Consider the following 72,089-nt stretch of genomic DNA (forward strand, 5'->3'; position numbering starts at 1 on the left):
GCTTCCAAGCCTTGTTGGCATCTGCTCTCTCTTGTCCTTGCCCACCTGGCTGGCGCTGCCGTGTTGCTCGCTGGCCTGTCTGTGGGAGAAGAGGCTGTGCCAATGAGTGCTGCTCAACTTGGAGGCCATTCAAAGGAGGATTTGATTGTGCCTGCTATGGGAAGAAGGAATATGCGTGCACATGGCCACTTCCCATAGGTTTTACCCCAGATTTTCATGAGCAGCTGTCCTAGTGAAAGTCAAGTCTGTTTTAGTGAGTATTTGAGGGCTTCCAGAGCACAGTGCCATCTCAGGGGAATTCTGCTGGTTGAGTTCTACTGAGGCTTTGAGATGAGTTGCAAATCCTGAAAATGTTCTCCTTGCCCAGGTAGTAATTTCACAGTTTAGACTGTGGGGATATTGATTGCTCAGTGTTGAGGACCTCATGTAACTTTCAGCCCCAGAAATTTTCAACCTCCAGTGATTGTCCTTGAGACAAAACCATTTGAAATCTTTTTTTCTGTGGACAGGAATTGCTTCGGTGTTACTTCACATCATCCATTAAAAATTTGATGCCTGGAACAAGTCCCGAGTGCTGTGTGATTTCCTTGGTCGTGTTCCTTGGAATGGCTTCCCCCCCATTTTCTGAAGCTGGCCCCAGAAAGGTCATAGATGGGTGAGAAGTTCTGAAAGGCCAAGTGGTGCAGATCTTTGCCTCCTGTTTCGAGGTCTGCGGTGAGCTGTGAGTCAAAGAGCTGATTTGAAGTGATGGTGAAAACACAATTGAACCTTTTTGCAGCAGGGTGGATGGATAGAAGCAAAGCACAGCACGGCTGGCAGCAGCAAATGAATTAAAATGCATCCCTGGAATATGTTTCTTGGATTGTTCTTCTAGTATTGTGGTAGTAATTCTGATGTCTGAGTAGTGAACAAGCAACAAGTAGTGAACACGTGATTTGTAGTCAGTTTTCTATTTCTTATGTAGTGGAGAGTATGGATGCTAGCTTTGGAGCAGGCTGCAGAGAGCTGCAGAAACTGCAGGCCCCATGGCCTATCAGTCCTGCCCGAGAAGCTAGCCTGGGAATTCATAGGAGGATTTCAAAACAATCCTCAGAGACAGAAAACAACTGCCAGGTGCTGTTTGTCTGTCCTCTTGTTTTCCTTGCAGGAGAAAGTCAGGGGGGTGGTGAGCCCCGCTGACCAATGATGGTGATGTAGCACTTTACTAAGCAATAAGAGTTTCCTTTCTGTACTTTCCACGTATCTGTCTATTAGACAAGCCTAGAGTAATAAAGTAGAGAAGATTCTCCTGTTGTGACTCCCTTGAGAGTCCGTGTCGTTCTTTCCCACCGTTCCCAATCAGAACGACAGAGGAGATTTTTAAGAATTGTGTTTTTCTCTCCTGGTTGAGGAATGTGTTCTTCATGGGCTGAATCTTCATATCACTTTGTTTTTGTAGAAGAGCAGTTTCAGCAGCAGATGATTCTCCTTGCCCTCCTTTTCATTTTTCTTGTCTGTATTATTGCCTGGCAGGTTAACCTTTTCAAATTGCGTGCTGCAAAACGTTGCTACTAAGGATAGTTGGTGTCCAAACAGGTTCTTTTCTCGCTTGGATTTCAACTATTGCAGGATGAAAGGTTTCTAATGAAGCTACAGAATTGCATATCACTGGGACCTTGACTTCTTCCCTGCTTGGATCTAGATAAAGAGATTCTTGCCAATTGAACTGCTGACATATTATGTAGAGATCAGGAGTGGCCACCACAAGTGGTACTGAATTCTTGGAAATGTGGTGATTTTTGTTAGAAATGATTTTAGCTTCGACAGTGCAAGCTTATCATATCCATCTGCATTTGTGTTCTATTAATCATGGGGTTTTGTATTAAGCATGGGCTTCAGTTTGCTGTCTTTTTGTCACTTCTTCAAATACCAGTTTTCTACACCTGCTGGCTTGTTCCTTCTGACTTCAAATGGTATCTCTTGGGCACATAACTTCATCTTATTGTGAACAGCGCAAAGAACATGTTTTGGTCTGTCTTGATTTGATGGAGTGATTGCTGTGGAAGGACTGGGAGGTTTTGTGGTTTAAGGTGAAAGAAGTTCAGCAGCCTTGGCAAGTAAGTGTGCCAGTTTACAAGGTGAATCTACAGAAACCCCCGTGCTTCAGCTGCAATGTACAATCTCTGAGGCTGCTGCTGTCGGGGTGCCTTTGTTCTGTTGGTTTGGGAACCCATATTCTACACAGCATCATTTGTCAGAACTCCATTTCACTTGTACAGTCCCTCTGTTTTCCCACTTCTGAATGATGGTTTTCTCTGTGCCTTTAACATGGGGAATTCTGGGTGATAAAAATAATACATATTCCATAATGTTTTACGTTTCCTCTTGGAGTTTTTTCTAGTTTTCAAATAATTACCTTTTGTTTCTAGCTGGGGGCAAAATGCATTTGCAGTTTCAGTGGTTTTTTTCCCAATTTCTAATCTTACTTGGGCACTAGATAAGGGAGAAAAATGCCCTAGTTTCATGGAAAAGATTCTGTGTTATTCCATGCCTTGAAATGAATTAAAATACGGTTCTATTGCTCTCTGTTTCATTTCTTCACTTCATTTGGTAGAGTTTAGAAATCTCTTGCCATGAACTAGGTAGTGCAGAGTGCCTGCCTTGCTGTGTTGAACTCCTGGGTGAGCATGCCAGGCTTAGTTTAGAGATTTGCTTTTAAACATCCCTTATTCCTTGTAAAATCTATCATTTGGTTTGTTTGTAGTTGTGTTAGAAGATAAAGAGGAGGGGGTGCACCCTGGAAAATTTGTCATCTGAACTGAATTTGTACCCTTTAGGCCATCAGTGACTGCTCCTTAGCTTTCTCAAGGCATGAAGGACACTGGGAGTTCCTCCCAGACTCTTCTTTTGGGACAGCAGTCCTTTCTCTTTGGCTCCATGAGATGCTCTGCACAGGAGTGCTTGAGCTCTGAAGGGCAGGGGCATTCCATGAGGGTGAATAATAAAGAACTCCTGTAGCCTGAACTGTTTCCAACTTAACCCAGCAGAAGGAATTGTTTCCCAATTCTGAGTCTAATGGTGCTGCTGACAAATTGTGCAGTTTCAGAGCAGCAGTGCAAGATGTGCAAGGGGCTTGTGTGGAGGGAGAGCAGCAGCTTGTAACACTGGACCTTTGTCCCGTGGGCAGCTGTGCGGTTTTAAGCGGGAATGTTCCGGAGGGGTGTGGAATTGAAGAAATGTTTGGAAGATTTGTAGGTTTGTTGCTGTAGGTGTGAAGGGTGGGGACAAGTCTTGTCCAGTGACGGAGCAATGATTAGGTAAGGTACTGGGAGAGCATCTGAGGATGGTGTTGCTGTTGCATGTGATTTTTCTGGAGGCCATCTGATGCACACAAGATTTGTTATGACTACCAGGATTGCAACTAAACAGAATGCAGTCATTTTTCTTGTAATTTAGTGCAGCAACTTTTGATCCGTGATGAGCTGAAGGCTCAGTGCACAAGGCTGAAAGGAAATGGCACGCTCTCAAGAGATTTTGGTCTTTGCGGCTTCATGAAGGTGGATAGGACATAATTCCTTCGCTCATTGGAGCTGCAGAGTTTAGTTTGATCTCCTCTGTTTCTAAGCAGTGCTAAAAGGTGTTCCTTCCCTCAATTTTGATGGCAGCAGAGAGTCAGCTAATGAATGTGGATCTAGGTAAGGTTTGTGGAACAAAATCAAACACAATTGTCTGAAAAGCTGTTAGACATGCCTACAGTCAGTGTCAACAGAGAAGGAAGAGGTTAAAATTCCATCTTAATTTTAGAGCTCTTCCTCTCTTCTGCCTGCTTTTCCCATAGTGCATATGGAACCAGCATAGTTCATTTGATCCCTACCCCTGAGTGCAGCAGCTCACCTGCTTTCTGCTGCCCGCCTTTGCTTTCTTGTCAGATGGAAACACTGAAATAGAAAAGGTGATGTGACTTAATTGACTTCATTCAAATGCCTTGGCAATTGAATTTCTGTCTCTTGGCTGGATACTCAGCATCTCTAAGTGCAGAATCCTCCCTGGCACTGTATATCCTCGCCTTGTCCCTGCCACCACCACTCAAATATTTTCCTTTCATTGTAAAGTGAGTGAGATTTTACTTGGCTGGAATTCTGCAGTGCTGGGAATGAAGGCTTTTTCCTTCCTCATTTTTTTATAATGAATTTCTTTTTTATTCTATTCACACCTTCTGAGTGAGCCTTTCATAAGGGCTTCTGTATTTCACAGAGGCTACACCTATTTGGGCCTGAAGACTTTGATACAATTGTAATCACTTGGAAATGGAACCTGTTTGATTTGTATGGAAGGCAGCCATTCTCCCTGTTCCAAACTTCCTAAAATAGTTTATCCACGTTGAAAAAAAAAATACCTCTTGGAGATAGTGAAGACAGTGCATGATGGTGATTCCAGGGATGGATAAGAAGGACCATCACCTTCCTCACACCAGCAAACTTGAGACTAATAGTCAGGTCTGCAGTTCTAATTTTAATCCACAGTAATCTACAGACAATCCTTTATTATCTAAAAAAGCTGATACCGTTCAAGTTGGAAGCAAGCTGAAGTTGGAAGAGTTAGGTTTCTTCAAAGCTCTTGTTTCCAGCAGGATTGGAGAGCCTTTACCTTTTGTAACAGGAAGGTTTTAAATTTGTAATGCTGACCTTGCAACTGGAACTTGGTGGCTCCATTGTTGCACTTGGAGCAGCCAGATGACCTCAAAGGAGAAGTGCATTGTTCTAACTTGTGTGGAAGCAGTGGCTTCAAATACCATCAGGAAGTGCTGGACTGGCAGGACATTGGATGGATGCTCTTAGGCCACAGAGCTGGAAATATCAGTTGTAGCCACATGGTAAGTCCATTTATGTAATTCCAAATCTGTTCCTCACACGATCTGTGCTCCTCTATTCCGTATCAGCTTGGTGAGGAGGTAGATGAGACTGTTGGGGGAAAGAAACACTTAAATTTAAAGCAGAGTAACTGTTCCATTATAAATGCTGAAGATAAACCTGTGAGGCTACCAAAGAAATCTTTCTTTGTCTTCCAGTTAATAACTTCAAATGGATAACAAATCTATGCTGTATAATCTGCTTTGAATGGATTTCCTTTGGAACGTGTGCTTCTTCCTGAATGACAGAACTGCAATATTTTCACACTTGCAGTTTCACCCTCAAATGGCCACAGGAAATGCAGCAGCTTCTGTTTTCTGTTGCTTCTGTTTGTTAATGCTTCAAGGTGTTGCTCTGTATTTGTCCCCAGCTGTCATGACCTTAGAAAGAGAATGTTCTAAAGATAGGAGTAAAAAAGCCAGAGAGCTCCTCCTTGCAGCAGACACGGGCAGCATTGGATCCTAATAGTTTTTGCAAGGCATCCTGATGGGGAGAGGCAGATGTCAAGAATGGCAACTTCAGCAGGTGTGTGGCTGCTTCGTAGCTTGGGCTGGATTCAGGAAGGGCAGTGTTCCAGAGAGCAAAGTCAAGAGTTTGAATCAAGTAAGTGTGAGGTGCCCAGAAAGGCAGGGCCCACACTGCTCATGTGTGTCGGGGGAAGGTGAGAATCAGGCCCATCTGCTCCTAGAAATGCAGGTTCCATCTTTAGCAGCCAAAGGCTATGCAAATAAATGGCTTCTATGTATTGGAGAGCATAGAGCATGAAGTTAGTGTTTCATGCAGTTGTTTGAAGGCAATATGGGATTCCAGAGCTTAGTGTTTGAATTGCAACTTGAATTTCCTTCTTTGCTGTTATTTAGACTGCTCTGAAGTAGTCATGAGAAGCAAAAATGAAAGGCAATGTTGTTTGATGGGGACTGTGGTAGGGCTTTCTTGCCAGATTTGAAATGGCTTGAATTGATTAAAATCTCCAGGTGAGGGGAAGGTTGTATCCATTCCTCTCTCTTATTAAAGCAAATTTTCCAAGAGGGATGTAAAATTGCAGTTGAGGGTTGGGGTGGTTTTTTCTTTTTTCCCTTCTTTCATGTGCAACCTAACAACTCCAATTTCACAGGCCTATTTAACATTTGATCCCTAAAAGTCAGTCCTTTGCTTTGTATTTTGGGCACTTGTTCATCTTGGGGAATTTGTCATCTTCTCAGGGCATTGAAGGTCAACCAAATGCTGCAGGTTTCATTCTTCCTTTCATATGGTCTATGTCCTGGGGTTTGACTCTTAAGCAGAGCTATTTTTTTATTTTGCAGCCTAGCAGTTGTACGGTGGGGCTGTGTGCAGGTGAATTGACTTGAGAACGATGGGTAAATCAGCTCCTGGGAAGATGTGCACTGCCTGGCCCCGATGCTTCAGCATGCTTGAGGTCAGCTTGGCTGTCTCTGACTGTCTAATAATAATGCAGAATAACAGAATTAAGTATTCATTGTAATTGGTGATCAATAAGATTTGTTTTCAGCTAAGTCTGCGTGCTAGTTTCTAAAGCACTCCAGTCTGTTTCATCAATGACCTTTGTGGTTTTAGCTTAAGCTAAAAATCTAGTTTCTGCTGTTGTTATTTTCTGCCCTGTCGCTGTGAGAGGAAGGGATGATGGCTGGAGGTTTGGCAGTCAGCGAGGGCCTGGCCACCACTGCAGTTCTGTACACTCAGCCTTGGAGATGTGATCAGGAATGTGCTGTTAGTTGCCAGTTTTGTATTGCAAAGACTGAGCATGCTGCCATCACTGTGTTTGATGAGTGAGTTTTCATTGGTTTGGTCCAACTCCAAAGCAGCCTTAATTTGAAGGTGGAATTCTTTGTGGATGAGGCTGTGAAGAATATGGTGTTTATACTCCCATCCTACGGGCAGTACGGTAGAACAACTCCTAACTGATTTGGTAATAAAGACCTAGTTTTTCTTCACTAAACCTGCCCTAGCCAAATTCATCAGCTGGTGATAGCTATCTCTGGAGTGGGAGTTCTTTATTGAGTTGATTGACAATTTGATATACTTTGTCAAGCTGTGTTGTTTAGTTTCTGTTGATCCAGAGACACCTGAGGCTCCTTTTGCTTCCTAAGGGATTAAAGTAGCAAGCACTTAGAATGAGATATTGGGAAGATGGGTGCAGGAGACTTTGTAATTTACTATGGAAAAACATAATAATGATGATGAATATTTCAGGTGGAAATGATAGTATTTCACTATATACTATGTGAAATGCTTTTATGTGATTTTTTTTTCATTTCTCTTTTATTTTTTAATCCTGGATAAATTAAATGAGGCTTTTGGGGAAAGCATGAGCTGGAATTTCTATTGAGGTTGATAACCTCTGATTCTGCTCTTGTTTGTCTGTCTGCTGGAACTTGTAGCAAACTAGCTATGTCCAAGTTTAATTGTGTAATAATTATCTTTCAAATCGAGCCTTTCTCACTTGGTGCTGATGTATTTGGGGGAGGGAGGGGAATGGAGAGTAAAGAGCTCCTTTCATGAATACAATTTTAATTTCATCTTGCTGATTTGAGCCTTTCCAAGATTCAAGTGAGCATTGGATCAGGTTGGAACTGAGGGGATGACTCATGACTCTGGCATAAAAACTACATTGCATTCCACATATTAGGAGTTTTCTGTTGCCCACAAGAAAGTTCAGGAAAAAAAAGAAAAATATAGAAATGGGTTTCAAATTTCCTGTGCTATTTTCAGTTGACTCCTCTTTCTGGAGATGCCTTAGCAAGTGTAGGACATCTGAAAAACTTGGAACTGCAACTTTCTTGTTGAGGCTCTGATGAACATTGCTTCTGTCATCAAGTTCTTGTGTTCATACTTTGAACTTAGCTGAGTAATGTTGGTATCAGCAGACTCTACTAAAGCCATGCCTTCCTAATTAATAATGCATTCTTAATAAAAAAAAAAAAAATCTATTTCTTCATGTATTTAATTACCTAGTGAGTGTAAGACTGAATGAAGTTAATACCGTGCAGATTTCAAGCAAAACGCTGCTTTTTAATGTGCTTCAGTATAGGCTATGCACAAGTCAATAGACATGATTTTTAAGCTTCAGTTACCTTTCATTACCCTGTGCATATTCAAATTCAGATTGATGAATGCTGAACCAAAAGCAGACATCATAGAGTTAATTGAAGTTCTTTAAATTCAGAGGCAAACTATTTTCATAGCTTTGTTTTGAGGGTGGGTTGCTTTTGATGTCTGGGGTTTTTTTGGCTAAGGCAATGGCAAACATTTATTTATCCTGCTCCCTCCCCATTTTCCACCATCGTTGTTGCCAGTGATGCCTGCAGTGCTCAGTGGTCAATGACCCTCAGCCAGGGTGAGCTGCAGGAGCCTTACAGACGGGCCTGTTCTTTCTCCCAGTGCTAGAACAAGTGCAACAGCACAGTGCCATTTTGCTAAAAGCTAATATTTTTCCCAGCAGCTTCTTCTCCAGGCAGAATGAAATGCTTTCTTCAAGAGCAACCACATCTTTTCTCTGCCTGAAAGGTTGTGTTTGTTTGGGGTTTTTTCTCTTGCTTTAGGTGAGAGATAAAAAAAAAATGAAGAGGAAAGCCCAAGGAAATGCCAAAAGTACCAAGTGGTAGTAATTTTGTGTGAGTGTCTCCATTTACACTTCAAACTTGCTCTTGGAGAACTTGGAGCTGCATTTAAAATGTATTTTGGTAGGTGGTCTGCTGCTGACTATCTGCATTTCTTCTTCCATTTCTTTTCTGTGCTTGTTTGGTATTGCTGCTGAATGTCCCCAAAGAGTAAAGTGGTGTGGAAGAGTTGAGGAAGCAGCTTTTGAAATTCTAAAGCTGATGTGTAGGTTTTGTTCCTCTTGGATTTTTAAAAGCAGGTATGTCATCCAAGTTAACTTTCTTCAGCAAGTAACAAGATTGTCGTCCTTCCACTGATGCTCTGTATTTTAACAGAGGTATTTGATGGTGCTGGAAAGGAGCAAGATGCAGAATGAGTTTGAGAGAAGTGATTTAAAGTGGGAGCACAGATGGTTGATTCCTAAAAATCAAAAAACGGATGTTTTGTTTTGTAGGAAAATGAAATCTAATCCTATTTGAGGGTCAACAGGATAAATACAAAGAACTAAATACAGATGTAGATACATATATACATATATGCGTATATATATATATATATATATGTATAACCCCGCCCCCCGAAATCTATGAAGCAGGACTGATTGGTGCCATAGCCCAGGCAGCCTGTGGATCTAATTGCCTGCCTGTATTCAGCCCTTGCCTGGATGCCAGGGGAGACGTCTCTGGATTTGCCTCCAGACAGCTTTCCAGGGATGATCCTGCTCCTTTCCTGGTGCCCCAGAGTGCTGCAAGCCCCCCGTCCTGGGGCCATGGGGATGCCTGCCGGGGCCTTTAGGGTCCCCCCTAAAGGGCAGACAGGGTTTGACTGCAAGCTTCCTTGGAAGGTGGAGGCAGGTGAATATTGGCCACCTTCTTCTTTCCCGCTGCCCTCCGTGCTCTTGCAAAGCCTGCTGGGGCACTGGGGCTCTCCATTGCAGGCAGTCTGGAGCTGCCATGCAAAGCCATCTCTCAAGGAGTCCCCAGGTCTCAGGTGCAACCTCAAGAAAATGACACAGCAACGTGTAGAAAACGTGAACTTTATTCACTTGACTACTTCTAAAATCTACAATCCAACGTTACTAGAAGACTATGGGGTAAGAATCTTAAGGCTAAGAAACTTCAATGCTTCAACTGTTTAGAACTGAACACTAAGGGAAAGGTCAACTTCTTGGGGGAAACGTGGTGGGGAATCGAACAACAACAGGGGTGTGGCTAACTTGTAAGGTGGGGAACGTCGCAGTGCCTGGGCTGGGCACTGGTCACCCGTTCCCCGTAAGGTTCTGTAGCTGGAGCGCGACGCTGGAGGTCAGAGCTGTGGGGAGGTGCGGAGTCTCCTGTCACTGCCCTCTTTTGCCGCCATCTTGGTGGTTGGTTGAGGGCTGTCGCGAAGGAGCAGCCGCATCAGGTCGCGGTTGTCCATCAGCAGCTGCATCAGCTCCGTGGGACAGCCCTGTCTTCGATGGCGGCGGGGCCCCGCACGGCCCGAAGGGCTCTGGAGATTCCGCTGCAAGGCAAAGCACAGGGATCCCCATGGAAGAGGCAGAGGGGCAGAGCGGGGCCGGCACCTGTGGGGCTGCCTTTGGCCTGGGAGACAGAGACTCGGGCCCAGTTGGGCTGGGCTGGCCCGGGGAAGAGGCTGCAGCAGGCAGAGCTCTGCCGCCTCTGCTTGGTGCTGTCCATGGAGCTCAGCCCCTGGGCCGCATTCCCCAGCCAGGAGCTCAGGCCCCTTCTGCCGCAGGGCATTGGCCAAAGGGTGCCCAAGAGGCCCTCAAGGTCTGCCCCATCCCGCCTGCCTGACCCCCCACCCCCCTCCTCACCTCTCGCCAGCGTCTCTGAATTCTTTTTCCGAGCGACCATCCCATGGCCATTCCTATGATGAGCAGGTCGATGAGCAGGAATGTCCTGGCCGCCCACCGGATGCGCTCAGGGTCCGACTCGTCCAGATGACAATCCTCCAGAAGCAGAGGAGAGGCATCCGTGCTGCGCTCAGGTTTGCTCACAGGGTCGAGGGGATGAGCCAAGAGCAGCAGCACGTAAAGCTGCAGCAGCGCGGAGGAGCCGTGAGCAGCCATAGTGCTCTGCCAGCAGCACCGAGGCTCTGGGCGTCTCTCTGCGAGCAGCTGTGCCTGGGCACTGGGGCGCAGCAACAGCTGGGGACAGTTGCCAGCCAGCGTGCCGTCCCCAGAGGCTGTGATGTCACAGAAGCACAGAACACCCTGGCTGCAGAGAGCCCTGAGAGAATGTTGAGTCCAAGCTGGGAGCCATGGCGGCAAGTATGGCCAGCAGAGCGGGACCCGAGCGCTGCGGCCTGGCTTGCCTTGCACCCGTGCCACAATGATGACTCCAGCAGCCCCTGTCAGGCCATTGCAGTATCTGATGGCCCACGCTGGGCACAAGTTCTTCCCAATGGCCAGCGTAAACCTCCCTTGGCCCAGCTTCCAAGCCTTGTTGGCATCTGCTCTCTCTTGTCCTTGCCCACCTGGCTGGCGCTGCCGTGTTGCTCGCTGGCCTGTCTGTGGGAGAAGAGGCTGTGCCAATGAGTGCTGCTCAACTTGGAGGCCATTCAAAGGAGGATTTGATTGTGCCTGCTGTGGGAAGAAGGAATATGCGTGCACATGGCCACTTCCCATAGGTTTTACCCCAGATTTTCATGAGCAGCTGTCCTAGTGAAAGTCAAGTCTGTTTTAGTGAGTATTTGAGGGCTTCCAGAGCACAGTGCCATCTCAGGGGAATTCTGCTGGTTGAGTTCTACTGAGGCTTTGAGATGAGTTGCAAATCCTGAAAATGTTCTCCTTGCCCAGGTAGTAATTTCACAGTTTAGACTGTGGGGATATTGATTGCTCAGTGTTGAGGACCTCATGTAACTTTCAGCCCCAGAAATTTTCAACCTCCAGTGATTGTCCTTGAGACAAAACCATTTGAAATCTTTTTTTCTGTGGACAGGAATTGCTTCGGTGTTACTTCACATCATCCATTAAAAATTTGATGCCTGGAACAAGTCCCGAGTGCTGTGTGATTTCCTTGGTCGTGTTCCTTGGAATGGCTTCCCCCCCATTTTCTGAAGCTGGCCCCAGAAAGGTCATAGATGGGTGAGAAGTTCTGAAAGGCCAAGTGGTGCAGATCTTTGCCTCCTGTTTCGAGGTCTGCGGTGAGCTGTGAGTCAAAGAGCTGATTTGAAGTGATGGTGAAAACACAATTGAACCTTTTTGCAGCAGGGTGGATGGATAGAAGCAAAGCACAGCACGGCTGGCAGCAGCAAATGAATTAAAATGCATCCCTGGAATATGTTTCTTGGATTGTTCTTCTAGTATTGTGGTAGTAATTCTGATGTCTGAGTAGTGAACAAGCAACAAGTAGTGAACACGTGATTTGTAGTCAGTTTTCTATTTCTTATGTAGTGGAGAGTATGGATGCTAGCTTTGGAGCAGGCTGCAGAGAGCTGCAGAAACTGCAGGCCCCATGGCCTATCAGTCCTGCCCGAGAAGCTAGCCTGGGAATTCATAGGAGGATTTCAAAACAATCCTCAGAGACAGAAAACAACTGCCAGGTGCTGTTTGTCTGTCCTCTTGTTTTCCTTGCAGGAGAAAGTCAGGGGGGTGGTGAGCCCCGCTGACCAATGATGGTGATGTAGCACTTTACTAAGCAATAAGAGTTTCCTTTCTGTACTTTCCACGTATCTGTCTATTAGACAAGCCTAGAGTAATAAAGTAGAGAAGATTCTCCTGTTGTGACTCCCTTGAGAGTCCGTGTCGTTCTTTCCCACCGTTCCCAATCAGAACGACAGAGGAGATTTTTAAGAATTGTGTTTTTCTCTCCTGGTTGAGGAATGTGTTCTTCATGGGCTGAATCTTCATATCACTTTGTTTTTGTAGAAGAGCAGTTTCAGCAGCAGATGATTCTCCTTGCCCTCCTTTTCATTTTTCTTGTCTGTATTATTGCCTGGCAGGTTAACCTTTTCAAATTGCGTGCTGCAAAACGTTGCTACTAAGGATAGTTGGTGTCCAAACAGGTTCTTTTCTCGCTTGGATTTCAACTATTGCAGGATGAAAGGTTTCTAATGAAGCTACAGAATTGCATATCACTGGGACCTTGACTTCTTCCCTGCTTGGATCTAGATAAAGAGATTCTTGCCAATTGAACTGCTGACATATTATGTAGAGATCAGGAGTGGCCACCACAAGTGGTACTGAATTCTTGGAAATGTGGTGATTTTTGTTAGAAATGATTTTAGCTTCGACAGTGCAAGCTTATCATATCCATCTGCATTTGTGTTCTATTAATCATGGGGTTTTGTATTAAGCATGGGCTTCAGTTTGCTGTCTTTTTGTCACTTCTTCAAATACCAGTTTTCTACACCTGCTGGCTTGTTCCTTCTGACTTCAAATGGTATCTCTTGGGCACATAACTTCATCTTATTGTGAACAGCGCAAAGAACATGTTTTGGTCTGCCTTGATTTGATGGAGTGATTGCTGTGGAAGGACTGGGAGGTTTTGTGGTTTAAGGTGAAAGAAGTTCAGCAGCCTTGGCAAGTAAGTGTGCCAGTTTACAAGGTGAATCTACAGAAACCCCCGTGCTTCAGCTGCAATGTACAATCTCTGAGGCTGCTGCTGTCGGGGTGCCTTTGTTCTGTTGGTTTGGGAACCCATATTCTACACAGCATCATTTGTCAGAACTCCATTTCACTTGTACAGTCCCTCTGTTTTCCCACTTCTGAATGATGGTTTTCTCTGTGCCTTTAACATGGGGAATTCTGGGTGATAAAAATAATACATATTCCATAATGTTTTACGTTTCCTCTTGGAGTTTTTTCTAGTTTTCAAATAATTACCTTTTGTTTCTAGCTGGGGGCAAAATGCATTTGCAGTTTCAGTGGTTTTTTTCCCAATTTCTAATCTTACTTGGGCACTAGATAAGGGAGAAAAATGCCCTAGTTTCATGGAAAAGATTCTGTGTTATTCCATGCCTTGAAATGAATTAAAATACGGTTCTATTGCTCTCTGTTTCATTTCTTCACTTCATTTGGTAGAGTTTAGAAATCTCTTGCCATGAACTAGGTAGTGCAGAGTGCCTGCCTTGCTGTGTTGAACTCCTGGGTGAGCATGCCAGGCTTAGTTTAGAGATTTGCTTTTAAACATCCCTTATTCCTTGTAAAATCTATCATTTGGTTTGTTTGTAGTTGTGTTAGAAGATAAAGAGGAGGGGGTGCACCCTGGAAAATTTGTCATCTGAACTGAATTTGTACCCTTTAGGCCATCAGTGACTGCTCCTTAGCTTTCTCAAGGCATGAAGGACACTGGGAGTTCCTCCCAGACTCTTCTTTTGGGACAGCAGTCCTTTCTCTTTGGCTCCATGAGATGCTCTGCACAGGAGTGCTTGAGCTCTGAAGGGCAGGGGCATTCCATGAGGGTGAATAATAAAGAACTCCTGTAGCCTGAACTGTTTCCAACTTAACCCAGCAGAAGGAATTGTTTCCCAATTCTGAGTCTAATGGTGCTGCTGACAAATTGTGCAGTTTCAGAGCAGCAGTGCAAGATGTGCAAGGGGCTTGTGTGGAGGGAGAGCAGCAGCTTGTAACACTGGACCTTTGTCCCGTGGGCAGCTGTGCGGTTTTAAGCGGGAATGTTCCGGAGGGGTGTGGAATTGAAGAAATGTTTGGAAGATTTGTAGGTTTGTTGCTGTAGGTGTGAAGGGTGGGGACAAGTCTTGTCCAGTGACGGAGCAATGATTAGGTAAGGTACTGGGAGAGCATCTGAGGATGGTGTTGCTGTTGCATGTGATTTTTCTGGAGGCCATCTGATGCACACAAGATTTGTTATGACTACCAGGATTGCAACTAAACAGAATGCAGTCATTTTTCTTGTAATTTAGTGCAGCAACTTTTGATCCGTGATGAGCTGAAGGCTCAGTGCACAAGGCTGAAAGGAAATGGCACGCTCTCAAGAGATTTTGGTCTTTGCGGCTTCATGAAGGTGGATAGGACATAATTCCTTCGCTCATTGGAGCTGCAGAGTTTAGTTTGATCTCCTCTGTTTCTAAGCAGTGCTAAAAGGTGTTCCTTCCCTCAATTTTGATGGCAGCAGAGAGTCAGCTAATGAATGTGGATCTAGGTAAGGTTTGTGGAACAAAATCAAACACAATTGTCTGAAAAGCTGTTAGACATGCCTACAGTCAGTGTCAACAGAGAAGGAAGAGGTTAAAATTCCATCTTAATTTTAGAGCTCTTCCTCTCTTCTGCCTGCTTTTCCCATAGTGCATATGGAACCAGCATAGTTCATTTGATCCCTACCCCTGAGTGCAGCAGCTCACCTGCTTTCTGCTGCCCGCCTTTGCTTTCTTGTCAGATGGAAACACTGAAATAGAAAAGGTGATGTGACTTAATTGACTTCATTCAAATGCCTTGGCAATTGAATTTCTGTCTCTTGGCTGGATACTCAGCATCTCTAAGTGCAGAATCCTCCCTGGCACCGTATATCCTCGCCTTGTCCCTGCCACCACCACTCAAATATTTTCCTTTCATTGTAAAGTGAGTGAGATTTTACTCAGGTGGAATTCTGCAGTGTTAGGGAATGAAGGCTTTTTCCTTCCTCATTTTTTTATAATGAATTTCTTTTTTATTCTATTCACACCTTCTGAGTGAGCCTTTCATAAGGGCTTCTGTATTTCACAGCGGCTACACCTATTTGGGTCTGAAGACTTTGATACAATTGTAATCACTTGGAAATGGAACCTGTTTGATTTGTATGGAAGGCAGCCATTCTCCCTGTTCCAAACTTCCTAAAATAGTTTATCCACGTTGAAAAAAAAAATACCTCTTGGAGATAGTCGAGACAGTGCATGATGGTGATTCCAGGGATGGAGAAGAAGGACCATCACCTTCCTCACACCGTCAAACTTGAGACTAATAGTCAGGTCTGCAGTTCTAATTTTAATCCACAGTAATCTACAGACAATCCTTTATTATTTAAAAAGCTGATACCGTCAAGTTGGAAGCAAGCTGAAGTTGGAAGAGTTAGGTTTCTTCAAAGCTCTTGTTTCCAGCGGGATTGGAGAGCCTTTACCTTTTGTAACAGGAAGGTTTTAAATTTGTAATGCTGACCTTGCAACTGGAACTTGGTGGCTCCATTGTTGCACTTGGAGCAGCCAGATGACCTCAAAGGAGAAGTGCGTTGTTCTGACTTCTGTGGAAGCAGTGGCTGCAAATACCATCAGGAAGTGCTGGACTGGCAGGACATTGGATGGATGCTCTTAGGCCACAGAGCTGGAAATATCAGCTGTAGCCACATGGTAAGTCCATTTATGTAATTCCAAATCTGTTCCTCACACGATCTGTGCTCCTCTATTCTCTATCAGCTTGGTGAGGAGGTAGATGAGACTGTTGGGGGAAAGAAACCACTTATATTTAAAGCAGAGTAACTGTCCTATTATAAATGATGAAGATAAACCTGTGAGGCTACCAAAGAAATCTTTCTTTGTCTTCCAGTTAATAACTTCAAATGGATAACAAATCTATGCTGTATAATCTGCTTTGGATGGATTTCCTTTGGAACATGTGCTTCTTCCTGAATTACAGAACTGCAATATTTTCACTGCTTCCCAGCTCTGCCATCCCAGCATCTCCCCTGCTTCCCAGCCCTCTGCCATCAGCATCTCCCCTGCTTCACAGCTTCCCAGCCAGGTCAGTGCACTGGGGGCCGGGGTGGGCAGTGGGTTATGGGGTTTTGGGATGCGCAGGGATCCCAAAGGAGCCCCTGTGGAATGGGCCCGACATCCCAGCGTGCTCCCGGTGCCCCGGCAGGGCGGTTTGCCTGGAGAAGCTGTCAGGCAGGATTTGCTGGGTTTTTCACAGCTCTGATTTCTCCATCCCCCGGAGTGCCCTTGCTAAGAGGAAGCAATTGATTGCTGCCAGGCAGCACACACACGTGGGAATGTGATTCATTCCGGCCCAGGCCTCAGAATAACTTCTGTGAGCTGTTATCCCTGCTAAAATGAGCCTTTTCACAGTTCTCTATTTCCACCTAGCGCACACACACACACAGTAAAATTACAGAGGGAAATAAACTTCCCTTGGCTTGGGAAGAAATTTTGTGTTGTTGTAGGGAGCTCTTTCTGAAGGAATAACAGGTGCCTTTCTACTACAATAATTTATATGGAAACCCAGCACCGTGTTTATTTGGTGTCAGTCTAGGGTGAACAGAAACCAGCACAGGCAGCTGGAAACAAAGGTCCTCTCGTCCCATTCCACAATATTGGTGTTAAAAATCTCTGTTCAAGGCCAGATTCCACCACAGGAATCTGGCTAAGAAAATAAGAGCTTATTCAATAAGAAAATGCCGCACTCAGAATGTTTCTTTGCATTAGGATTTTCCCAAGTATCTCGTTTAGCTTTTGTTAATAGGTTAAAGGTAAAAGGGTTTTGGTAACCCTTTTTAAGTGTACCTATTTCCTCTGTTAAATGGGAGAACAGGAGTGCAAAGCCCTATGGACGGGGGCTGCTGGAGAGATCCTATAAACCTGATTATGTCCTAGAGACCTGAGTCATCATTTCATCCCATTGCAAAGTCTCTTATTCTTTCAGTTCAGTTAAACCTGCAAAGAATTCAACCCTTAGAGCTTTAATATTTTTAAAGAGACATTCATGTCCAGAAGGTGTCTCAAGGTGTTTGTTCCATCAGGCTGGGTTTGATATCCCTATTAAAAATATATATGGCTCAATTGATGAGAAAATCTTCTTCAGAGAGAAGGATTTTTCTTCAGCTTAAAATCTGAACTATAAAATTGAGTACAATAAAGTGAAGAGTTGAGTCATGAAGCAAGGGATAGAAAAGAAAAATGACCATGCACATCTTGTGCTGAAACTGCTTGGATTTATTAGGAAAGGTCCAGCAAAATCCTCTGTTAGGAAGCCAATTAGAATTATTTATTCTATTGAGGGGGTTTGTGCCAGATCTGAAGAAATCACTTGAAGAAGGAAACTTATTTGAAAGCTGCAAACATAAATGTTCTTTTTTTGACCGAGTGATGGAGATTCTTCAAGTCTCCTCAGAATCCCACACAATTCCAGAAAAACCCCACAAAATTCCAGAGAAGTCCCACAAAACTCCCTAAATCATTTCAAAACCCTACCAATTCACAGGAATGTCCCACAAAATCTCCACCAATTCCCAGAACATCCCACAAAAATCCCACAAAAATCCCTAAATCTTCTGAAAACTCGACCAAATTCCAGAAACGCCCCATAAAATCAGCACAGTTTCCCACAAAATTCAAGAAAAAACACCACAAAATTCCCTAAATCTTTTCAAAATACCACAAAATTCTTAAAAAGCCCCACCAAATTCCCGAAACATCCCACAAAATGTCCTCAATATCCAACAAAATCCCAGAAAAGTCCCACAAAATTCCCTAAATCTTCTGAAAACTCTACCAAATTCCAGAAAAATCCCACCGAATCTCCACAAATTCCCACAGAATACATGAAAAATCCCTGATAATTCGGCAGTTCTCTACAGAATCTCACCAAATTCCTAAAAAGTCCCTCAAAGTTCCACAAAACACCCACAAAATCTCCCCAGTATCCAACAAAATTCCAGGAAAAATCCCACAAAATTCCCTAAATCTTCTCAAAACACGACCAAATTCTAGAAAAATATCCCACCAAATCTCCACAAATTCCCACAAAATACATGAAAAATCCCTCAAGATCCCTAAATCGCCTCAATATCCCACAAAATCACACAAAAATCCCACAAAACCTCCACAAGTTTCCACAAAATCTAAGAAAAATTCCTCAAAATTCTTCAAGTCTCCTCAAAACCACACAAAGTTCGTGAAAAGGCCCACCAAATTCCAGAAAAATCCCACAGAATCTCCACAAATTCCCACAAAAATCTAAACCAAATTCCTCAAAATTCTTCAAGTCTCCTCAGAATCCCAAACAATTCCAGAAAAACCCCACAAAATTCCAGAGAAGTCCCACAAAACTCCCTAAATCATTTCAAAACTCTACCAATTCACAGGAATGTCCCACAAAATCTCCACCAATTCCCAGAACATCCCACAAAAATCTCACAAAAATCCCTAAATCTTCTGAGAACTCGACCAAATTCCAGAAACGCCCCATAAAATCAGCACAGTTTCCCACAAAATTCAAGAAAAAACACCACAAAATTCCCTAAACCTTTTCAAAATACCACAAAATTCTTGAAAAGCCCCACCAAATTCCAGAAACATCCCACAAAATGTCCCCAATATCCAACAAAATCCCAGAAAAATCACACAAAATTCCCTAAATCTTCTCAAAACACGGCCAAAATCCACAAAAATCCCACAGAATCTCCACAAATTCCCACAGAATACATGAAAAATCCCTGATAATTCGTCAGTTCTCTACAGAATATCACCAAATTCCAGAAGAGTCCCTCAAAGTTCCACAAACATCCCACAAAATCTCCCCAGTATCCAACAAAATGCCAGGAAAAATCCCACAAAATTCCCTAAATCTTCTCAAAACACGACCAAATTCTAGAAAAATATCCCACCGAATCTCCACAAATTCCCACAGAATACGTGAAAAATCCCTGATAATTCGTCAGTTCTCTACAGAATCTCTCCAAATTCCAGAAAAGTCCCTCAAAGTTCCACAAACATCCCACAAAATCTCCTCAATATCGAACAAAATTCAAGAAAAATCCCACAAAATTCTCTAAATCTTCTCAAAACACGGCCAAAATCCACAAAAATCCCACAAAATCTCCACAAATTCCCACAGAATACATGAAAAATCCCTGATAATTCGTCAGTTCTCTACAGAATCTCACCAAATTCCAGAAAAGTCCCTCAAAGTTCCACAAACATGCCACAAAATCTCCTCAATATCCAACAAAATTCCAGGAAAAATCCCACAAAATTCTCTAAATCTTCTCAAAACACGACCAAATTCTAGAAAAATATCCCACCGAATCTCCACAAATTCCCAAAGAATACATGAAAAATCCCTGATAATTCGTCAGTTCTCTACAGAATCTCACCAAATACCAGAAAAGTCCCTCAAAGTTCCACAAGCCTCCCACAAAATCTCCCTAATATCCAAAAAAATTCCAGGAAAAATCTCACACAATTCCCTAAATCTTCTGAAACTTGACCGAATTCCAGAAACGCCCCATAAAATCAGCACAGTTTCCCACAAAATTCAAGAAAAAACAACATAAAATTCCCTAAATCTCTCAAAACTCTACCAAATTCCAAAAAAATCCCACCAAATCTCCACAAATTCCCACAGAATACATGAAAAATCCCTGATAATTCGTCAGTTCTCTACAGAATCTCACCAAATTCCAGAAAAGTCCCTCAAAGTTCCACAAACATCCCACAAATTCTCCCCAGTATCCAACAAAATTCCAGGAAAAATCCCACAAAATTCCCTAAATCTTCTCAAAACACGACCAAATTCTTGAAAAATATCCCACCAAATCTCCACAAATTCCCACAAAATATATGAGAAATCCCTCAAGATCCCTAAATCGCCTCAATATCCCACAAAATCACACAAAAATCACACAAAACCTCCACAAGTTTCCACAAAATCTAAGAAAAATTCCTCAAAATTCTTCAAGTCTCCTCAGAATCCCACACAATTCCAGAAAAAACACACAAAATTCCAGAGAAGTCCCACAAAACTCCCTCAATCATTTCAAAACCCTACCAATTCACAGGAATGTCCCACAAAATCTCCACCAATTCCCAGAACATCCCACAGAAATCCCACAAAAATCCCTAAATCTTCTGAAAACTCGACCAAATTCCTGAAACGCCCCATAAAATCAGCACAGTTTCCCACAAAATTCAAGAAAAAACACCACAAAATTCCCTAAATCTTCTCAAAACACGACCAAATTCTAGAAAAATATCCCACCAAATCTCCACAAATTCCCACAAAATATATGAGAAATCCCTCAAGATCCCTAAATCGCCTCAATATCCCACAAAATCACACAAAAATCACACAAAACCTCCACAAGTTTCCACAAAATCTAAGAAAAATTCCTCAAAATTCTTCAAGTCTCCTCAGAATCCCACACAATTCCAGAAAAAACACACAAAATTCCAGAGAAGTCCCACAAAACTCCCGCAATCATTTCAAAAACCTACCAATTCACAGGAATGTCCCACAAAATCTCCACCAATTCCCAGAACATCCCACAAAAATCTCGCAAAAATCCCTAACACTTCTGAAAACTCGACCAAATTCCAGAAACGCCCCATAAAATCAGCACAGTTTCCCACAAAATTCAAGAAAAAACACCACAAAATTCCCTAAACCTTTTCAAAATACCACAAAATTCTTGAAAAGCCCCACCAAATTCCCGAAACATCCCACAAAATGTCCTCAATACCCAACAAAATCCCAGAAAAGTCCCACAAAATTCCCTAAATCTTCTCAAAACACGACCAAATTCCAGAAAAATCCCACAGAATCTCCACAAATTCCCACAGAATACATGAAAAATCCCTGATAATTCTTCAGTTCTCTACAGAATCTCACCAAATTCCTAAAAAGTCCCTCAAAGTTCCACAAACATCCCACAAAATCTCCTCAATATCGAACAAAATTCAAGAAAAATCACACAAAATTCTCTAAATCTTCTCAAAACACGGCCAAAATCCACAAAAATCCCACAGAATCTCCACAAATTCCCACAGAATACATGACAAATCCCTGATAATTCGTCAGTTCTCTACAGAATCTCACCAAATTCCAGAAAAGTCCCTCAAAGTTCCACAAACATCCCACAAAATCTCCTCAATATCCAACAAAATTCCAGGAAAAATCCCACAAAATTCTCTAAATCTTCTCAAAACACGACCAAATTCTAGAAAAATATCCCACCAAATCTCCACAAATTCCCACAGAATACATGAAAAATCCCTGATAATTCGTCAGTTCTCTACAGAATCTCACCAAATTCCAGAAAAGTCCCTCAAAGTTCCACAAGCATCCCACAAAATCTCCCTAATATCCAACAAAATTCCAGGAAAAATCTCACACAATTCCCTAAATCTTCTGAAAACTTGACCAAATTCCAGCAACGCCCAATAAAATCAGCAGAGTTTCCCACAAAATTCAAGAAAAAACACCACAAAATTCCCTAAATCTTCTCAAAACACGACCAAATTCTAGAAAATTATCCCACCAAATCTCCACAAATTCCCACAAAATACATGAGAAATCCCTCAAGATCCCTAAATCTCCTCAATATCCCACAAAATCACACAAAAATCACCCAAAACCTCCACAAGTTTCCACAAAATCTAAGAAAAATTCCTCAAAATTCTTCAAGTCTCCTCAGAATCCCACACAATTCCAGAAAAAACACACCAAATTCCAGAAAAGTCCCACAAAACTCCCTCAATCATTTCAAAACCCTACCAATTCACAGGAATGTCCCACAAAATCTCCACCAATTCCCAGAACATCCCACAGAAATCCCACAAAAATCCCTAAATCTTCTGAAAACTCGACCAAATTCCAGAAACGCCCCATAAAATCAGCACAGTTTCCCACAAAATTCAAGAAAAAACACCACAAAATTCCCTAAATCTTTTCAAAATACCACAAAATTCTTGAAAAGCCCCACCAAATTCCCGAAACATCCCACAAAATGTCCTCAATATCCAACAAAATCCCAGAAAAGTCCCACAAAATTCCCTAAATCTTCTCAAAACTCTACCAAATTCCAGAAAAATCCCACAGAATCTCCACAAATTCCCACAGAATACATGACAAATCCCTGATAATTCGTCAGTTCTCTACAGAATCTCACCAAATTCCTAAAAAGTCCCTCAAAGTTCCACAAACATCCCACAAATTCTCTCTAATATCCAACAAAATTCCAGGAAAAATCCCACAAAATTTCCTAAATCTTCTCAAAACACGACCAAATTCTAGAAAAATATCCCACCAAATCTCCACAAATTCCCACAAAATACATGAGAAATCCCTCAAGATCCCTAAATCGCCTCAATATCCCACAAAATCACACAAAAATCCCACAAAACCTCCACAAGTTTCCACAAAATCTAAGAAAAATTCCTCAAAATTCTTCAAGTCTCCTCAAAACCACACAAAGTTCGTGAAAAGGCCCACCAAATTCCAGAAAAATCCCACAGAATCTCCACAAATTCCCACAAAAATCTAAATCAAATTCCTCAAAATTCTTCAAGTCTCCTCAGAATCCCACACAATTCCAGAAAAACCCCACCAAATTCCAGAGAAATCCCACAGAATCTCCACAAATTCCCACAGAATACATGACAAATCCCTGATAATTCGTCAGTTCTCTACAGAATCTCACCAAATACCAGAAAAGTCCCCCAAAGTTCCACAAGCCTCCCACAAAATCTCCCTAATATCCAACAAAATTCCAGGAAAAATCTCACACAATTCCCAAAATCTTCTGAAAACTTGACCAAATTCCAGAAACGCCCCATAAAATCAGCACAGTTTCCCACAAAATTCATGAAAAAACAACATAAAATTCCCTAAATCTTCTCAAAACTCTACCAAATTCCAGAAAAATCCCACAGAATCTCCACAAATTCCCACAGAATACATGACAAATCCCTGATAATTCGTCAGTTCTCTACAGAATCTCACCAAATTCCTAAAAAGTCCCTCAAAGTTCCACAAACATCCCACAAAATGTCCTCAATATCCAACAAAATCCCAGAAAAATCACACAAAATTCCCTAAATCTTCTCAAAACACGGCCAAAATCCTCAAAAATCCCACCGAATCTCCACAAATTCCCACAGAATACATGAAAAATCCCTGATAATTTGTCAGTTCTCTACAGAATCTCACCAAATTCCAGAAAAGTCCCTCAAAGTTCCACAAACATCCCACAAATTCTCCCCAGTATCCAACAAAATTCCAGGAAAAATCCCACAAAATTCCCTAAATCTTCTCAAAACACGACCAAATTCTTGAAAAATATCCCACCAAATCTCCACAAATTCCCACAAAATATATGAGAAATCCCTCAAGATCCCTAAATCGCCTCAATATCCCACAAAATCACACAAAAATCACACAAAACCTCCACAAGTTTCCACAAAATCTAAGAAAAATTCCTCAAAATTCTTCAAGTCTCCTCAGAATCCCACACAATTCCAGAAAAAACACACCAAATTCCAGAGAAGTCCCACAAAACTCCCTCAATCATTTCAAAACCCTACCAATTCACAGGAATGTCCCACAAAATCTCCACCAATTCCCAGAACATCCCACAAAAATCTCGCAAAAATCCCTAACACTTCTGAAAACTCGACCAAATTCCAGAAACGCTCCATAAAATCAGCACAGTTTCCCACAAAATTCAAGAAAAAACACCACAAAATTCCCTAAACCTTTTCAAAATACCACAAAATTCTTGAAAAGCCCCACCAAATTCCCGAAACATCCCACAAAATGTCCTCAATACCCAACAAAATCCCAGAAAAGTCCCACAAAATTCCCTAAATCTTCTCAAAACACGACCAAATTCCAGAAAAATCCCACAGAATCTCCACAAATTCCCACAGAATACATGAAAAATCCCTGATAATTCTTCAGTTCTCTACAGAATCTCACCAAATTCCTAAAAAGTCCCTCAAAGTTCCACAAACATCCCACAAAATCTCCTCAATATCGAACAAAATTCAAGAAAAATCACACAAAATTCTCTAAATCTTCTCAAAACACGGCCAAAATCCACAAAAATCCCACCGAATCTCCACAAATTCCCACAGAATACATGACAAATCCCTGATAATTCGTCAGTTCTCTACAGAATCTCACCAAATTCCAGAAAAGTCCCTCAAAGTTCCACAAACATCCCACAAAATCTCCTCAATATCCAACAAAATTCCAGGAAAAATCCCACAAAATTCACTAAATCTTCTCAAAACACGACCAAATTCTAGAAAAATATCCCACCAAATCTCCACAAATTCCCACAGAATACATGAAAAATCCCTGATAATTCGTCAGTTCTCTACAGAATCTCACCAAATTCCAGAAAAGTCCCTCAAAGTTCCACAAGCATCCCACAAAATCTCCCTAATATCCAACAAAATTCCAGGAAAAATCTCACACAATTCCCTAAATCTTCTGAAAACTTGACCAAATTCCAGCAACGCCCAATAAAATCAGCAGAGTTTCCCACAAAATTCAAGAAAAAACACCACAAAATTCCCTAAATCTTCTCAAAACACGACCAAATTCTAGAAAATTATCCCACCAAATCTCCACAAATTCCCACAAAATACATGAGAAATCCCTCAAGATCCCTAAATCTCCTCAATATCCCACAAAATCACACAAAAATCACCCAAAACCTCCACAAGTTTCCACAAAATCTAAGAAAAATTCCTCAAAATTCTTCAAGTCTCCTCAGAATCCCACACAATTCCAGAAAAAACACACCAAATTCCAGAAAAGTCCCACAAAACTCCCTCAATCATTTCAAAACCCTACCAATTCACAGGAATGTCCCACAAAATCTCCACCAATTCCCAGAACATCCCACAGAAATCCCACAAAAATCCCTAAATCTTCTGAAAACTCGACCAAATTCCAGAAACGCCCCATAAAATCAGCACAGTTTCCCACAAAATTCAAGAAAAAACACCACAAAATTCCCTAAATCTTTTCAAAATACCACAAAATTCTTGAAAAGCCCCACCAAATTCCCGAAACATCCCACAAAATGTCCTCAATATCCAACAAAATCCCAGAAAAGTCCCACAAAATTCCCTAAATCTTCTCAAAACTCTACCAAATTCCAGAAAAATCCCACAGAATCTCCACAAATTCCCACAGAATACATGACAAATCCCTGATAATTCGTCAGTTCTCTACAGAATCTCACCAAATTCCTAAAAAGTCCCTCAAAGTTCCACAAACATCCCACAAATTCTCTCTAATATCCAACAAAATTCCAGGAAAAATCCCACAAAATTTCCTAAATCTTCTCAAAACACGACCAAATTCTAGAAAAATATCCCACCAAATCTCCACAAATTCCCACAAAATACATGAGAAATCCCTCAAGATCCCTAAATCGCCTCAATATCCCACAAAATCACACAAAAATCCCACAAAACCTCCACAAGTTTCCACAAAATCTAAGAAAAATTCCTCAAAATTCTTCAAGTCTCCTCAAAACCACACAAAGTTCGTGAAAAGGCCCACCAAATTCCAGAAAAATCCCACAGAATCTCCACAAATTCCCACAAAAATCTAAATCAAATTCCTCAAAATTCTTCAAGTCTCCTCAGAATCCCACACAATTCCAGAAAAACCCCACCAAATTCCAGAGAAATCCCACAGAATCTCCACAAATTCCCACAGAATACATGACAAATCCCTGATAATTCGTCAGTTCTCTACAGAATCTCACCAAATACCAGAAAAGTCCCCCAAAGTTCCACAAGCCTCCCACAAAATCTCCCTAATATCCAACAAAATTCCAGGAAAAATCTCACACAATTCCCAAAATCTTCTGAAAACTTGACCAAATTCCAGAAACGCCCCATAAAATCAGCACAGTTTCCCACAAAATTCATGAAAAAACAACATAAAATTCCCTAAATCTTCTCAAAACTCTACCAAATTCCAGAAAAATCCCACCAAATCTCCACAAATTCCCACAGAATACATGAAAAATCCCTGATAATTCGTCAGTTCTCTACAGAATCTCACCAAATTCCAGAAAAGTCCCTCAAAGTTCCACAAACATCCCACAAAATGTCCTCAATATCCAACAAAATCCCAGAAAAATCACACAAAATTCCCTAAATCTTCTCAAAACACGGCCAAAATCCTCAAAAATCCCACCGAATCTCCACAAATTCCCACAGAATACATGAAAAATCCCTGATAATTTGTCAGTTCTCTACAGAATCTCACCAAATTCCAGAAAAGTCCCTCAAAGTTCCACAAAACACCCACAAAATCTCCCCAGTATCCAACAAAATTCCAGGAAAAATCCCACAAAATTCCCTAAATCTTCTCAAAACACGACCAAATTCTAGAAAAATATCCCACCAAATCTCCACAAATTCCCACAAAATACATGAGAAATCCCTCAAGATCCCTAAATCTCCTCAATATCCCACAAAATCACACAAAAATCACCCAAAACCTCCACAAGTTTCCACAAAATCTAAGAAAAATTCCTCAAAATTCTTCAAGTCTCCTCAGAATCCCACACAATTCCAGAAAAAACACACCAAATTCCAGAGAAGTCCCACAAAACTCCCTCAATCATTTCAAAACCCTACCAATTCACAGGAATGTCCCACAAAATCTCCACCAATTCCCAGAACATCCCACAGAAATCCCAGAAAAATCCCTAAATCTTCTGAAAACTTGACCAAATTCCAGAAACGCCCCATAAAATCAGCACAGTTTCCCACAAAATTCAAGAAAAAACACCACAAAATTCCCTAAATCTTTTCAAAATACCACAAAATTCTTGAAAAGCCCCACCAAATTCCAGAAACATCCCACAAAATTTCCTCAATACCCAACAAAATCCCAGAAAAGTCCCACAAAATTCCCTAAATCTTCTCAAAACATGGCCAAAATCCACAAAAATCCCACCGAATCTCCACAAATTCCCACAGAATACATGAAAATACCCCTGATAATTCGTCAGTTCTCTACAGAATCTCACCAAATTCCAGAAAAGTCCCTCAAAGTTCCACAAACATCCCACAAAATCTCCTCAATATCCCACAAAATTCAAGAAAAATCACACAAAATTCCCTAAATCTTCTCAAAACACGACCAAATTCTAGAAAAATATCCCACCAAATCTCCACAAATTCCCACAAAATACATGAAAAATCCCTCAAGATCCCGAAATCGCCTCGATATCCCACAAAATCACACAAAAATCACACAAAACCTCCACAAGTTTCCACAAAATCTAAGAAAAATTCCTCAAAATTCTTCAAGTCTCCTCAAAACCACACAAAGTCCTTGAAAAGGCCCACCAAATTCCAGTAAAATCCCACAGATTCTCCACAAATTCCCACAAAATCTAAAAAAATTCCTCAAAATTCTTCAAGTCTCCTCAGAATCCCACACAATTCCAGAAAAAACACACAAAATTCCAGAGAAGTCCCACAAAACTCCCTCAATCATTTCAAAACCCTACCAATTCACAGGAATGTCCCACAAAATCTCCACCAATTCCCAGAACATCCCGCAAAAATCTCACAAAAATCCCTAAATCTTCTGAAAACTCGACCAAATTCCAGAAACGCCCCATAAAATCAGCACAGTTTCCTACAAAATTCAAGAAAAAACACCACAAAATTCCCTAAATCTTTTCAAAATACCACAAAATTCTTGAAAAGCCCCACCAAATTCCAGAAACATCCCACAAAATGTCCTCAATATCCAACAAAATCCCAGAAAAGTCCCACAAAATTCCCTAAATCTTCTCAAAACTCTACCAAATTCCAGAAAAATCCCACAGAATCTCCACAAATTCCTACGGAATACATGACAAATCCCTGATAATTCGTCAGTTCTCTACAGAATCTCACCAAATTCCTAAAAAGTCCCTCAAAGTTCCACAAACATCCCACAAAATCTCCCCAGTATCCAACAAAATTCCAGGAAAAATCCCACTAAATTCTCTAAATCTTCTCAAAACACGGCCAAGATCCACAAAAATCCCACCGAATCTCCACAAATTCCCACAGAATACATGAAAAATCCCTGATAATTCGTCAGTTCTCTACAGAATCTCACCAAATTCCAGAAAAGTCCCTCAAAGTTCCACAAACATCCCACAAAATGTCCTCAATATCCAACAAAATCCCAGAAAAATCACACAAAATTCCCTAAATCTTCTCAAAACACGGCCAAAATCCTCAAAAATCCCACCGAATCTCCACAAATTCCCACAGAATACATGAAAAATCCCTGATAATTTGTCAGTTCTCTACAGAATCTCACCAAATTCCAGAAAAGTCCCTCAAAGTTCCACAAAACACCCACAAAATCTCCCCAGTATCCAACAAAATTCCAGGAAAAATCCCACAAAATTCCCTAAATCTTCTCAAAACACGACCAAATTCTAGAAAAATATCCCACCAAATCTCCACAAATTCCCACAAAATACATGAGAAATCCCTCAAGATCCCTAAATCGCCTCAATATCCCACAAAATCACACAAAAATCACCCAAAACCTCCACAAGTTTCCACAAAATCTAAGAAAAATTCCTCAAAATTCTTCAAGTCTCCTCAGAATCCCACACAATTCCAGAAAAAACACACCAAATTCCAGAGAAGTCCCACAAAACTCCCTCAATCATTTCAAAACCCTACCAATTCACAGGAATGTCCCACAAAATCTCCACCAATTCCCAGAACATCCCACAGAAATCCCACAAAAATCCCTAAATCTTCTGAAAACTCGACCAAATTCCAGAAACGCCCCATAAAATCAGCACAGTTTCCCACAAAATTCAAGAAAAAACACCACAAAATTCCCTAAATCTTTTCAAAATACCACAAAATTCTTGAAAAGCCCCACCAAATTCCCGAAACATCCCACAAAATGTCCTCAATATCCAACAAAATCCCAGAAAAGTCCCACAAAATTCCCTAAATCTTCTCAAAACTCTACCAAATTCCAGAAAAATCCCACAGAATCTCCACAAATTCCCACAGAATACATGAAAAATCCCTGATAATTCGTCAGTTCTCTACAGAATCTCACCAAATTCCTAAAAAGTCCCTCAAAGTTCCACAAACATCCCACAAATTCTCCCTAATATCCAACAAAATTCCAGGAAAAATCCCACAAAATTTCCTAAATCTTCTCAAAACACGACCAAATTCTAGAAAAATATCCCACCAAATCTCCACAAAATCCCACTAAATACATGAAAAATCCCTCAAGATCCCTAAATCGCCTCAATATCCCACAAAATCACACAAAAATCCCACAAAACCTCCACAAGTTTCCACAAAATCTAAGAAAAATTCCTCAAAATTCTTCAAGTCTCCTCAAAACCACACAAAGTTCGTGAAAAGGCCCACCAAATTCCAGAAAAATCCCACAGAATCTCCACAAATTCCCACAAAAATCTAAATCAAATTCCTCAAAATTCTTCAAGTCTCCTCAGAATCCCACACAATTCCAGAAAAACCCCACCAAATTCCAGAGAAATCCCACAGAATCTCCACAAATTCCCACAGAATACATGAAAAATCCCTGATAATTCGTCAGTTCTCTACAGAATCTCACCAAATACCAGAAAAGTCCCCCAAAGTTCCACAAGCCTCCCACAAAATCTCCCTAATATCCAACAAAATTCCAGGAAAAATCTCACACAATTCCCTAAATCTTCTGAAAACTTGACCAAATTCCAGAAACGCCCCATAAAATCAGCACAGTTTCCCACAAAATTCAAGAAAAAACAACATAAAATTCCCTAAATCTTCTCAAAACTCTACCAAATTCCAGAAAAATCACACCAAATCTCCACAAATTCCCACAGAATACATGAAAAATCCCTGATAATTCGTCAGTTCTCTACAGAATCTCACCAAATTCCAGAAAAGTCCCTCAAAGTTCCACAAACATCCCACAAAATGTCCTCAATATCCAACAAAATCCCAGAAAAATCACACAAAATTCCCTAAATCTTCTCAAAACACGGCCAAAATCCTCAAAAATCCCACAGAATCTCCACAAATTCCCACAGAATACATGAAAAATCCCTGATAATTTGTCAGTTCTCTACAGAATCTCACCAAATTCCAGAAAAGTCCCTCAAAGTTCCACAAAACACCCACAAAATCTCCCCAGTATCCAACAAAATTCCAGGAAAAATCCCACAAAATTCCCTAAATCTTCTCAAAACACGACCAAATTCTAGAAAAATATCCCACCAAATCTGCACAAATTCCCACAAAATACATGAGAAATCCCTCAAGATCCCTAAATCTCCTCAATATCCCACAAAATCACACAAAAATCACCCAAAACCTCCACAAGTTTCCACAAAATCTAAGAAAAATTCCTCAAAATTCTTCAAGTCTCCTCAGAATCCCACACAATTCCAGAAAAAACACACCAAATTCCAGAGAAGTCCCACAAAACTCCCTCAATCATTTCAAAACCCTACCAATTCACAGGAATGTCCCACAAAATCTCCACCAATTCCCAGAACATCCCACAGAAATCCCAGAAAAATCCCTAAATCTTCTGAAAACTTGACCAAATTCCAGAAACGCCCCATAAAATCAGCACAGTTTCCCACAAAATTCAAGAAAAAACACCACAAAATTCCCTAAATCTTTTCAAAATACCACAAAATTCTTGAAAAGCCCCACCAAATTCCAGAAACATCCCACAAAATTTCCTCAATACCCAACAAAATCCCAGAAAAGTCCCACAAAATTCCCTAAATCTTCTCAAAACATGGCCAAAATCCACAAAAATCCCACCGAATCTCCACAAATTCCCACAGAATACATGAAAATACCCCTGATAATTCGTCAGTTCTCTACAGAATCTCACCAAATTCCAGAAAAGTCCCTCAAAGTTCCACAAACATCCCACAAAATCTCCTCAATATCCCACAAAATTCAAGAAAAATCACACAAAATTCCCTAAATCTTCTCAAAACACGACCAAATTCTAGAAAAATATCCCACCAAATCTCCACAAATTCCCACAAAATACATGAAAAATCCCTCAAGATCCCGAAATCGCCTCGATATCCCACAAAATCACACAAAAATCACACAAAACCTCCACAAGTTTCCACAAAATCTAAGAAAAATTCCTCAAAATTCTTCAAGTCTCCTCAAAACCACACAAAGTCCTTGAAAAGGCCCACCAAATTCCAGTAAAATCCCACAGATTCTCCACAAATTCCCACAAAATCTAAAAAAATTCCTCAAAATTCTTCAAGTCTCCTCAGAATCCCACACAATTCCAGAAAAAACACACAAAATTCCAGAGAAGTCCCACAAAACTCCCTCAATCATTTCAAAACCCTACCAATTCACAGGAATGTCCCACAAAATCTCCACCAATTCCCAGAACATCCCGCAAAAATCTCACAAAAATCCCTAAATCTTCTGAAAACTCGACCAAATTCCAGAAACGCCCCATAAAATCAGCACAGTTTCCTACAAAATTCAAGAAAAAACACCACAAAATTCCCTAAATCTTTTCAAAATACCACAAAATTCTTGAAAAGCCACACCAAATTCCAGAAACATCCCACAAAATGTCCTCAATATCCAACAAAATCCCAGAAAAGTCCCACAAAATTCCCTAAATCTTCTCAAAACTCTACCAAATTCCAGAAAAATCCCACAGAATCTCCACAAATTCCTACGGAATACATGACAAATCCCTGATAATTCGTCAGTTCTCTACAGAATCTCACCAAATTCCTAAAAAGTCCCTCAAAGTTCCACAAACATCCCACAAAATCTCCCCAGTATCCAACAAAATTCCAGGAAAAATCCCACTAAATTCTCTAAATCTTCTCAAAACACGGCCAAGATCCACAAAAATCCCACCGAATCTCCACAAATTCCCACAGAATACATGAAAAATCCCTGATAATTCGTCAGTTCTCTACAGAATCTCACCAAATTCCAGAAAAGTCCCTCAAAGTTCCACAAACATCCCACAAAATGTCCTCAATATCCAACAAAATCCCAGAAAAATCACACAAAATTCCCTAAATCTTCTCAAAACACGGCCAAAATCCTCAAAAATCCCACCGAATCTCCACAAATTCCCACAGAATACGTGAAAAATCCCTGATAATTTGTCAGTTCTCTACAGAATCTCTCCAAATTCCAGAAAAGTCCCTCGAAGTTCCACAAACATCCCACAAAATCTCCCAATATCCAACAAAATTCCAGGAAAAATCCCACAAAATTCCCTAAATCTTCTCAAAACGCGACCAAATTCTAGAAAAATATCCCACCAAATCTCCACAAATTCTTACAGAATACATGAAAAATCCCTGATAATTCGTCAGTTCTCTACAGAATCTCACCAAATTCCAGAAGAGTCCCTCAAAGTTCCACAAACATCCCACAAAATCTCCCAATATCCAATAAAATTCCAGAAAAAATCCCACAAAATTCCCTAAATCTCCTCAAAACTAGGCCAAAATCCACAAAAATCCCGCCGAATCTCCACAAATTCCCACAGAATACATGAAAAATCCCTGATAATTCGTCAGTTCTCTACAGAATCTCAACAAATTCCAGAAGAGTCCCTCAAAGTTCCATAAACATCCCACAAAATCTCCCCAGTATCCAATAAAATTCCAGGAAAAATCTTCGGAATTTGGTGGGGCTTTTCAGGAATTTTGTGGTATTTTGAAAAGATTTTGGGAATTGTGTGGTGTTTTTTCTTGAATTTTGTGGGAAACTGTGCTGATTTTATGGGGCGTTTCTGGAATTTGGTCGAGTTTTCAGAAGATTTAGGGATTTTTGTGGGATTTTTGTGGGATGTTCTGGGAATTGGTAGAGATTTTGTGGGACATTCCTGTGAATTGGTAGGGTTTTGAAATGATTTAGGGAGTTTTGTGGGACTTCTCTGGAATTTTGTGTGTTTTTTCTGGAATTGTGTGGGATTCTGAGGAGACTTGAAGAATTTTGAGGAATTTTTCTTAGATTTTGTGGAAACTTGTGGAGGTTTTGTGGGATTTTTATGGGATTTTGTGGGATATTGTGGCGATTTAGGGATCTTGAGGGATTTTTCATGTATTTTGTGGGATTTTGTGGAGATTTGGTGGGATATTTTTCTAGAATTTGGTCGTGTTTTGAGAAGATTTAGGGAATTTTGTGGGATTTTTCTTGAATTTTGTGGGATATTGAGGAGATTTTGTGGGATGCTTGTGGAACTTTGAGGGACTTTTCTGGAATTTGGTGAGATTCTGTAGAGAACTGACAAATTATCAGGGATTTTTCATGTATTCTGTGGGAATTTGTGGAGATTTGGTGGGATTTTTGTGGATTTTGGCCGTGTTTTAAGAAGATTTAGGGAATTTTGTGGGACTTTTCTGGGATTTTGTTGGGTATTGAGGAAATTTTGTGGGATGTTTCTGGAATTTGGTGGGGCTTTTCAAGAATTTTGTGGTATTTTGAAAAGATTTAGGGAATTTTGTGGTGTTTTTTCTTGAATTTTGTGGGAAACTGTGCTGATTTTATGGGGCGTTTCTGGAATTTGGCCGAGTTTTCAGAAGATTTAGGGATTTTTGTGGGATTTTTGTGGGATGTTCTGGGAATTGGTGGAGATTTTGTGGGACATTCCTGTGAATTGGTAGGGTTTTGAAATGATTGAGGGAGTTTTGTGGGACTTCTCTGGAATTTGGTGTGTTTTTTCTGGAATTGTGTGGGATTCTGAGGAGACTTGAAGAATTTTGAGGAATTTTTCTTAGATTTTGTGGAAACTTGTGGAGGTTTTGGGTGATTTTTGTGTGATTTTGTGGGATATTGAGGAGATTTAGGGATCTTGAGGGATTTCTCATGTATTTTGTGGGAATTTGTGGAGATTTGGTGGGATATTTTTCTAGAATTTGGTCGTGTTTTGAGAAGATTTAGGGAATTTTGTGGGATTTTTCCTGGAATTTTGTTGGATACTGGGGAGATTTTGTGGGTGTTTTGTGGAACTTTGAGGGACTTTTCTGGAATTTGGTGAGATTCTGTAGAGAACTGACAAATTATCAGGGATTTTTCATGTATTCTGTGGGAATTTGTGGAGATTCGGTGGGATTTTTGAGGATTTTGGCCGTGTTTTGAGAAGATTTAGGGAATTTTGTGTGATTTTTCTGGGATTTTGTTGGATATTGAGGACATTTTGTGGGATGTTTGTGGAACTTTGAGGGACTTTTCTGGAATTTGGTGAGATTCTGTAGAGAACTGACGAATTATCAGGGATTTTTCATGTATTCTGTGGGAATTTGTGGAGATTTGGTGGGATTTTTCTGGAATTTGGTAGAGTTTTGAGAAGATTTAGGGAATTTTATGTTGTTTTTTCTTGAATTTTGTTGGAAACTGTGCTGATTTTATGGGGCGTTTCTGGAATTTGGTCAAGTTTTCAGAAGATTTTGGGAATTGTGTGAGATTTTTCCTGGAATTTTGTTGGATATTAGGGAGATTTTGTGGGAGGCTTGTGGAACTTTGGGGGACTTTTCTGGTATTTGGTGAGATTCTGTAGAGAACTGACGAATTATCAGGGATTTTTCATGTATTCTGTGGGAATTTGTGGAGATTTTGTGGGATTTTTGTGGATTTTGGCCGTGTTTTGAGAAGATTTAGAGAATTTTGTGGGATTTTTCTTGAATTTTGTTCGATATTGAGGAGATTTTGTGGGATGTTTGTGGAACTTTGAGGGACTTTTCTGGAATTTGGAGAGATTGTGTAGAGAACTGACGAATTATCAGGGATTTTTCACGTATTCTGTGGGAATTTGTGGAGATTCGGTGGGATATTTTTCTAGAATTTGGTCGTGTTTTGAGAAGATTTAGAGAGTTTTGTGGGATTTTTCCTGGAATTTTGTTGGATATTGAGGAGATTTTGTGGGATGTTTGTGGAACTTTGAGGGACTTTTCTGGAATTTGGTGAGATTCTGTAGAGAACTGACGAATTATCAGGGATTTTTCATGTATTCTGTGGGAATTTGTGGAGATTTTGTGGGATTTTTGTGGATTTTGGCCGTGTTTTGAGAAGATTTAGAGAATTTTGTGGGATTTTTCTTGAATTTTGTTCGATATTGAGGAGATTTTGTGGGATGTTTGTGGAACTTTGAGGGACTTTTCTGGTATTTGGTGAGATTCTGTAGAGAACTGACGAATTATCAGGGATTTTTCATGTATTCTTTGGGAATTTGTGGAGATTCGGTGGGATATTTTTCTAGAATTTGGTCGTGTTTTGAGAAGATTTAGGGAATTTTGTGGGATTTTTCCTGGAATTTTGTTGGATACTGGGGAGATTTTGTGGGATGTTTGTGGAACTTTGAGGGACTCTTCTGGAATTTGGTGATATTCTGTAGAGAACTGACGAATTATCAGGGATTTGTCATGTATTCTGTGGGAATTTGTGGAGATTCTGTGGGATTTTTGTGGATTTTGGCCGTGTTTTGAGAAGATTTAGGGAATTTTGTGGGATTTTTCTGGGATTTTGTTGGATATTGGGGACATTTTGTGGGATGTTTCTGGAATTTGGTGGGGCTTTTCAAGAATTTTGTGGTATTTTGAAAAGGTTTAGGGAATTTTGTGGTGTTTTTTCTTGAATTTTGTGGGAAACTGTGCTGATTTTATGGGGCGTTTCTGGAATTTGGTCGAGTTTTCAGAAGATTTAGGGATTTTTGTGAGATTTTTGTGGGATGTTCTGGGAATTGGTAGAGATTTTGTGGGACATTCCTGTGAATTGGTAGAGTTTTGAAATGATTTAGGGAGTTTTGTGGGACTTCTCTGGAATTTTGTGGGGTTTATCTGGAATTGTTTGGGATTCTGAGGAGACTTGAAGAATTTTGAGGAATTTGATTTAGATTTTTGTGGGAATTTGTGGAGATTCTGTGGGATTTTTCTGGAATTTGGTGGGCCTTTTCACGAACTTTGTGTGGTTTTGAGGAGACTTGAAGAATTTTGAGGAATTTTTCTTAGATTTTGTGGAAACTTCTGGAGGTTTTGTGGGATTTTTGTGTGATTTTGTGGGATATTGAGGCGATTTAGGGATCTTGAGGGATTTTTCATGTATTTTGTGGGAATTTGTGGAGATTTGGTGGGATATTTTTCTAGAATTTGGTTGTGTTTTGAGAAGATTTAGGGAATTTTGTGGGATTTTTCCTGGAATTTTGTTGGATACTGGGGAGATTTTGTGGGTGTTTTGTGGAACTTTGAGGGACTTTTTAGGAATTTGGTGAGATTCTGTAGAGAACTGCCGAATTATCAGGGATTTTTCATTTATTCTGTGGGAATTTGTGGAGATTCGGTGGGATTTTTCTGGAATTTGGTAGAGTTTTCAGAAGATTTAGGGAATTTTGTGGGACTTTTCTGGGATTTTGTTGGTTATTGAGGACATTTTGTGGGATGTTTCGGGAATTTGGTGGGGCTTTTCAAGAATTTTGTGGTATTTTGAAAAGATTTAGGGAATTTTGTGGTGTTTTTTCTTGAATTTTGTGGGAAACTGTGCTGATTTTATGGGGCGTTTCTGGAATTTGGTCGAGTTTTCAGAAGATTTAGGGATTTTTGTGAAATTTTTGTGGGATGTTCTGGGAATTGGTGGAGATTTTGTGGGACATTCCTGTGAATTGGTAGGGTTTTGAAATGATTTAGGGAGTTTTGTGGGACTTCTCTGGAATTTTGTGGGGTTTTTCTGGAATTGTGTGGGATTCTGAGGAGACTTGAAGAATCTCCATCACTCGGTCAAAAAAAGAACATTTATGTTTGCAGCTTTCAAATAAGTTTCCTTCTTCAAGTGATTTCTTCAGATCTGGCACAAACCCCCTCAATAGAATAAATAATTCTAATTGGCTTCCTAACAGAGGATTTTGCTGGACCTTTCCTAATAAATCCAAGCAGTTTCAGCACAAGATGTGCATGGTCATTTTTCTTTTCTATCCCTTGCTTCATGACTCAACTCTTCACTTTATTGTACTCAGTTTTATAGTTCAGATTTTAAGCTGAAGAAAAATCCTTCTCTCTGAAGAAGATTTTCTCATCAATTGAGCCATATATATTTTTAATAGGGATATCAAACCCAGCCTGATGGAACAAACACCTTGAGACACCTTCTGGACATGAATGTCTCTTTAAAAATATTAAAGCTCTAAGGGTTGAATTCTTTGCAGGTTTAACTGAACTGAAAGAATAAGAGACTTTGCAATGGGATGAAATGATGACTCAGGTCTCTAGGACATAATCAGGTTTATAGGATCTCTCCAGCAGCCCCCGTCCATAGGGCTTTGCACTCCTGTTCTCCCATTTAACAGAGGAAATAGGTACACTTAAAAAGGGTTACCAAAACCCTTTTACCTTTAACCTATTAACAAAAGCTAAACGAGATACTTGGGAAAATCCTAATGCAAAGAAACATTCTGAGTGCGGCATTTTCTTATTGAATAAGCTCTTATTTTCTTAGCCAGATTCCTGTGGTGGAATCTGGCCTTGAACAGAGATTTTTAACACCAATATTGTGGAATGGGACGAGAGGACCTTTGTTTCCAGCTGCCTGTGCTGGTTTCTGTTCACCCTAGACTGACACCAAATAAACACGGTGCTGGGTTTCCATATAAATTATTGTAGTAGAAAGGCACCTGTTATTCCTTCAGAAAGAGCTCCCTACAACAACACAAAATTTCTTCCCAAGCCAAGGGAAGTTTATTTCCCTCTGTAATTTTACTGTGTGTGTGTGTGTGTGCGCTAGGTGGAAATAGAGAACTGTGAAAAGGCTCATTTTAGCAGGGATAACAGCTCACAGAAGTTATTCTGAGGCCTGGGCCGGAATGAATCACATTCCCACGTGTGTGTGCTGCCTGGCAGCAATCAATGCTTCCTCTTAGCAAGGGCACTCCGGGGGATGGAGAAATCAGAGCTGTGAAAAACCCAGCAAATCCTGCCTGACAGCTTCTCCGGGCAAACCGCCCTGCCGGGGCACCAGGAGCACGCTGGGATGTCGGGCCCATTCCACAGGGGCTCCTTTGGGATCCCTGCGCATCCCAAAACCCCATAACCCACTGCCCACCCCGGCCCCCAGTGCACTGACCTGGCTGGGAAGCTGTGAAGCAGGGGAGATGCTGATGGCAGAGGGCTGGGAAGCAGGGGAGATGCTGGGATGGCAGAGCTGGGAAGCAGTGAAAATATTGCAGTTCTGTAATTCAGGAAGAAGCACATGTTCCAAAGGAAATCCATCCAAAGCAGATTATACAGCATAGATTTGTTATCCATTTGAAGTTATTAACTGGAAGACAAAGAAAGATTTCTTTGGTAGCCTCACAGGTTTATCTTCATCATTTATAATAGGACAGTTACTCTGCTTTAAATATAAGTGGTTTCTTTCCCCCAACAGTCTCATCTACCTCCTCACCAAGCTGATAGAGAATAGAGGAGCACAGATCGTGTGAGGAACAGATTTGGAATTACATAAATGGACTTACCATGTGGCTACAGCTGATATTTCCAGCTCTGTGGCCTAAGAGCATCCATCCAATGTCCTGCCAGTCCAGCACTTCCTGATGGTATTTGCAGCCACTGCTTCCACAGAAGTCAGAACAACGCACTTCTCCTTTGAGGTCATCTGGCTGCTCCAAGTGCAACAATGGAGCCACCAAGTTCCAGTTGCAAGGTCAGCATTACAAATTTAAAACCTTCCTGTTACAAAAGGTAAAGGCTCTCCAATCCCGCTGGAAACAAGAGCTTTGAAGAAACCTAACTCTTCCAACTTCAGCTTGCTTCCAACTTGACGGTATCAGCTTTTTAAATAATAAAGGATTGTCTGTAGATTACTGTGGATTAAAATTAGAACTGCAGACCTGACTATTAGTCTCAAGTTTGACGGTGTGAGGAAGGTGATGGTCCTTCTTCTCCATCCCTGGAATCACCATCATGCACTGTCTCGACTATCTCCAAGAGGTATTTTTTTTTTCAACGTGGATAAACAATTTTAGGAAGTTTGGAACAGGGAGAATGGCTGCCTTCCATACAAATCAAACAGGTTCCATTTCCAAGTGATTACAATTGTATCAAAGTCTTCAGACCCAAATAGGTGTAGCCGCTGTGAAATACAGAAGCCCTTATGAAAGGCTCACTCAGAAGGTGTGAATAGAATAAAAAAGAAATTCATTATAAAAAAATGAGGAAGGAAAAAGCCTTCATTCCCTAACACTGCAGAATTCCACCTGAGTAAAATCTCACTCACTTTACAATGAAAGGAAAATATTTGAGTGGTGGTGGCAGGGACAAGGCGAGGATATACGGTGCCAGGGAGGATTCTGCACTTAGAGATGCTGAGTATCCAGCCAAGAGACAGAAATTCAATTGCCAAGGCATTTGAATGAAGTCAATTAAGTCACATCACCTTTTCTATTTCAGTGTTTCCATCTGACAAGAAAGCAAAGGCGGGCAGCAGAAAGCAGGTGAGCTGCTGCACTCAGGGGTAGGGATCAAATGAACTATGCTGGTTCCATATGCACTATGGGAAAAGCAGGCAGAAGAGAGGAAGAGCTCTAAAATTAAGATGGAATTTTAACCTCTTCCTTCTCTGTTGACACTGACTGTAGGCATGTCTAACAGCTTTTCAGACAATTGTGTTTGATTTTGTTCCACAAACCTTACCTAGATCCACATTCATTAGCTGACTCTCTGCTGCCATCAAAATTGAGGGAAGGAACACCTTTTAGCACTGCTTAGAAACAGAGGAGATCAAACTAAACTCTGCAGCTCCAATGAGCGAAGGAATTATGTCCTATCCACCTTCATGAAGCCGCAAAGACCAAAATCTCTTGAGAGCGTGCCATTTCCTTTCAGCCTTGTGCACTGAGCCTTCAGCTCATCACGGATCAAAAGTTGCTGCACTAAATTACAAGAAAAACGACTGCATTCTGTTTAGTTGCAATCCTGGTAGTCATAACAAATCTTGTGTGCATCAGATGGCCTCCAGAAAAATCACATGCAACAGCAACACCATCCTCAGATGCTCTCCCAGTACCTTACCTAATCATTGCTCCGTCACTGGACAAGACTTGTCCCCACCCTTCACACCTACAGCAACAAACCTACAAATCTTCCAAACATTTCTTCAATTCCACACCCCTCCGGAACATTCCCGCTTAAAACCGCACAGCTGCCCACGGGACAAAGGTCCAGTGTTACAAGCTGCTGCTCTCCCTCCACACAAGCCCCTTGCACATCTTGCACTGCTGCTCTGAAACTGCACAATTTGTCAGCAGCACCATTAGACTCAGAATTGGGAAACAATTCCTTCTGCTGGGTTAAGTTGGAAACAGTTCAGGCTACAGGAGTTCTTTATTATTCACCCTCATGGAATGCCCCTGCCCTTCAGAGCTCAAGCACTCCTGTGCAGAGCATCTCATGGAGCCAAAGAGAAAGGACTGCTGTCCCAAAAGAAGAGTCTGGGAGGAACTCCCAGTGTCCTTCATGCCTTGAGAAAGCTAAGGAGCAGTCACTGATGGCCTAAAGGGTACAAATTCAGTTCAGATGACAAATTTTCCAGGGTGATCCCCCTCCTCTTTATCTTCTAACACAACTACAAACAAACCAAATGATAGATTTCACAAGGAATAAGGGATGTTTAAAAGCAAATCTCTAAACTAAGCCTGGCATGCTCACCCAGGAGTTCAACACAGCAAGGCAGGCACTCTGCACTACCTAGTTCATGGCAAGAGATTTCTAAACTCTACCAAATGAAGTGAAGAAATGAAACAGAGAGCAATAGAACCGTATTTTAATTCATTTCAAGGCATGGAATAACACAGAATCTTTTCCATGAAACTAGGGCATTTTTCTCCCTTATCTAGTGCCCAAGTAAGATTAGAAATTGGGAAAAAAACCACTGAAACTGCAAATGCATTTTGCCCCCAGCTAGAAACAAAAGGTAATTATTTGAAAACTAGAAAAAACTCCAAGAGGAAACGTAAAACATTATGGAATATGTATTATTTTTATCACCCAGAATTCCCCATGTTAAAGGCACAGAGAAAACCATCATTCAGAAGTGGGAAAACAGAGGGACTGTACAAGTGAAATGGAGTTCTGACAAATGATGCTGTGTAGAATATGGGTTCCCAAACCAACAGAACAAAGGCACCCCGACAGCAGCAGCCTCAGAGATTGTACATTGCAGCTGAAGCACGGGGGTTTCTGTAGATTCACCTTGTAAACTGGCACACTTACTTGCCAAGGCTGCTGAACTTCTTTCACCTTAAACCACAAAACCTCCCAGTCCTTCCACAGCAATCACTCCATCAAATCAAGGCAGACCAAAACATGTTCTTTGCGCTGTTCACAATAAGATGAAGTTATGTGCCCAAGAGATACCATTTGAAGTCAGAAGGAACAAGCCAGCAGGTGTAGAAAACTGGTATTTGAAGAAGTGACAAAAAGACAGCAAACTGAAGCCCATGCTTAATACAAAACCCCATGATTAATAGAACACAAATGCAGATGGATATGATAAGCTTGCACTGTCGAAGCTAAAATCATTTCTAACAAAAATCACCACATTTCCAAGAATTCAGTACCACTTGTGGTGGCCACTCCTGATCTCTACATAATATGTCAGCAGTTCAATTGGCAAGAATCTCTTTATCTAGATCCAAGCAGGGAAGAAGTCAAGGTCCCAGTGATATGCAATTCTGTAGCTTCATTAGAAACCTTTCATCCTGCAATAGTTGAAATCCAAGCGAGAAAAGAACCTGTTTGGACACCAACTATCCTTAGTAGCAACGTTTTGCAGCACGCAATTTGAAAAGGTTAACCTGCCAGGCAATAATACAGATAAGAAAAATGAAAAGGAGGGCAAGGAGAATCATCTGCTGCTGAAACTGCTCTTCTACAAAAACAAAGTGATATGAAGATTCAGCCCGTGAAGAACACATTCCTCAACCAGGAGAGAAAAACACAATTCTTAAAAATCTCCTCTGTCGTTCTGATTGGGAACGGTGGGAAAGAACGACACGGACTCTCAAGGGAGTCACAACAGGAGAATCTTCTCTACTTTATTACTCTAGGCTTGTCTAATAGACAGATACGTGGAAAGTACAGAAAGGAAACTCTTATTGCTTAGTAAAGTGCTACATCACCATCATTGGTCAGCGGGGCTCACCACCCCCCTGACTTTCTCCTGCAAGGAAAACAAGAGGACAGACAAACAGCACCTGGCAGTTGTTTTCTGTCTCTGAGGATTGTTTTGAAATCCTCCTATGAATTCCCAGGCTAGCTTCTCGGGCAGGACTGATAGGCCATGGGGCCTGCAGTTTCTGCAGCTCTCTGCAGCCTGCTCCAAAGCTAGCATCCATACTCTCCACTACATAAGAAATAGAAAACTGACTACAAATCACGTGTTCACTACTTGTTGCTTGTTCACTACTCAGACATCAGAATTACTACCACAATACTAGAAGAACAATCCAAGAAACATATTCCAGGGATGCATTTTAATTCATTTGCTGCTGCCAGCCGTGCTGTGCTTTGCTTCTATCCATCCACCCTGCTGCAAAAAGGTTCAATTGTGTTTTCACCATCACGTCAGATCAGCTCTTGGACTCACAGCTCACCGCAGACCTCGAAACAGGAGGCAAAGATCTGCACCACTTGGCCTTTCAGAACTTCTCACCCATCTATGACCTTTCTGGGGCCAGCTTCACAAAATGAGGGGGAAGCCATTCCAAAGAACACGACCAAGGAAATCACACAGCACTCGGGATTTGTTCCAGGCATCAAATTTTTAATGGATGATGTGAAGTAACACCGAAGCAATTCCTGTCCACAGAAAAAAAGATTTCAAATGGTTTTGTCTCAAGGACAATCACTGGAGGTTGAAAGTTTCTGGGGCTGAAAGTTACATGAGGTCCTCAACACTGAGCAATCAATATCCCCACAGTCTAAACTGTGAAATTACTACCTGGGCAAGGAGAACATTTTCAGGATTTGCAACTCATCTCAAAGCCTCAGTAGAACTCAACCAGCAGAATTCCCCTGAGATGGCACTGTGCTCTGGAAGCCCTCAAATACTCACTAAAACAGACTTGACTTTCACTAGGACAGCTGCTCATGAAAATCTGGGGTAAAACCTATGGGAAGTGGCCATGTGCACGCATATTCCTTCTTCCCACAGCAGGCACAATCAAATCCTCCTTTGAATGGCCTCCAAGTTGAGCAGCACTCATTGGCACAGCCTCTTCTCCCACAGACAGGCCAGCGAGCAACACGGCAGCGCCAGCCAGGTGGGCAAGGACAAGAGAGAGCAGATGCCAACAAGGCTTGGAAGCTGGGCCAAGGGAGGTTTACGCTGGCCATTGGGAAGAACTTGTGCCCAGCGTGGGCCATCAGATACTGCAATGGCCTGACAGGGGCTGCTGGAGTCATCATTGTGGCACGGGTGCAAGGCAAGCCAGGCCGCAGCGCTCGGGCCCCGCTCTGCTGGCCATGCTTGCCGCCATGGCTCCCAGCTTGGACTCAACATTCTCTCAGGGCTCTCTGCAGCCAGGGTGTTCTGTGCTTCTGTGACATCACAGCCTCTGGGGACGGCACGCTGGCTGGCAACTGTCCCCAGCTGTTGCTGCGCCCCAGTGCCCAGGCACAGCTGCTCGCAGAGAGACGCCCAGAGCCTCGGTGCTGCTGGCAGAGCACTATGGCTGCTCACGGCTCCTCCGCGCTGCTGCAGCTTTACGTGCTGCTGCTCTTGGCTCATCCCCTCGACCCTGTGAGCAAACCTGAGCGCAGCACGGATGCCTCTCCTCTGCTTCTGGAGGATTGTCATCTGGACGAGTCGGACCCTGAGCGCATCCGGTGGGCGGCCAGGACATTCCTGCTCATCGACCTGCTCATCATAGGAATGGCCATGGGATGGTCGCTCGGAAAAAGAATTCAGAGACGCTGGCGAGAGGTGAGGAGGGGGGTGGGGGGTCAGGCAGGCGGGATGGGGCAGACCTTGAGGGCCTCTTGGGCACCCTTTGGCCAATGCCCTGCGGCAGAAGGGGCCTGAGCTCCTGGCTGGGGAATGCGGCCCAGGGGCTGAGCTCCATGGACAGCACCAAGCAGAGGCGGCAGAGCTCTGCCTGCTGCAGCCTCTTCCCCGGGCCAGCCCAGCCCAACTGGGCCCGAGTCTCTGTCTCCCAGGCCAAAGGCAGCCCCACAGGTGCCGGCCCCGCTCTGCCCCTCTGCCTCTTCCATGGGGATCCCTGTGCTTTGCCTTGCAGCGGAATCTCCAGAGCCCTTCGGGCCGTGCGGGGCCCCGCCGCCATCGAAGACAGGGCTGTCCCACGGAGCTGATGCAGCTGCTGATGGACAACCGCGACCTGATGCGGCTGCTCCTTCGCGACAGCCCTCAACCAACCACCAAGATGGCGGCAAAAGAGGGCAGTGACAGGAGACTCCGCACCTCCCCACAGCTCTGACCTCCAGCGTCGCGCTCCAGCTACAGAACCTTACGGGGAACGGGTGACCAGTGCCCAGCCCAGGCACTGCGACGTTCCCCACCTTACAAGTTAGCCACACCCCTGTTGTTGTTCGATTCCCCACCACGTTTCCCCCAAGAAGTTGACCTTTCCCTTAGTGTTCAGTTCTAAACAGTTGAAGCATTGAAGTTTCTTAGCCTTAAGATTCTTACCCCATAGTCTTCTAGTAACGTTGGATTGTAGATTTTAGAAGTAGTCAAGTGAATAAAGTTCACGTTTTCTACACGTTGCTGTGTCATTTTCTTGAGGTTGCACCTGAGACCTGGGGACTCCTTGAGAGATGGCTTTGCATGGCAGCTCCAGACTGCCTGCAATGGAGAGCCCCAGTGCCCCAGCAGGCTTTGCAAGAGCACGGAGGGCAGCGGGAAAGAAGAAGGTGGCCAATATTCACCTGCCTCCACCTTCCAAGGAAGCTTGCAGTCAAACCCTGTCTGCCCTTTAGGGGGGACCCTAAAGGCCCCGGCAGGCATCCCCATGGCCCCAGGACGGGGGGCTTGCAGCACTCTGGGGCACCAGGAAAGGAGCAGGATCATCCCTGGAAAGCTGTCTGGAGACAAATCCAGAGACGTCTCCCCTGGCATCCAGGCAAGGGCTGAATACAGGCAGGCAATTAGATCCACAGGCTGCCTGGGCTATGGCACCAATCAGTCCTGCTTCATAGATTTCGGGGGGCGGGGTTATACATATATATATATATATATATATATACGCATATATGTATATATGTATCTACATCTGTATTTAGTTCTTTGTATTTATCCTGTTGACCCTCAAATAGGATTAGATTTCATTTTCCTACAAAACAAAACATCCGTTTTTTGATTTTTAGGAATCAACCATCTGTGCTCCCACTTTAAATCACTTCTCTCAAACTCATTCTGCATCTTGCTCCTTTCCAGCACCATCAAATACCTCTGTTAAAATACAGAGCATCAGTGGAAGGACGACAATCTTGTTACTTGCTGAAGAAAGTTAACTTGGATGACATACCTGCTTTTAAAAATCCAAGAGGAACAAAACCTACACATCAGCTTTAGAATTTCAAAAGCTGCTTCCTCAACTCTTCCACACCACTTTACTCTTTGGGGACATTCAGCAGCAATACCAAACAAGCACAGAAAAGAAATGGAAGAAGAAATGCAGATAGTCAGCAGCAGACCACCTACCAAAATACATTTTAAATGCAGCTCCAAGTTCTCCAAGAGCAAGTTTGAAGTGTAAATGGAGACACTCACACAAAATTACTACCAGGTGGTACTTTTGGCATTTCCTTGGGCTTTCCTCTTCATTTTTTTTTTATCTCTCACCTAAAGCAAGAGAAAAAACCCCAAACAAACACAACCGTTCAGGCAGAGAAAAGATGTGGTTGCTCTTGAAGAAAGCATTTCATTCTGCCTGGAGAAGAAGCTGCTGGGAAAAATATTAGCTTTTAGCAAAATGGCACTGTGCACTTGTTCTAGCACTGGGAGAAAGAACAGGCCCGTCTGTAAGGCTCCTGCAGCTCACCCTGGCTGAGGGTCATTGACCACTGAGCACTGCAGGCATCACTGGCAACAACGATGGTGGAAAATGGGGAGGGAGCAGGATAAATAAATGTTTGCCATTGCCTTAGCCAAAAAAACCCCAGACATCAAAAGCAACCCACCCTCAAAACAAAGCTATGAAAATAGTTTGAATTTAAATCTCTGAATTTAAAGAACTTCAATTAACTCTATGATGTCTGCTTTTGGTTCAGCATTCATCAATCTGAATTTGAATATGCACAGGGTAATGAAAGGTAACTGAAGCTTAAAAATCATGTCTATTGACTTGTGCATAGCCTATACTGAAGCACATTAAAAAGCAGCGTTTTGCTTGAAATCTGCACGGTATTAACTTCATTCAGTCTTACACTCACTAGGTAATTAAATACATGAAGAAATAGATTTTTATTTTTTTTATTAAGAATGCATTATTAATTAGGAAGGCATGGCTTTAACAGAGTCTGCTGATACCAACATTACTCAGCTAAGTTCAAAGTATGAACACAAGAACTTGATGACAGAAGCAATGTTCATCAGAGCCTCAACAAGAAAGTTGCAGTTCCAAGTTTTTCAGATGTCCTACACTTGCTAAGGCATCTCCAGAAAGAGGAGTCAACTGAAAATAGCACAGGAAATTTGAAACCCATTTCTCTTTTTGTCTTTTTTTCCTGAACTTTCTTGTGGGCAACAGAAAACTCCTAATATGTGGAATGCAATGTAGTTTTTATGCCAGAGTCATGAGTCATCCCCTCAGTTCCAACCTGATCCAATGCTCACTTGAATCTTGGAAAGGCTCAAATCAGCAAGATGAAATTAAAATTGTATTCATGAAAGGAGCTCTTTACTCTCCATTCCCCTCCCTCCCCCAAATACATCAGCACCAAGTGAGAAAGGCTCAATTTGAAAAATAATTATTACACAATTAAACTTGGACATAGCTAGTTTGCTACAAGTTCCAGCAGACAGACAAATGAGAGCAGAATCAGAGGTTATCAACCTCAATAGAAATTCCAGCTCATGCTTTCCCCAAAAGCCTCATTTAATTTATCCAGGATTAAAAAATAAAAGAGAAATGAAAAAAACCACATAAAAGCATTTCACATAGTATATAGTGAAATGCTATCGTTTCCACCTGAAATATTCATCATCATTATTATGTTTTTCCATAGTAAATTACAAAGTCTCCTGCACCCATCTTCCCAATATCTCATTCTAAGTGCTTGCTACTTTAATCCCTTAGGAAGCAAAAGGAGCCCCAGGTGTCTCTGGATCAACAGAAACTAAACAACACAGCTTGACAAAGTATATTAAATTGTCAATCAAGTCAATAAAGGTTTTCCACTCCAGAGATAGCTATCACCAGCTGATGAATTTGGCTAGGGCAGGTTTAGTGAAGAAAAACTAGGTCTTTATTACCAAATCAGTTAGGAGTTGTTCTACCGTACTGCCCGTAGGATGGGAGTATAAACACCATATTCTTCACAGCCTCATCCACAAAGAATTCCACCTTCAAATTAAGGCTGCTTTGGAGTTGGACCAAACCAATGAAAACTCACTCATCAAACACAGTGATGGCAGCATGCTCAGTCTTTGCAATACAAAACTGGCAACTAACAGCACATTCCTGATCACATCTCCAAGGCTGAGTGTACAGAACTGCAGTGGTGGCCAGGCCCTCGCTGACTGCCAAACCTCCAGCCATCATCCCTTCCTCTCACAGCGACAGGGCAGAAAATAACAACAGCAGAAACTAGAAAGCTTAAGCTAAAATCACAAAGGTCATTGATGAAACAGACTGGAGTGCTTTAGAAACTAGCACGCAGATTTAACTGAAAACAAATCTTATTGATCACCAATTACAATGAATACTTAATTCTATCATTCTGCATTATTATTAGACAGTCAGAGACAGCCAAGCTGACCTCAAGCATGCTGAAGCATCGGGGCCAAGCAGTGCACATCTTCCCAGGAGCTGATTTACCCATCGTTCTCAAGTGAATTCACCTGCACACAGCCCCACCGTACAACTGCTAGGCTGCAAAATAAAAAAATAGCTCTGCTTAAGAGTCAAACCCCAGGACATAGACCATATGAAAGGAAGAATGAAACCTGCAGCATTTGGTTGACCTTCAATGCCCTGAGAAGATGACAAATTCCCCAAGATGAACAAGTGCCCAAAATACAAAGCAAAGGACTGACTTTTAGGGATCAAATGTTAAATAGGCCTGCGAAATTTGAGTTGTTAGGTTGCACATGAAAGAAGGGAAAAAAGAAAAAACCACCCCAACCCTCAACTGCAATTTTACATCCCTCTTGGAAAATTTGCTTTAATAAGAGAGAGGAATGGATACAACCTTCCCCTCACCTGGAGATTTTAATCAATTCAAGCCATTTCAAATCTGGCAAGAAAGCCCTACCACAGTCCCCATCAAACAACATTGCCTTTCATTTTTGCTTCTCATGACTACTTCAGAGCAGTCTAAATAACAGCAAAGAAGGAAATTCAAGCTGCAATTAAAACACTAAGCTCTGGAATCCCACATTGCCTTCAAACACCTGCATGAAACACTAACTTCATGCTCTATGCTCCCTGCTTTCTTCTAGTTTACTGCACAGTGCATTATTTACATAAAACAGAATTTCTTCTGTGGGAAAGGCTTGCATGGTACTTCAAAGCCTGAATAAATCAGGGACTGCAGCTTGAACTAACAAAAAAATCATCCAAAAAATTCCTTTCAATATCTGCATTGTATTACCTTATCATGCTACCTGTCTAGCTGAGTTATTCAGGTATCCACACCAGAAATGACAGACAATGTCTCTCTATGATGATGTGATGTTACTTCAAATGAAAAAAAACAATAAATAAAAATCACAGATTAATTTCCCATACAAATGATGACTCACTACTCCCAAATCCTTCCTTATAGCAGGATGCTCACTTCAGTCTGGAAGTCTTCATGTTGCAGCCTGCAGGAATCAGCTTATTTCCTGTCAAGGGCTGGAAAGCCTTACAGGAACTGGTTTTGGTTGAAGAACTTCTCCAAGGTGCTTACCTGTGGGACTTATCCAGGTAAGGGATGTTAGCTCCCTCTTCTTTGAGGTTCAGTGTCCAACCACTCCTACTGCTGGTAAGAAGAACAGAAGAAACATCTGCCCATAGCAAGGACTGCACTGGTGGGCAAAGTCCAAATTCCATCCTTCAGGGAAAAAGAAACAAAGACTGAGGAATTCATGTCTGTTCAAAATTTCATCCTTGACTACTGAAAGCATTGGAAGCACATGTGTATGTTTAAAAATGGAATTGTCCTCATTTAAGAATAAAAATAATTTCATCCCATCACCATTTTTCTTGGTCCAATCCTGAACTGCAGATCCAAACAGCTGAGAAAGCATGGAATAGTCTGCTGGACAGCATTAAAATGAGCAACTCCTGTATCTTCCTAAGATAAGAACACAAATCACAAAGAAAGGCACTCTGAGAAAAAATTTCTTAGAGGAAGACCTCAATTATTTTCCAGCAAGGCAGGTAATATGCATTTGGCTATTTGTTAGAAAAAAAACCAAAAAACAAACCTGTTTTTATACAAGATTTTACTCATATATTAACTATCACATATTTTGCAAAACAAAAAGAGACCACAGCAAAGTAAAATCCCAATTTTTTCCTATATTTACGCTGTGATAGTATGTCTGAAATGGGAATCCAGAGCCTCACCAGATTAATATCACCACTTGGACCAGAGAATTTGCCATATCCACTTCTTCTGGTTTCGTTCAGTTGGAGCTTCTGTTTGTACAGTGATGATGGCTCTTGAACATTCAGGGATTTAAAGTAGTCCCTGAAGAGATGGCTGACAAAAATATGATGTTACTTTCAAGATGCTTTTTAATTATTTCGACCCTCATCCAGAACCTTCTGAGGAGACTTGAAGAATTTTGAGGAATTTTTCTTAGATTTTGTGGAAACTTGTGGAGGTTTTGTGGGATTTTTGTGTGATTTTGTGGGATATTGAGGCGATTTAGGGATCTTGAGGGATTTTTCATGTATTTTGTGGGAATTTGTGGAGATTTGGTGGGATATTTTTCTAGAATTTTGTGGTATTTTGAAAAGATTTAGGGAATTTTGTGGTGTTTTTTCTTGAATTTTGTGGGAAACTGTGCTGATTTTATGGGGCGTTTCTGGAATTTGGTCGAGTTTTCAGAAGATTTAGGGATTTTTGTGGGATGTTCTGGGAATTGGTGGAGATTTTGTGGGACATTCCTGTGAATTGGTAGGGTTTTGAAATGAGTTAGGGAGTTTTGTGGGACTTTTCTGGAATTTGGTGGGGTTTTTCTGGAATTGTGTGGGATTCTGAGGAGACTTGAAGAATTTTGAGGAATTTGTTTTAGATTTTGTGGGAATTTGTGAAGATTCTGTGGGATTTTACTGGAATTTGGTGGGCCTTTTCAAGGACGTTGTGTGGTTTTGAGGAGACTTGAAGAATTTTGAGGAATTTTTCTTAGATTTTGTGGAAACTTGTGGAGGTTTTGTGTGATTTTTGTGTGATTTTGTGGGATATTGAGGCGATTTAGGGATCTTGAGGGATTTTTCATGTATTTTGTGGGAATTTGTGGAGATTTGGTGGGATATTTTTCTAGAATTTGGTCGTGTTTTGAGAAGATTTAGCGAATTATGTGGGATTTTTCTTGGAATTTTGTTGGATATTGAGGAGATTTTGTGGGTGGTTTGTGGATCTTTGAGGGACTTTTCTGGAATTTGGTGAGATTCTGTAGAGAACTGACAAATTATCAGGGATTTTTCATGTATTCTGTGGGAATTTGTGGAGATTTGGTGGGATTTTTGTGGATTTTGGCCGTGTTTTGAGAAGACTTAGGGAATTTTGTGGGACTTTTCTGGGATTTTGTTGGGTATTGAGGACATTTTGTGGGATGTTTCTGGAATTTGGTGGGGCTTTTCAAGAATTTTGTGTTATTTTGAAAAGATTTAGGGAATTTTGTGGTGTTTTTTCTTGAATTTTGTGGGAAACTGTGCTGATTTTATGGGGCGTTTCTGGAATTTGGTCGAGTTTTCAGAAGATTTAGGGATTTTTGTGGGATTTTTGTGGGATGTTCTGGGAATTGGTGGAGATTTTGTGGGACATTCCTGTGAATTGGTAGGGTTTTGAAATGATTTAGGGAGTGTTGTGGGACTTCTCTGGAATTTTGTGTGTTTTTTATGGAATTGTGTGGGATTCTGAGGAGACTTGAAGAATTTTGAGGAATTTGTTTTAGATTTTGTGGGAATTTGTGAAGATTCTGTGGGATTTTTCTGGAATTTGGTGGGCCTTTTCACAAACTTTGTGTGGTTTTGAGGAGACTTGAAGAATTTTGAGGAATTTTTCTTAGATTTTGTGGAAACTTGTGGAGGTTTTGTGTGATTTTTGTGTGATTTTGTGGGATATTGAGGCGATTTAGGGATCTTGAGGGATTTCTCATGTATTTTGTGGGAATTTGTGGAGATTTGGTGGGATATTTTTCTAGAATTTGGTCGTGTTTTGAGAAGATTTAGGGAATTATGTGGGATTTTTCCTGGAATTTTGTTGGATATTGAGGAGATTTTGTGGGTGGTGTGTGGAACTTTGGGGGACTTTTCTGGAATTTGGTGAGATTCTGTAGAGAACTGACGAATTATCAGGGATTTTTCATGTATTCTGTGGGAATTTGTGGAGATTTGGTGGGATTTTTGTGGATTTTGGCCGTGTTTTGAGAAGATTTAGGGAATTTTGTGGGACTTCTCTGGGATTTTGTTGGGTATTGAGGACATTTTGTGGGATGTTTCTGGAATTTGGTGGGGCTTTTCAAGAATTTTGTGGTATTTTGAAAAGATTTAGGGAATTTTGTGGTGTTTTTTCTTGAATTTTGTGGGAAACTGTGCTGATTTTATGGGGCGTTTCTGGAATTTGGTCGAGTTTTCAGAAGATTTAGGGATTTTTGTGGCATTTTTGTGGGATGTTCTGGGAATTGGTGGAGATTTTGTGGGACATTCCTGTGAATTGGTAGGGTTTTGAAATGATTTAGGGAGTTTTGTGGGACTTCTCTGGAATTTGGTGGGGTTTTTTATGGAATTGTGTGGGATTCTGAGGAAACTTGAAGAATTTTGAGGAACTTGTTTTAGATTTTGTGGGAATTTGTGAGATTCTGTGTTATTTTACTGGAATTTGGTGGTTTTTTTCAAGGACTTTTTGTAGTTTTGCGGAGACTTGAAGAATTTTGAGGAATTTTTCTTAGATTTTGTGGAAACTTGTGGAGGTTTTGTGTGATTTTTGTGTGATTTTTTGGGATATTGAGGCAATTTAGGGATCTTGAGGGATTTCTCATGTATTTTGTGGGAATTTGTGGAGATTTGGTGGGATATTTTTCTAGAATTTGGTCGTGTTTTGAGATAATTTAGGGAATTTTGTGGTGTTTTTTCTTGAATTTTGTGGGAAACTGTGCTGATTTTATGGGGCGTTTCTGGAATTTGGTCAAGTTTTCAGAAGATTTAGGGAATTTTGTGAGATTTTTCCTGGAATTTTGTTGGATATTAGGGAGATTTTGTGGGATGCTTGTGGAACTTTGAGGGACTTTTCTGGAATTTGGTGAGATTCTGTAGAGAACTGACGAATTATCAGGGATTTTTCATGTATTCTGTGGGAATTTGTGGAGATTTGGTGGGATTTTTCTGGAATTTGGCCGTGTTTTGAGAAGATTTAGAGAATTTTGTGGGATTTTTCTTGAATTTTGTTGGATATTGAGGAGATTTTGTGGGATGTTTGTGGAACTTTGAGGGACTTTTCTGGAATTCGGTGAGATTCTGTAGAGAACTGACGAATTATCAGGGATTTTTCATGTATTCTGTGGGAATTTGTGGAGATTCGGTGGGATTTTTATGGAATTTTGGTTGTGTTTTGGGAAAATTTAAGGAATTTTGTGGGATTTTTCTGGGATTTTGTTGGATATTGGGGAGATTTTGTGGGATGTTTCTGGAATTTGGTGGGGCTTTTCAAGAATTTTGTGGTATTTTGAAAAGATTTAGGGAATTTTGTGGTGTTTTTTCTTGAATTTTGTTGGAAACTGTGCTGATTTTATGGGGCGTTTCTGGAATTTGGTCGAGTTTTCAGAAGATTTAGGGATTTTTGTGAGATTTTTGTGGGATGTTCTGGGTATTGGTGGAGATTTTGTGGGACATTCCTGTGAATTGGTAGGGTTTTGAAATGATTTAGGGAGTTTTGTGGGACTTCTCTGGAATTTTGTGTGTTTTTTATGGAATTGTGTGGGATTCTGAGGAGACTTGAAGAATTTTGAGGAATTTGTTTTAGATTTTGTGGGAATTTGTGGAGAATCTGTGGGATTTTACTGGAATTTGGTGGGCCTTTTCACGAACTTTGTGTGGTTTTGAGGAGACTTGAAGAATTTTGAGGAATTTTTCTTAGATTTTGTGGAAACTTGTGGAGGTTTTGTGGGATTTTTGTGTGATTTTGTGGGATATTGAGGCGATTTAGGGATCTTGAGAAATTTTTCATGTATTTTGTGGGAATTTGTGGAGATTCGGTGGGATATTTTTCTGGAATTTGGTCGTGTTTTGAGAAGATTGAGGGAATTTTGTGGGATTTTTCTTGAATTTTGTGGGATATTGAGGAGATTTTGTGGGATGTTTGTGGAACTTTGGGGGACTTTTCTGGAATTTGGTGAGATTCTGTAGAGAAGTGACGAATTATCAGGGATTTTTCATGTATTCTGTGGGAATTTGTGGAGATTTGGTGGGATTTTTGTGGGTTAAAACACGACCAAATTCTAGAAAAATATCCCACCAAATCTCCACAAATTCCCACAAAATACATGAGAAATCCCTCAAGATCCCTAAATCGCCTCAATATCCCACAAAATCACACAAAAATCCCACAAAACCTCCACAAGTTTCCACAAAGTCTAAGAGAAATTCCTCAAAATTCTTCAAGTCTCCTCAAAACCACACAAAGTTCGTGAAAAGGCCCAATAAAATTCCAGAAAAATCCCACAGAATCTCCACAAATTCCCACAAAAATCTAAATCAAATTCCTCAAAATTCTTCAAGTCTCCTCAGAATCCCACACAATTCCAGAAAAAACACACAAAATTCCAGAGAAGTCCCACAAAACTCCCTAAATCATTTCAAAACCCTACCAATTCACAGGAATGTCCCAAAAAATCTCCACCAATTCCCAGAACATCCCACAGAAATCCCACAAAAATCCCTAAATCTTCTGAAAACTCGACCAAATTCCAGAAACGCCCCATAAAATCAGCACAGTTTCCCACAAAATTCAAGAAAAAACACCACAAAATTCCCAAAATCTTTTCAAAATACCACAAAATTCTTGAAAAGCCCAACCAAATTCCCGAAACAGCCCACAAAATGTCCTCAATATCCAACAAAATCCCAGAAAAATCACACAAAATTCCCTAAATTTTCTCAAAACATAACCAAAATTCCAGAAAAATCCCTCCAAATCTCCACAAATTCCCACAGAATACGTGAAAAATCCCTGATAATTCGTCAGTTCTCTACAGAATCTCACCAAATTCCAGAAAAGTCCCTCAAAGTACCACAAACATCCCACAAAATCTCCTCAATATCCAACAAAATCCCAGAAAAATCACACAAAATTCCCTAAATCTTCTCAAAACACGGCCAAAATCCTCAAAAATCCCACAGAATCTCCACAAATTCCCACAGAATACATGAAAAATCCCTGATAATTCGTCAGTTCTCTACAGAATCTCACCAAATTCCAGAAAAGTCCCTCAAAGTTCCACAAACATCCCACAAATTCTCCCTAATATCCAACAAAATTCCAGGAAAAATCCCACAAAATTCCCTAAATCTTCTCAAAACACGACCAAATTCTAGAAAAATATCCCACCAAATCTCCACAAATTCCCACAAAATACATGATAAATCCCTCAAGATCCCTAAATCGCCTCAATATCCCACAAAATCCCACAAAAATCACACAAAACCTCCACAAGTTTCCACAAAATCTAAGAAAAATTCCTCAAAATTCTTCAAGTCTCCTCAAAACCACACAAAGTTCGTGAAAAGGCCCACCAAATTCCAGAAAAATCCCACAGAATATCCACAAATTCCCACAAAAATCTAAATCAAATTCCTCAAAATTCTTCAAGTCTCCTCAGAATCCCACACAATTCCAGAAAAAACACACAAAATTCCAGAGAAGTCCCACAAAACTCCCTAAATCATTTCAAAAATCTACCAATTCACAGGAATGTCCCACAAAATCTCTACCAATTCCCAGAACATCCCACAAAAATTTCACAAAAATCCCTAAATCTTCTGAAAACTCGACCAAATTCCAGAAACGCCCAATAAAATCAGCACAGTTTCCCACAAAATTCAAGAAAAAACACCACAAAATACCCTAAATCTTTTCAAAATACCACAAAATTCTTGAAAAGCCCCACCAAATTCCAGAAACATCCCACAAAATGTCCTCAATATCCAACAAAATCCCAGAAAAATCACACAAAATTCCCTAAATCTTCTCAAAACTCTACCAAATTCCAGAAAAATCCCACCAAATCTCCACAAATTCCCACAGAATAAATGAAAAATCCCTGATAATTTGTCAGTTCTCTACAGAATCTCACCAAATTCCAGAAAAGTCCCTCAAAGTTCCACAAACCACCCACAAAATCTCCCCAGTATCCAACAAAATTCCAGGAAAAATCCCACAAAATTCCCTAAATCTTCTCAAAACACGACCAAATTCTAGAAAAATATCCCACCAAATCTCCACAAATTCCCACAAAATACATGAGAAATCCCTCAAGATCCCTAAATCGCCTCAATATCCCACAAAATCACACAAAAATCCCACAAAACCTCCACAAGTTTCCACAAAATCTAAGAAAAATTCCTCAAAATTCTTCAAGTCTCCTCAAAACCACACAAAGTTCGTGAAAAGGCCCACCAAATTCCAGAAAAATCCCACAGAATCTCCACAAATTCCCACAAAAATCTAAATCAAATTCCTCAAAATTCTTCAAGTCTCCTCAGAATCCCACACAATTCCAGAAAAAACACACAAAATTCCAGAGAAGTCCCACAAAACTCCCTAAATCATTTCAAAACCCTACCAATTCACAGGAATGTCCCACAAAATCTCCACCAATTCCCAGAACAGCCAACAAAAATCTCACAAAAATCCCTAAATCTTCTGAAAACTCGACCAAATTCCAGAAACGCCCCATAAAAACAGCACAGTTTCCCACAAAATTCAAGAAAAAACACCACACAATTCCCTAAATCTTTTCAAAATACCACAAAATTCTTGAAAACCCCCACCAAATTCCAGAAACATCCCACAAAATCTCCCCAATATCCAACAAAATTCCAGGAAAAATCACAGAAAATTCCCTAAATCTTCTCAAAACACGGCCAAAATCCACAAAAATCCCACCGAATCTCCACAAATTCCCACAAAATACATGAAAAATCCCTCAAGATCCCTAAATCGCCTCAATATCCCACAAAATCACACAAAAATCACACAAAACCTCCACAAGTTTCCACAAAATCTAAGAAAAATTCCACAAAATTCTTCAAGTCTCCTCAAAACCACACAAAGTCCTTGAAAAGGCCCACCAAATTCCAGAAAAATAACACATAATCTCCACAAATTCCCACAAAAATCTAAATCAAATTCCTCAAAATTCTTCAAGTCTCCTCAGAATCCCACACAATTCCAGAAAAACCCCACCAAATTCCAGAGAAGTCCCACAAAACTCCCTAAATCATTTCAAAACCCTACCAATTCACAGGAATGTCCCACAAAATCTCTACCAATTCCCAGAACATCCCAAAAAAATCTCACAAAAATCCCTAAATCTTCAGAAAACTCGACCAAATTCCAGAAACGCCCCATTAAATCAGCACAGTTTCCCACAAAATTCAAGAAAAAACACCACAAAATTCCCTAAATCTTTTCAAAATACCACAAAATTCTTGAAAAGCCCAACCAAATTCCAGAAACATCCCACAAAATGTACTCAATATCCAACAAAATCCCAGAAAAATCACACAAAATTCCCTAAATTTTCTCAAAACATAACCAAAATTCCTGAAAAAACCCACCAAATCTCCACAAATTCCCACAGAATACGTGAAAAATCCCTGATAATTCGTCAGTTCTCTACAGAATCTCACCAAATTCCAGAAAAGTCCCTCAAAGTTCCACAAACATCCCACAAAATCTCCTCAATATCCAACAAAATTCAAGAAAAATCCCACAAAATTCTCTAAATCTTCTCAAAACACGACCAAATTCTAGAAAAATATCCCACCAAATCTCCACAAATTCCCAGAGAATACATGAAAAATCCCTGATAATTCGTCAGTTCTCTACAGAATCTCACCAAATTCCAGAAAAGTCCCCCAAAGTTCCACAAGCATCCCACAAAATCTCCCTAATATCCAAGAAAATTCCAGGAAAAATCTCACAAAATTCCCTAAATCTTCTGAAAACTTGACCAAATTCCAGAAACGCCCAATAAAATCAGCACAGTTTCCCCACAAAATTCAAGAAAAAACAACACAAAATTCCCTAAATCTTCTCAAAACACGACCAAATTCTAGAAAATTATCCCACCAAATCTCTACAAATTCCCACAAAATACATGAAAAATCCCTCAAGATCCCGAAATCGCCTCAATATCCCACAAAATCACACAAAAATCACACAAAACCTCCACAAGTTTACACAAAATCTAAGAAAAATTCCTCAAAATTCTTCAAGTCTCCTCAGAATCCCACACAATTCCAGAAAAAACACACAAAATTCCAGAGAAGTCCCACAAAACTCCCTAAATCATTTCAAAACCCTACCAATTCACAGGAATGTCCCACAAAATCTCCACCAATTCCCAGAACATCCCACAAAAATCTCACAAAAATCCCTAACACTTCTGAAAACTCGACCAAATTCCAGAAACGCCCCATAAAATCAGCACAGTTTCCCACAAAATTCAAGAAAAAACACCACAAAATTCCCTAAACCTTTTCAAAATACCACAAAATTCTTGAAAAGCCCCAACAAATTCCAGAAACATCCCACAAAATGACCTCAATATCCAACAAAATCCCAGAAAAATCACACAAAATTCCCTAAATCTTCTCAAAACACGGCCAAAATCCACAAAAATCCCACAGAATCTCCACAAATTCCCACAGAATACATGAAAAATCCCTGATAATTCGTCAGTTCTCTACAGAATCTCACCAAATTCCAGAAAAGTCCCTCAAAGTTCCACAAACATCCCACAAAATCTCCTCAATATCCAACAAAATCCCAGAAAAATCACACAAAATTCCCTAAATCTTCTCAAAACTCTACCAAATTCCAGAAAAATCTCACCAAATCTCCACAAATTCCCACAGAATACATGAAAAATCCCTGATAATTTGTCATTTCTCTACAGAATCTCACCAAATTCCAGAAAAGTCCCTCAAAGTTCCACAAACCACCCACAAAATCTCCCCAGTATCCAACAAAATTCCAGGAAAAATCCCACAAAATTCCCTAAATCTTCTCAAAACACGACCAAATTCTAGAAAAATATCCTACCAAATCTCCACAAATTCCCACAAAATACATGAGAAATCCCTCAAGATCCCTAAATCGCCTCAATATCCCACAAAATCACACAAAAATCACACAAAACCTCCACAAGTTTCCACAAAATCTAAAAAAAATTCCTCAAAATTCTTCAAGTCTCCTCAGAATCCCACACAATTCCAGAAAAAACACACCAAATTCCAGAGAAGTCCCACAAAACTCCCTCAATCATTTCAAAACCCTACCAATTCACAGGAATGTCCCACAAAATCTCCACCAATTCCCAGAACATCCCACAGAAATCCCACAAAAATCCCTAAATCTTCTGAAAACTCAACCAAATTCCAGAAACGCCCCATAAAATCAGCACAGTTTCCCACAAAATTCAAGAAAAAACACCACAAAATTCCCTAAATCTTTTCAAAATACCACAAAATTCTTGAAAAGCCCCACCAAATTCCAGAAACATCCCACAAAATGTCCTCAATATCCAACAAAATCCCAGAAAAATCAACCAAAATTCCCTAAATTTTCTCAAAACATAACCAAAATTCCAGAAAAATCCCACCAAATCTCCACAAATTCCCACAGAATACGTGAAAAATCCCTGATAATTCGTCAGTTCTCTACAGAATCTCACCAAATTCCAGAAAAGTCCCTCAAAGTTCCACAAACATCCCACAAAATCTCCTCAATATCCAACAAAATTCAAGAAAAATCCCACAAAATTCTCTAAATCTTCTCAAAACATGACCAAATTCTAGAAAAATATCCCACCAAATCTCCACAAATTCCCAGAGAATACATGAAAAATCCCTGATAATTCGTCAGTTCTCTACAGAATCTCACCAAATTCCAGAAAAGTCCCTCAAAGTTCCACAAGCATCCCACAAAATCTCCCTAATATCCAACAAAATTCCAGGAAAAATCTCACAAAATTCCCTAAATCTTCTGAAAACTTGACCAAATTCTAGAAATGCCCCATAAAATCAGCAGAGTTTCCCACAAAATTCAAGAAAAAACACCACAAAATTCCCTAAATCTTCTCAAAACACGACCAAATTCTAGAAAATTATCCCACCAAATCTCCACAAATTCCCACAAAATACATGAGAAATCCCTCAAGATCCCTAAATCGCCTCAATATCCCACAAAATCACACAAAAATCCCACAAAACCTCCACAAGTTTCCACAAAATCTAAGAAAAATTCCTCAAAATTCTTCAAGTCTCCTCAAAACCACACAAAGTTCGTGAAAAGGCCCACCAAATTCCAGAAAAATCCCACAGAATCTCCACAAATTCCCACAAAATCTAAAATAAATTCCTCAAAATTCTTCAAGTCTCCTCAGAATCCCACACAATTCCAGAAAAAACACACAAAATTCCTGAGAAGTCCCACAAAACTCCCTAAATCATTTCAAAACCCTACCAATTCACAGGAATGTCCCACAAAATCTCTACCAATTCCCAGAACATCCCGCAAAAATCTCACAAAAATCCCTAAATCTTCTGAAAACTCGACCAAATTCCAGAAACGCCCCATAAAATCAGCACAGTTTCCCACAAAATTCAAGAAAAAACACCACAAAATTCCCTAAACCTTTTCAAAATACCACAAAATTCTTGAAAAGCCCCAACAAATTCCAGAAACATCCCACAAAATCTCCTCAATATCCAACAAAATCCCAGAAAAATCACACAAAATTCCCTAAATCTTCTCAAAACACGGCCAAAATCCTCAAAAATCCCACCGAATCTCAACAAATTCCCACAGAATACATGAAAAATCCCTGATAATTTGTCAGTTCTCTACAGAATCTCACCAAATTCCAGAAAAGTCCCTCAAAGTTCTACAAAACACCCACAAAATCTCCCCAGTATCCAACAAAATTCCAGGAAAAATCCCACAAAATTCCCTAAATCTTCTCAAAACACGACCAAATTCTAGAAAAATATCCCACCAAATCTCCACAAATTCCCACAAAATACATGAGAAATCCCTCAAGATCCCTAAATCGCCTCAATATCCCACAAAATCACACAAAAATCACACAAAACCTCCACAAGTTTACACAAAATCTAAGAAAAATTCCTCAAAATTCTTCAAGTCTCCTCAGAATCCCACACAATTCCAGAAAAAACACACAAAATTTCAGAGAAGTCCCACAAAACTCCCTCAATCATTTCAAAACCCTACCAATTCACAGGAATGTCCCACAAAATCTCTACCAATTCCCAGAACATCCCACAAAAATCTCACAAAAATCCCTAAATCTTCTGAAAACTCGACCAAATTCCAGAAACGCCCCATAAAATCAGCACAGTTTCCCACAAAATTCAAGAAAAAACACCACAAAATTCCCTAAACCTTTTCAAAATACCACAAAATTCTTGAAGAGCCCCAACAAATTCCAGAAACATCCCACAAAATCTCCTCAATATCCAACAAAATTCAAGAAAAATCCCACAAAATTCTCTAAATCTTCTCAAAACACGGCCAAAATCCTCAAAAATCCCACCGAATCTCCACAAATTCCCACAGAATACATGAAAAATCCCTGATAATTCGTCAGTTCTCTACAGAATCTCACCAAATTCCAGAAAAGTCCCTCAAAGTTCCACAAACATCCCACAAAATCTCCCCAGTATCCAACAAAATTCAAGGAAAAATCCCACAAAATTCTCTAAATCTTCTCAAAACACGGCCAAAATCCTCAAAAATCCCACCGAATCTCCACAAATTCCCACAGAATACATGAAAAATCCCTGATAATTCGTCAGTTCTCTACAGAATCTCACCAAATTCCTAAAAAGTCCCTCAAAGTTCCACAAACATCCCAAAAAAGGTCCTCAATACCCAACAAAATCCCAGAAAAATCTCACAAAATTCCCTAAATTTTCTCAAAACACAACCAAAATTCTAGAAAAATCCCACCGCATCTCCACAAATTCCCACAGAATACATGAAAAATCCCTGATAATTCGTCAGTTCTCTACAGAATCTCACCAAATTGCAGAAAAGTCCCTCAAAGTTCCACAAACATCCCACAAAATCTCCTCAATATCCAACAAAATCCCAGAAAAATCACACAAAATTCCCTAAATCTTCTCAAAACACGACTAAATTCTAGAAAAATGTCCCACCAAATCTCCACAAAATCCCACAAAATACATTAAAAATCCCTCAAGATCCCTAAATCGCCTCAATATCCCAAAAAATCCCACAAAAATCACACAAAACCTCCACAAGTTTCCACAAAATCTAAGAAAAATTCCCACAAAATACTTCAAGTCTCCTCCGAATCCCACACAATTCCAGAAAAACCCCACAAAATTCCTGAGAAGTCCCACAAAACTCCCTCAATCATTTCAAAACCCTACCAATTCACAGGAATGTCCCACAAAATCTCCACCAATTCCCAGAACATCCCACAAAAATCTCACAAAAATCCCTAACACTTCTGAAAACTCGACCAAATTCCAGAAACGCCCCATAAAATCAGCAGTTTCCCACAAAATTCAAGAAAAAACACCACAAAATTCCCTAAATCTTTTCAAAATACCACAAAATTCTTGAAAAGCCCCACCAAATTCCAGAAACATCCCACAAAATTTCCTCAATACCCAACAAAATCCCAGAAAAATCACACAAAATTCCCTAAATTTTCTCAAAACATAACCAAAATTCCAGAAAAATCCCACCGAATCTCCACAAATTCCCACAGAATACGTGAAAAATCCCTGATAATTCGTCAGTTCTCTACAGAATCTCACCAAATTCCAGAAAAGTCCCTCAAAGTTCCACAAACATCCCACAAAATCTCCTCAATATCCAACAAAATTCAAGAAAAATCCCACAAAATTCTCTAAATCTTCTCAAAACACGACCAAATTCTAGAAAAATATCCCACCAAATCTCCACAAATTTCCACAAAATACATGAAAAATCCCTCAAGATCCCTAAATCGCCTCAATATCCCACAAAATCACACAAAAATCACACAAAACCTCCACAAGTTTCCACAAAATCTAAGAAAAATTCCTCAAAAGTCTTCAAGTCTCCTCAAAACCACACAAAGTTCGTGAAAAGGCCCACCAAATTCCAAAAAAATCCCACAGAATCTCCACAAATTCCCACAAAAATCTAAATCAAATTCCTCAAAATTCTTCAAGTCTCCTCAGAATCCCACACAATTCCAGAAAAAACACACAAAATTCCAGAGAAGTCTCACAAAACTCCCTAAATCATTTCAAAACCCTACCAATTCACAGGAATGTCCCACAAAATCTCCACCAATTCCCAGAACATCCCACAAAAATCTCACAAAAATCCCTAAATCTTCTGAAAACTCGACCAAATTCCAGAAACGCCCCATAAAATCAGCACAGTTTCCCAAAAAATTCAAGAAAAAACACCACAAAATTCCCTAAACCTTTTCAAAATACCACAAAATTCTTGAAGAGCCCCACCAAATTCCAGAAACATCCCACAAAATCTCCCCAGTATCCAACAAAATTCCAGGAAAAATCCCACAAATTTCTCTAAATCTTCTCAAAACACGACCAAATTCTAGAAAAATATCCCACCGAATCTCCACAAATTCCCACAGAATACATGAAAAATCCCTGATAATTCGTCAGTTCTCTACAGAATCTCACCAAATACCAGAAAAGTCCCCCAAAGTTCCACAAGCCTCCCACAAAATCTCCCTAATATCCAAGAAAATTCCAGGAAAAATCTCACAAAATTCCCTAAATCTTCTGAAAACTTGACCAAATTCCAGAAACGCCCCATAAAATCAGCACAGTTTCCCACAAAATTCAAGAAAAAACAACACAAAATTCCCTAAATCTTCTCAAAACTCTACCAAATTCCAGAAGCATCTTACAGAATCTCCACAAATTCCCACAGAATACATGAAAAATCCCTGATAATTCGTCAGTTCTCTACAGAATCTCACCAAATTCCAGAAAAGTCCCTCAAAGTTCCACAAACATCCCACAAAAATCTCACAAAAATCCCTAACACTTCTGAAAACTCGACCAAATTCCAGAAACGCCCCATAAAATCAGCACAGTTTCCCACAAAATTCAAGAAAAACACCACAAAATTCCCTAAATCTTTTCAAAAACCCACAAAATTCTTGAAAAGCCCCACCAAATTCCAGAAACATCCCACAAAATCACCTCAATACCCAACAAAATCCCAGAAAAATCCCACAAAATTCCCTAAATTTTCTCAAAACACAACCAAAATTCCAGAAAAATCCCACCGAATCTCCACAAATTCCCACAGAATACATGAAAAATCCCTGATAATTCGTCAGTTCTCTACAGAATCTCACCAAATTCCAGAAAAGTCCCTCAAAGTTCCACAAACATCCCACAAAATCTCCTCAATATCCAACAAAATTCAAGAAAAATCCCACAAAATTCTCTAAATCTTCTCAAAACACAGCCAAAATCCTCAAAAATCCCACCGAATCTCTACAAATTCCCACAGAATACAGGAAAAATCCCTGATAATTCGTCAGTTCTCTACAGAATCTCACCAAATTCCAGAAAAGTCCCTCAAAGTTCCACAAAACACCCACAAAATCTCCCCAGTATCCAACAAAATTCCAGGAAAAATCCCACAAAATTCCCTAAATCTTCTCAAAACACGACCAAATTCTAGAAAAATATCCCACCAAATCTCCACAAATTCCCACAGAATACATGAAAATACCCCTGATAATTCGTCAGTTCTCTACAGAATCTCACCAAATACCAGAAAAGTAACTCAAAGTTCCACAAACATCCCACAAAATCTCCCAAATATCCAACAAAATTCCGGGAAAAATCTCACACAATTCCCTAAATCGTCTGAAAACTTGACCAAATTCCAGAAACATCCCACAAAATTTCCTCAATACCCAACAAAATCCCAGAAAAGTCCCACAAAATTCCCTAAATCTTCTCAAAACACGGCCAAAATCCACAAAAATCCCACCAAATCTCCACAAATTCCCACAGAATACATTAAAAATCCCTGATAATTTGTCAGTTCTCTACAGAATCACACCAAATTCCAGAAAAGTCCCTCAAAGTTCCACAAACATCCCACAAAAATCTCACAAAAATCCCTAACACTTCTGAAAACTCGACCAAATTCCAGAAACGCCCAATAAAATCAGCACAGTTTCCCACAAAATTCAAGAAAAAACACCACACAATTCCCTAAATCTTTTCAAAATACAACAAAATTCTTGAAAACCCCCACCAAATTCCAGAAACATCCCACAAAATCTCCCCAATATCCAACAAAATTCCAGGAAAAATCACAGAAAATTCCCTAAATCTTCTCAAAACTCTACCAAAATCCACAAAAATCCCACAGAATCTCCACAAATTCCCACTGAATACATGACAAATCCCTGATAATTCGTCAGTTCTCTACAGAATCTCTCCAAATTCCAGAAGAGTCCCTCAAAGTTCCACAAACATCCCACAAAATCTCCCAATATCCAACAAAATTCCAGGAAAAATCCCACAAAATTCCCTAAATCTTCTCACAACACGACGAAATTCTAGAAAAATATCCCACCAAATCTCCACAAATTCTTACAGAATACATGAAAAATCCCTGATAATTCGTCAGTTCTCTACAGAATCTCACCAAATTCCAGAAGAGTCCCTCAAAGTTCCACAAACATCCCACAAAATCTCCCAATATCCAATAAAATTCCAGAAAAAATCCCACAAAATTCCCTAAATCTCCTCAAAACTAGGCCAAAATCCACAAAAATCCCGCCGAATCTCCACAAATTCCCACAGAATACATGAAAAATCCCTGATAATTCGTCAGTTCTCTACAGAATCTCAACAAATTCCAGAAGAGTCCCTCAAAGTTCCACAAACATCCCACAAAATCTCCCCAGTATCCAATAAAATTCCAGGAAAAATCTTCGGAATTTGGTGGGGCTTTTCAGGAATTTTGTGGTATTTTGAAAAGATTTAAGGAATTGTGTGGTGTTTTTTCTTGAATTTTGTGGGAAACTGTGCTGATTTTATGGGGCGTTTCTGGAATTTGGTCGAGTTTTCAGAAGATTTAGGGATTTTTGTGAGATTTTTGCGGGATGTTCTGGGAATTGGTAGAGATTTTGTGGGACATTCCTGTGAATTGGTAGGGTTTTGAAATGATTTAGGGAGTTTTGTGGGACTTCTCTGGAATTTTGTGTGTTTTTTCTGGAATTGTGTGGGATTCTGAGGAGACTTGAAGAATTTTGAGGAATTTATTTTAGATTTTGTGGGAATTTGTGGAGATTCTGTGGGATTTTTCTGGGATTTGGTGGGCCTTTTCACGAACTTTGTGTGGTTTTGAGGAGACTTGAAGAATTTTGAGGAATTTTTCTTAGATTTTGTGGAAACTTGTGAAGGTTTTGTGTGATTTTTGTGTGATTTTGTGGGATATTGAGGCGATTTCGGGATCTTGAGGGATTTTTCATGTATTTTGTGGGATTTTGTGGAGATTTGGTGGGATATTTTTCTAGAATTTGGTCGTGTTTTGAGAAGATTTAGGGAATTTTGTGGGATTTTTCTTGGAATTTTGTTGGATATTAGGGAGATTTTGTGTGATATTTGTGGAACTTTGAGGGACTTTTTAGGAATTTGGTGAGATTCTGTAGAGAACTGCCGAATTATCAGAGATTTTTCATGTATTCTGTGGGAATTTGTGGAGATTCGGTGGGATTTTTCTGGAATTTGGTCGAGTTTTCAGAAGATTTAGGGAATTTTGTGGGACTTTTCTGGGATTTTGTTGGATATTGAGGACATTTTGTGGGATGTTTCGGGAATTTGGTGGGGCTTTTCAAGAATTTTGTGGTATTTTGAAAAGGTTTAGGGAATTTTGTGGTGTTTTTTCTTGAATTTTGTGGGAAACTGTGCTGATTTTATGGGGCGTTTCTGGAATTTGGTCGAGTTTTCAGAAGATTTAGGGATTTTTGTGGGATTTCTGTGGGATGTTCTGGGAATTGGTGGAGATTTTGTGGGACATTCCTGTGAATTGGTAGGGTTTTGAAATGATTTAGGGAGTTTTGTGGGACTTCTCTGGAATTTTGTGGGGTTTTTCTGGAATTGTGTGGGATTCTGAGGAGACTTGAAGAATCTCCATCACTCGGTGAAAAAAAGAACATTTATGTTTGCAGCTTTCAAATAAGTTTCCTTCTTCAAGTGATTTCTTCAGATCTGGCACAAACCCCCTCAATAGAATAAATAATTCTAATTGGCTTCCTAACAGAGGATTTTGCTGGACCTTTCCTAATAAATCCAAGCAGTTTCAGCACAAGATGTGCATGGTCATTTTTCTTTTCTATCCCTTGCTTCATGACTCAACTCTTCACTTTATTGTACTCAATTTTATAGTTCAGATTTTAAGCTGAAGAAAAATCCTTCTCTCTGAAGAAGATTTTCTCATCAATTGAGCCATATATATTTTTAATAGGGATATCAAACCCAGCCTGATGGAACAAACACCTTGAGACACCTTCTGGACATGAATGTCTCTTTAAAAATATTAAAGCTCTAAGGGTTGAATTCTTTGCAGGTTTAACTGAACTGAAAGAATAAGAGACTTTGCAATGGGATGAAATGATGACTCAGGTCTCTAGGACATAATCAGGTTTATAGGATCTCTCCAGCAGCCCCCGTCCATAGGGCTTTGCACTCCTGTTCTCCCATTTAACAGAGGAAATAGGTACACTTAAAAAGGGTTACCAAAACCCTTTTACCTTTAACCTATTAACAAAAGCTAAACGAGATACTTGGGAAAATCCTAATGCAAAGAAACATTCTGAGTGCGGCATTTTCTTATTGAATAAGCTCTTATTTTCTTAGCCAGATTCCTGTGGTGGAATCTGGCCTTGAACAGAGATTTTTAACACCAATATTGTGGAATGGGACGAGAGGACCTTTGTTTCCAGCTGCCTGTGCTGGTTTCTGTTCACCCTAGACTGACACCAAATAAACACGGTGCTGGGTTTCCATATAAATTATTGTAGTAGAAAGGCACCTGTTATTCCTTCAGAAAGAGCTCCCTACAACAACACAAAATTTCTTCCCAAGCCAAGGGAAGTTTATTTCCCTCTGTAATTTTACTGTGTGTGTGTGTGTGTGCGCTAGGTGGAAATAGAGAACTGTGAAAAGGCTCATTTTAGCAGGGATAACAGCTCACAGAAGTTATTCTGAGGCCTGGGCCGGAATGAATCACATTCCCACGTGTGTGTGCTGCCTGGCAGCAATCAATGCTTCCTCTTAGCAAGGGCACTCCGGGGGATGGAGAAATCAGAGCTGTGAAAAACCCAGCAAATCCTGCCTGACAGCTTCTCCAGGCAAACCGCCCTGCCGGGGCACCGGGAGCACGCTGGGATGTCGGGCCCATTCCACAGGGGCTCCTTTGGGATCCCTGCGCATCCCAAAACCCCATAACCCACTGCCCACCCCGGCCCCCAGTGCACTGACCTGGCTGGGAAGCTGTGAAGCAGGGGAGATGCTGATGGCAGAGGGCTGGGAAGCAGGGGAGATGCTGGGATGGCAGAGCTGGGAAGCAGTGAAAATATTGCAGTTCTGTCATTCAGGAAGAAGCACATGTTCCAAAGGAAATCCATCCAAAGCAGATTATACAGCATAGATTTGTTATCCATTTGAAGTTATTAACTGGAAGACAAAGAAAGATTTCTTTGGTAGCCTCACAGGTTTATCTTCAGCATTTATAATAGGACAGTTACTCTGCTTTAAATATAAGTGGTTTCTTTCCCCCAACAGTCTCATCTACCTCCTCACCAAGCTGATAGAGAATAGAGGAGCACAGATCGTGTGAGGAACAGATTTGGAATTACATAAATGGACTTACCATGTGGCTACAGCTGATATTTCCAGCTCTGTGGCCTAAGAGCATCCATCCAATGTCCTGCCAGTCCAGCACTTCCTGATGGTATTTGCAGCCACTGCTTCCACAGAAGTCAGAACAACGCACTTCTCCTTTGAGGTCATCTGGCTGCTGCAAGTGCAACAATGGAGCCACCAAGTTCCAGTTGCAAGGTCAGCATTACAAATTTAAAACCTTCCTGTTACAAAAGGTAAAGGCTCTCCAATCCTGCTGGAAACAAGAGCTTTGAAGAAACCTAACTCTTCCAACTTCAGCTTGCTTCCAACTTGACGGTATCAGCTTTTTAAATAATAAAGGATTGTCTGTAGATTACTGTGGATTAAAATTAGAACTGCAGACCTGACTATTAGTCTCAAGTTTGACGGTGTGAGGAAGGTGATGGTCCTTCTTCTCCATCCCTGGAATCACCATCATGCACTGTCTCGACTATCTCCAAGAGGTATTTTTTTTTTCAACGTGGATAAACAATTTTAGGAAGTTTGGAACAGGGAGAATGGCTGCCTTCCATACAAATCAAACAGGTTCCATTTCCAAGTGATTACAATTGTATCAAAGTCTTCAGACCCAAATAGGTGTAGCCGCTGTGAAATACAGAAGCCCTTATGAAAGGCTCACTCAGAAGGTGTGAATAGAATAAAAAAGAAATTCATTATAAAAAAATGAGGAAGGAAAAAGCCTTCATTCCCTAACACTGCAGAATTTCACCTGAGTAAAATCTCACTCACTTTACAATGAAAGGAAAATATTTGAGTGGTGGTGGCAGGGAGAAGGCGAGGATATACGGTGCCAGGGAGGATTCTGCACTTAGAGATGCTGAGTATCCAGCCAAGAGACAGAAATTCAATTGCCAAGGCATTTGAATGAAGTCAATTAAGTCACATCACCTTTTCTATTTCAGTGTTTCCATCTGACAAGAAAGCAAAGGCGGGCAGCAGAAAGCAGGTGAGCTGCTGCACTCAGGGGTAGGGATCAAATGAACTATGCTGGTTCCATATGCACTATGGGAAAAGCAGGCAGAAGAGAGGAAGAGCTCTAAAATTAAGATGGAATTTTAACCTCTTCCTTCTCTGTTGACACTGACTGTAGGCATGTCTAACAGCTTTTCAGACAATTGTGTTTGATTTTGTTCCACAAACCTTACCTAGATCCACATTCATTAGCTGACTCTCTGCTGCCATCAAAATTGAGGGAAGGAACACCTTTTAGCACTGCTTAGAAACAGAGGAGATCAAACTAAACTCTGCAGCTCCAATGAGCAAAGGAATTATGTCCTATCCACCTTCATGAAGCCGCAAAGACCAAAATCTCTTGAGAGCGTGCCATTTCCTTTCAGCCTTGTGCACTGAGCCTTCAGCTCATCACGGATCAAAAGATGCTGCACTAAATTACAAGAAAAATGACTGCATTCTGTTTAGTTGCAATCCTGGTAGTCATAACAAATCTTGTGTGCATCAGATGGCCTCCAGAAAAATCACATGCAACAGCAACACCATCCTCAGATGCTCTCCCAGTACCTTACCTAATCATTGCTCCGTCACTGGACAAGACTTGTCCCCACCCTTCACACCTACAGCAACAAACCTACAAATCTTCCAAACATTTCTTCAATTCCACACCCCTCCGGAACATTCCCGCTTAAAACCGCACAGCTGCCCACGGGACAAAGGTCCAGTGTTACAAGCTGCTGCTCTCCCTCCACACAAGCCCCTTGCACATCTTGCACTGCTGCTCTGAAACTGCACAATTTGTCAGCAGCACCATTAGACTCAGAATTGGGAAACAATTCCTTCTGCTGGGTTAAGTTGGAAACAGTTCAGGCTACAGGAGTTCTTTATTATTCACCCTCATGGAATGCCCCTGCCCTTCAGAGCTCAAGCACTCCTGTGCAGAGCATCTCATGGAGCCAAAGAGAAAGGACTGCTGTCCCAAAAGAAGAGTCTGGGAGGAACTCCCAGTGTCCTTCATGCCTTGAGAAAGCTAAGGAGCAGTCACTGATGGCCTAAAGGGTACAAATTCAGTTCAGATGACAAATTTTCCAGGGTGATCCCCCTCCTCTTTATCTTCTAACACAACTACAAACAAACCAAATGATAGATTTCACAAGGAATAAGGGATGTTTAAAAGCAAATCTCTAAACTAAGCCTGGCATGCTCACCCAGGAGTTCAACACAGCAAGGCAGGCACTCTGCACTACCTAGTTCATGGCAAGAGATTTCTAAACTCTACCAAATGAAGAGAAGAAATGAAACAGAGAGCAATAGAACCGTATTTTAATTCATTTCAAGGCATGGAATAACACAGAATCTTTTCCATGAAACTAGGGCATTTTTCTCCCTTATCTAGTGCCCAAGTAAGATTAGAAATTGGGAAAAAAACCCACTGAAACTGCAAATGCATTTTGCCCCCAGCTAGAAACAAAAGGTAATTATTTGAAAACTAGAAAAAACTCCAAAAGGAAACGTAAAACATTATGGAATATGTATTATTTTTATCACCCAGAATTCCCCATGTTAAAGGCACAGAGAAAACCATCATTCAGAAGTGGGAAAACAGAGGGACTGTACAAGTGAAATGGAGTTCTGACAAATGATGCTGTGTAGAATATGGGTTCCCAAACCAACAGAACAAAGGCACCCCGAAAAAAAAAAGCAGCAGCCTCAGAGATTGTACATTGCAGCTGAAGCACGGGGGTTTCTGTAGATTCACCTTGTAAACTGGCACACTTACTTGCCAAGGCTGCTGAACTTCTTTCACCTTAAACCACAAAACCTCCCAGTCCTTCCACAGCAATCACTCCATCAAATCAAGACAGACCAAAACATGTTCTTTGCGCTGTTCACAATAAGATGAAGTTATGTGCCCAAGAGATACCATTTGAAGTCAGAAGGAACAAGCCAGCAGGTGTAGAAAACTGGTATTTGAAGAAGTGACAAAAAGACAGCAAACTGAAGCCCATGCTTAATACAAAACCCCATGATTAATAGAACACAAATGCAGATGGATATGATAAGCTTGCACTGTCAAAGCTAAAATCATTTCTAACAAAAATCACCACATTTCCAAGAATTCAGTACCACTTGTGGTGGCCACTCCTGATCTCTACATAATATGTCAGCAGTTCAATTGGCAAGAATCTCTTTATCTAGATCCAAGCAGGGAAGAAGTCAAGGTCCCAGTGATATGCAATTCTGTAGCTTCATTAGAAACCTTTCATCCTGCAATAGTTGAAATCCAAGCGAGAAAAGAACCTGTTTGG

General features: G+C 40.6%; 2 protein-coding genes across 2 annotated transcripts; one reads left to right on the forward strand and one right to left on the reverse strand.

Annotated features, from left to right (window-relative positions):
- Positions 1–9,527: 9,527 nt before the first annotated feature.
- On the reverse strand, positions 9,528–38,270 carry LOC147652466 (uncharacterized). The gene is made up of 3 exons (XM_086893530.1): positions 38,178–38,270; positions 10,324–11,094; positions 9,528–10,010 (listed from the first exon to the last, which is right to left on the reverse strand). The coding sequence occupies exons 1-3, from the start codon at positions 38,268–38,270 to the stop codon at positions 9,813–9,815; spliced, it is 1,062 nt and encodes a 353-aa protein (XP_086749656.1). The 3' UTR covers positions 9,528–9,812.
- Positions 38,271–43,746: 5,476 nt separating this feature from the next.
- On the forward strand, positions 43,747–44,973 carry LOC147652467 (uncharacterized). Its single transcript, XM_086895433.1, has 2 exons — positions 43,747–44,177; positions 44,491–44,973. Exons 1-2 carry the CDS (start codon positions 43,923–43,925, stop codon positions 44,686–44,688), a joined length of 453 nt encoding a protein of 150 aa, XP_086751559.1. The 5' UTR covers positions 43,747–43,922; the 3' UTR covers positions 44,689–44,973.
- The last annotated feature ends 27,116 nt before the right edge of the window (positions 44,974–72,089 follow it).

Source organism: Cyanistes caeruleus, chromosome 6 (assembly GCF_971803275.1).
Source record: "Cyanistes caeruleus chromosome 6, bCyaCae1.hap1.1, whole genome shotgun sequence".
In the NCBI taxonomy this organism is placed as follows: Eukaryota; Metazoa; Chordata; class Aves; order Passeriformes; family Paridae; genus Cyanistes; species Cyanistes caeruleus.

Bases quoted from the DNA above. Each gene is read 5' to 3' on its own strand.
- LOC147652466 (XM_086893530.1), bottom strand. From the start codon at position 38,270: ATGCGCAGGGATCCCAAAGGAGCCCCTGTGGAATGGGCCCGACATCCC. The intron at 11,095-38,177 runs GTCAGGCAGGAT...TTCTTCCCACAG, and splicing joins GCGGTTTGCCCGGAGAAGCT to CAGGCACAATCAAATCCTCC. The intron at 10,011-10,323 runs GTGAGGAGGGGG...TTTGCCTTGCAG, and splicing joins TTCAGAGACGCTGGCGAGAG to CGGAATCTCCAGAGCCCTTC.
- LOC147652467 (XM_086895433.1), top strand. From the start codon at position 43,923: ATGGCTGCTCACGGCTCCTCCGCGCTGCTGCAGCTTTACGTGCTGCTG. The intron at 44,178-44,490 runs GTGAGGAGGGGG...TTTGCCTTGCAG, and splicing joins TTCAGAGACGCTGGCGAGAG to CGGAATCTCCAGAGCCCTTC.